Source organism: Marmota flaviventris, chromosome 2, assembly GCF_047511675.1.
Source record: "Marmota flaviventris isolate mMarFla1 chromosome 2, mMarFla1.hap1, whole genome shotgun sequence".
In the NCBI taxonomy this organism is placed as follows: domain Eukaryota; kingdom Metazoa; phylum Chordata; class Mammalia; order Rodentia; family Sciuridae; genus Marmota; species Marmota flaviventris.
Window position 1 is genome coordinate 119,977,076 of NC_092499.1, and position 70,447 is coordinate 120,047,522.

General features: G+C 49.0%; 1 protein-coding gene and 1 long non-coding RNA gene across 5 annotated transcripts in view; one reads left to right on the forward strand and one right to left on the reverse strand.

Moving 5' to 3' along the window:
• Positions 1-1,424: 1,424 nt before the first annotated feature.
• LOC139704734 (uncharacterized) lies at positions 1,425-47,055 on the reverse strand. Of its 2 annotated transcripts, XR_011706702.1 has the most exons (4): positions 46,030-47,055; positions 44,047-44,123; positions 29,262-29,309; positions 22,380-22,799 (listed from the first exon to the last, which is right to left on the reverse strand). It is a non-coding gene; the product is annotated as an uncharacterized lncRNA (long non-coding RNA). The 2 variants fall into 2 exon arrangements; XR_011706703.1 differs by lacking the exons at positions 22,380-22,799; positions 29,262-29,309 and adding an exon at positions 1,425-1,549.
• A 15,317-nt stretch (positions 47,056-62,372) lies between these two features.
• The window catches only part of C2H15orf39 (chromosome 2 C15orf39 homolog), a 9,416-nt gene continuing 1,341 nt past the window's right edge, over positions 62,373-70,447 (forward strand). Inside the window, exons 1-3 of one of the 3 annotated variants that reach the window (XM_027923631.2) lie at positions 62,373-62,525; positions 65,749-68,535; positions 70,425-70,447. The exon at positions 70,425-70,447 is cut by the window's right edge and continues 1,341 nt beyond it. In XM_027923631.2, the coding sequence (XP_027779432.2) occupies positions 65,799-68,535; positions 70,425-70,447 (2,760 nt within the window). In that variant the 5' untranslated portion in view covers positions 62,373-62,525; positions 65,749-65,798. Of the gene's footprint in view, positions 62,526-65,748; positions 68,586-70,424 lie in introns of all 3 variants that reach the window. The other 2 variants (XM_027923633.2, XM_027923636.2) reach the window with 2 other exon arrangements.

Here is a 70,447-nt window from a genome sequence, read left to right on the forward strand (position 1 = left end):
TTTGTCTTTTTGGGTTTTTATTTGTTTGTTTAAAGCCATTTTTCTAAAAACACGTTTTTATTTTAATGTCTACACACACAGCACACACACGTATATATTGTATTTGTCTTTGTGACTGGCTTATTTCACTTAGTAAATGTCCATGTTGTGCCATATGTCCGAATTTCCTTCCTTTCTAAGGCTGAGCAATATTCTATTGTGTGTGTATGTTGCATTTACTTATCCATTTATCCCTTGATGGGCACCTGCATTACTTTCTGGTCTTGGCCATCACAAAGAGTGCTGCTGTGAACATGGTGTGCAAATATCTCTTCAAGTCTTGCTTTCAGTTCTTTTGGATTATGCATCCAGAAGTGGTATTGCTGGATCATATGATTATTCTGTATTTAGTGGTTTTTCTCCCCTCAGCGAAGGAGCTTGATCTTAGGGCCACTATTTTTCTGACCTATATCCTCAGCCATTTTTATTTTTTTATCTTGAGACAGGGTGTCACTAAGTTGCTGAGGCTGGCCTCCAACTTGTGATCCTCCTTCCTCAGCCTCCCAAGTGGCTGGGGTTACAGATGTGCACCATCCAGCCCACCTCTATATTTAATTTTTGGGGAACAGCCACATTGTTTCTTATAGTGGCTGCACCATTTTACATTCTCATCAACAGTGCAGAAACGGTCCAATTTCTCCACTTCCTCACCAACACTTGTTATTTTGATAATAACTTCTTACTGGGAGTCAGTTTTTTTAATTAAGCTTTTTGTGTTGGAATAATTATAGATTCACTTGCAGTTACACAAACTAGAAAAAAAAAGAAAGAAAGTATAAACCTGGAACTTTGGTACACATCCGTACCAAAGTGACTTGGGAGGCTGAGGCAGGAGGATCACAAGTTTGAGGCTAGCCTCAGAAACTTAGCAAGTCCCTGTCTCAAAATAAAATTGAAAAAAGTGAGGGGGTGCTGGGGATGTAGTTTATTGGAAGAGTGCCCCTGGGTTCAATTTCCTGGGTTTAATCAGTAGTACTTCATGAAAGAAAGAGAAAGAGGGAAGGAAGGAGGGAAGGAGGGAAGGAGGGAAGGAGGGAAGGAGGGAAGGAAGGAAGGAAGGAAGGAAGGAAGGAGGGAGGGAAGGAAGGAAGGAAGGAAGGAAGGAAGGAAGGAAGGAGAATATAGAGAGATCCTGTGTACCCTTCACCTGGTTTCCCTCTTGTTTTCTCTAGTGGCAAAATCTTTCAATAGTACAATATCCACAACCAGGAAATTGACATTGATCCAACCCACAGATCTTCTTTGGATTGCAGCAGTTCACATGTTCAGAGAGACCTTTTGAACAAACAGATATGAAGATATCACTTACCTGCTTATAATTTTTCCAAGGATACCCATTGCATCATTGTTTGAATTAGTTAAAAGAAATCAAAAAAGCTGAAATGTTCACCAATAGAGTAATGGTTTAATAGATTACATTATATTTATATAATTGGCACATGTGCATGCTGGGGAGGCTGAGGCAGAAGGATCCCAAGTTCAAGGCCAGCCTGGGCAATGCAGCAAAACCCTGTCTCAAAATAAAACATAAAAAGGGCTGGAGATGGAGCTCAGTGGTCAAGTACCTCTGAGTTCAATCCCCATTACTGCAAAAACTAAACTAAAATTAAAATAAAAGGAAACCAATGACATTTATATTATCTGACAGTAAAACCTATCATCTTGGGGGGCTGGGGTTGTGGCTAAGTGTTAAGTGCTCGCCTAGCAGGTGCAAGGACCTGGGTTCAATCCTCAGCACCACATAAAATAAAATAAAGGTATTGTGTCAACTACAACTAAAAAATACTTAAAAAACAACAACAACAACAACAAAAAAAAAACAACTATCATCTTGGGACTGTAGATGTACTTCAATAGTAGAGAGCTTGCCTAGCATGTTTGAGGCCCTGGGTTTGATCAAACAAAACAACCACAAAACAATTATCTGTCTATACTTTGTATGAATCTTTTATGTGTGCATGATTTTATAACATGATACATTTGTCATTTGGAAAGTTTTGATTGACTAAGTTATGCAAATCTTACAAATTTTGACACATTTCATTATACAATATTGAAAAATCACATGTTAATATCACTACTAATCACAAAGTCTTTTAGTATTGGGAAGCTTGTCAAGTTCACAGTGATGGATACAGTGTTCCAAAGTTTTGACTTTTGCTTGAAAGCTCAGATTTTTGTTATCGGCACCCAGTACTACCTGTTCTTTCACATGGAGTGACAGGCATACTTCATTCATTGTTGAGAAAATATCTGCTAACTATCTGAAAATATATCTGAATTACCATATTTTGTCAGTCTTTCAGATAAAAATGATAATGGTATTCTTTCAAAAAAGCAGCCATAGGGCTGGGGATGTGGCTCAAGTGGTAGCGCGCTGGCCTAGCATGCATAAGGCACTGGGTTCGATTCTCAGCACCACATAAAAATAAAGATATTGTGTCCACCTAAAACTAAAAAATATTTTTTAAAAAAGCAGCCATACACTGGGTGTAGTGGTACATGTCTGTAATCCCAATGGCTCAGGAGACTGATACAAGAGGACTGTGAGTTCAAAGCCAGCCTCAGCAACTTAGCAAGGCCCCATCTGAAAAAAAAAAAATGAAAAGGGCTGGGGACATAGCTCAGTGGTAAAGCACCATATTTGGTACCAAAAGAAAAGAAAAAAGCAGACAGTTCAGGTGACATCTCAGCCAATCACAGAGGCACTTTTCCTGGAGCCCACCATCCTCCTTTGGTAAACAGAAGTGCATACTTCTCCTTTTGTCACTCAAAATATTAAAATAACAAAGGTGTATACATCTTATAGGTTAAGAGTTAATAAAATTGATACTTTTTACTGCTCTGTCAAGGTCATTCATAAACTAAACTTTTCTAAAAATTGCAAACACATGGCAATGAAAAGTACTAGTACTTGGCACAGAGCATGCCTATAATTCCAGCAACTCAGGAGACTGAAGCAGGATGATTGCAAGTTCAAGGCCAGCCTCAGCAACTTAGTGACGCCCTAAGCAACTTAGCAAGACCCTGTCTCAAAATAAAATATAAAAAGGGGCTGGGGGTGGTGGTGTTGGAGTTGTGGCTCAGTGGCAGAGCACTTGCCTAGCATGTGTGAGACCCTGGGTTCGATCCTCAGCACCACATAAAAATAAATAAAATAAAGATATTGTGTCCAACTACAACTAAAAAAATAAATATTAAAAAAAGTCACCTTATTTTTAAAAGGGGGAGGCTGGGGTGTAGCTCAGTAGTTAAGTGCCCCTAGGTTCTCCCACCCCCCCAAAAAAGAAATGAAAAATAGAAAAGTACTAGAGATTACTAGTACAATTTGGTGTCAGGGAGGAAAGACTTTCATTACCCACTTAGGGTCATTAATGAAGACCTGCAAATAAAACTAATAAAAGACAAATTAACAGGGGAACACAGCTTCATTAATATTTATGTGCATGGGCATTCACAGAACAGAACTGAGACTCTATGAAGTGACTGGACTTGGGGACTTATACCACTGAGACAAAGGAAAGAGAGTTTGGGCTACAAGGGTGATAATTTGTGGGAAGTGACCAGGACATCTATGGGGGACCCAATGGAAGATAAGGGCTATTTTACTAAGGACTGTTTATGCAAACTCATCTCACTGCCTGCTCTCCATCCCTGTGGGGAGAAGCTTTTCCCTTTCTGGTACAGGGACAAACATCTTCACAGAGGGAAATTTATGCCTGGTATTTTGACATATAAGAGGGCAGAGAACTCTTCCTGTAGCAGTTGGTTGTTCATTGCCTTCAGCTGGAAATAATCCTCATGCCAATTGGCTTATTTTGACCCCCTTCAGGTGCTACTGTCTTAACTTGTGCTAAAGTGATAACACATTCACTATTACTTTAGAGCCATCAGTCAAGTGAGAAGGGCATATAGGGTCTCAGTATTACTATGAAAACAGTTTTGACATTGCAGATCTCCTCGAAGTATCTTGGGGACTTTCAGGTTCCACTTAGAGAACACTGCCCTCTCTTGATTTACTTGTTTACCCAAACCAACAAATTTACCATTTAAAAGTATCCCCTCAGTCCAGTATGGTGGCACATGACTGTAATCCTGGCAGCTCAGAGGCTGAGGCAGGAGGACTCAAGTTCAAAGCTAGCCTCAGAACTTAGTTAGGCCCTAAAGCAACTCAGCAAGACCCTGTCTCTAAATAAAATATAAAAAAGGCTGGAGATATGGCTCAGTGTTTAAGCACCCCTGGGTTCAATCCCTGGTACCAAGAAAACAAAACAAAACAAAACAAAAAAACCCAAAGCCACCCTCATCAATTTAGCAAGGCCTTAAGCAACTCACTGAGACCCTGTTTCAAAATAAAACATAAAAAAGGCTGGGATGGCTCAGTGGTAAAGCACCCCTAGTTCAACCCCTGGCACTCCCAGAAAAAAGAAAAAAATTCCCTTCTACAATTCCCCACTGCTTAGTGTAAAGTACAAAAAGCACTTTGGCCTAATATCCAAAGCCCTAAGAACCCGGCCTTGGCCTCCCAGCTCCTGTATCACCCTGTATTCAAACACCAGGCCTGCAAGGAAGTTACTTGGGATTCCCAGAATAGAGGGGCATTTTCTCCAAAGAATTCTTTTTTTGCACTACTAAGAATCAAAGCCAGGGCCTTGCACATGCTGGGCAAACACTCTGCCCTGAGCTATACCTGAGCCCCTACCAAGCATTCTTTTTTTAAATTTTTTAGTTGTAGATGGACACAATACCTTATTTATTTTTATGTGGTGCTGAAGATGGAACCCAGTGCCTCACACGTATGAGGCAAGCGCTCTACCACTGAGCCACAACCCCAGCCTCCTCCCAAGCATTCTTTAAGCCCAGCCCCACAAGCCTCTCCCTGACCACCTCCACCTGGATAAGAGTTGTCAGTGGATGGCTGTGTGTGCTAGTGGGGAGGGATACAGAGCAATTGGCCAAGCATCCTGGGCTTAGTTTGCCTTAGGATCCCTGGTGTCAGATCTAGAATTTTGTGCAAGGGGAATGGCAGGGTTAGGGAGACAGACTGTTAGGAAGCAGTTAGATATAAGCAGTGGGTCAGGAGTTTAAGAAAATACTTACCATAGAGCAAATCAGTTCATCAACAATCCTGCCTCAGGGGCACCTCAAGGTCAGACAAGATAGCTGTTTCAGACCCTTGCCTGATCTCAGCCCTACAAACTATTCCTCTTACAACAGGAGGAAGATGGATAAATTCAGGGGGTAAGAAGCAAAGGACGGGATATGTTTGCTCAGAGTGGCATAAACGCTAAAAAACAAGACCCTATGCAAACAACACAGACCAGAATCTCAGACCTAGGAAAGCACAATGATTAAGACTGGAGCCCACTGACCATAAATTCTGAAAAACCAGTTTCAATTAGGACCTGTCAGCCAGGCCAAGATGATCGAGAGTTGCCCTTTGGTTCTTAGCAATGTAGTCTGCCCATCCAGAGCCCAGAGGTGATACTTGAGTGGGACCTTATAACAATTTCCCTCCAACTGCAGTAAAAACTGAGACACAAAGAAGTGAGTTGTCTCTGAGGGGCCTGTTCACTCCTTTGGTGCTCACACCCTCTCTCCCCCTCCCTTTCCATTGCCATCTTCTTTATCACTCTCTCTTTTTTTAATATTTGTTTATATTTTAGTTGCACACAATACCTCTATTTATATGTGGTGCTGAGGATTGAACCCAGGGCCTCGAGCATGCTAGGCAAGTGCTCTACCGCTCAGCCACAACCGCAACCCTCCTTCTTTCTTTTTTAATAAACCTTGCTATACTTTGAAATCTCTTGCTTGAAATCCTCTCCTAGGAAGATTTCAGCAATCTCTGGTAAGATCTAATCTCAAGTATGATCTTATCTCTGTTATCAGGGAGACCTGTCAGGCCTATACTGGCAAATTTAATTAAAAGTCACATATTTTTGTTTGCTAAATCTGGTAACCTTAGACAGGCTCCTTTCTGTTGTCAAGATCCTGGCTCTGTTTCAGGGATGGACTTGAGAATGTCCACTGGAACCACAGTGGGACAAGCCTAGGGATGTCTGATAAAATGTAAAAGCTCAGTTAAAATTGAATTTAAAGATAAACAACAAATAGAAGCTCCAGTTGGGCAAGCAGTTAGCACATGGTTTTTATAAGATGAACAACAATTTTTGAGTATTAACTTGACCCACATATTTCATGGAATGGGACATAGTTATATTTACAAAAAATTCATTGTTTAGCTGAAAGTCAAATTTAATTGAAAGTCCCATATTTTTGTTTGCTAAATCTGGTAACTTTAGACAGGTCATTACTATTCAGCACCGGAAACAAGGTAAGCCCCTTTCCACTCACCTAGCCACCTGCCTGCCTTTCTCAGACAGAGTCCCTACTGCCTGCAAAAAGCTTATACAACTCAGGAAATTTGCCCTTTCAGTCCCAAAGCTGCCAGGGTAGGAGCAGAAGCAATCTGTGGGCTGAGATGGACACACAGGGTGAGACTGCGCCCTTGGATAACTAACTCGTCCCACAGAGGGGACTCTCTCACAGCCTGGACCTTCTCAGGGTGCCTGAGACACCGCCCTCCACCCTTGACCCACATTTTTCCTGCTCCATACCCCCACCCAGTCCTCCCTCTAGCCTTCCTGGGCTGGTACCTCTGCAGCCCCTCCCCTGCAGAAACCGAAACCCAGCTCTAGCCCTGCAGAGGCCCCTGGAGTCCCCTGGGGGTGGGGGGGGGGGTGGGCTCTGGTCTGAGGCTGGGGACAGGATAAGTTCTCCCTCCCAGCCTGTGGCTCACTACCAGCCACAGCTGTCTCAGGTCCTCTCCTTTTAAGGACTGGAGGGCTAACTCTCCTCCCCTCTGGGAAGATTTCCTCCTTCCAAAGGTCCCAGAGTGGGGGTGTCCTCCAGCCTGATTGAGGCCCTCAGTTTCCTCCACTCCCAGAACCTTGACCATTTTCTCTGTGGGGAGAATAGACCCAAAGGCAGGCACCTTCCCCACTTCCTGTAGGACCATCTGGTCTGGCTCAAATCTGACCTTTGTCCACCTTTAGCTTCTTCCCCCAGAAGGGGCCACAGGGAAGAGGTTTAGAAGAGGCGGCCTAGTCCCTTGGAGAGTCTATAGAGACAGGCAGGAGACCCAGGTTAAACTGCCCCCAAACCGTGAAGTCAGGAACCTTAGAAGCCCTCACTGTTTGTCCCAGTGGGACAGAGAACAGGCAGAAGAGGACCAGAATGAGGCCCTCTTACAGCGCAGGGCCACAGTTCAGGGCAGTACTGATTGAGCCCTTTACAGCCATCTTCTCTTGATCCTCACCTAGTCCTGCCCCACTGGGCTCACCATCTTCAAGGCCCAGATGAGAACACTGAGGCTCACAGAAAGTCAGTCGGTTGCTGAGGGCCACGGGCATGCCATCTGAAGCCACGCCCAGGTGCTCCTGTTACTGGCAGCCTAGACCAGGGAACCGCCTGGACCCCAGCTGGCTGGATTCAGCCAGTGCCCACCCCAAAAATATGTGGCGGCGCACACCTGTAATTCCAGCGACTCAGGAGGCTGAAGCAAGAAAATTGCAGGATTGAGGCCAGTTTGAGCTACTCAGTGAGACCCTGTTTCAAATTTTAAAAATAAGTAAAAGGGCTGGGGGTGTAGCTCAGTGGTAGAGTGCCTGGGTTCAGGAAAAAAAGAAATAAAGGAAGGGAGGGAGGGAGAGAAGGGAAAGCAAGGAATGAGAGACAGGTAAATGAGAAATGAAAGACTGAGACCAGGCAGAGATACACCGCAGAGTTTATTTGTCAGAGCTGACAAATAAAGGCCATCTCTCTATAGTGGAGAGAGGCAAAGCAGGCTTGGGTTCTGGGACTTTTATGGAGCCGGCTCAGCAATCAGAGCTGGGCGGGTCCTAATGCAGGCGGTTAGAGGTTGGGTTGGGATGAGGGAGTGGTGAGCCTTTCTCAGAAACGCCCTTGGGGGGGAAAGTGAAACTTTTTCCTTAAAATGGTGGCTGTCCCTTAAGATGGCAGTCCAAATGCTAAGCAAGGACCTTACGGAAAGAAAAGAAGGAAGAAGGAAGGAGAAGGGGAAGGGAAGGGCAGAGAAGGGAAGGGAGGGAGGAAGAGAAAGAGGGAAAGCAAGCAGCCACCTTACCTTTGTTTAAAAACAACACCAAAAGGCCATGCAAGGTGGCGCAGCTGATAGGGAGATCCCTGGCAGGGAGCTGAAAAGATAATGAGCTCCATGAGGACTCAGAAGGGCTCCTGGCTGAAGGTCAAGCCCAGGCCCTCCAGGCTCAGCTTTTTAGGCTAAAGTGGTATGGTTTTGGTGTTTTTGTGGCTCGGGAGGCTGGGCAGAAAGATCACGAGTTCAAAGCCAGCCTCAGCAATTTAGTGAGGCCCCAAGCAACTCAGCAAGACCCTATTTCTAAATAAGACATAAAACAGGGCTGGAAATGTGTCTCGGTGAAGCACCCCTGGGTTCAATCCCTGGTACAAAAAAAACAAGAACACCAAAACGGTAACACTTTACCCTTTCTTAACAGCCTTGATTACTCTGAACTGTGTATCTCAGCCAGCTGTGGTGGTGCACGCCTGTAATTCCAGCAGCTCGGGAAGCTGAAGCAGGAGGATCGTGAGTTGAAAGCCAGCCTCAGCAACTTAGTGACAACCTCGCTCAAAATAAAAAAATAAAAAGGGCTGAAGAGGAACAAAACAAAAGAGTGTACCTTTACTCACTTATCTGTCTCCCACCAGACACTGAGTCCCTTCAGGGCTGGGGCAGAGTCTACTTATGTCCTATACTGTACTTAGCACAAAGCAGGGTCTCAGTTAAATATGTCCTGAAATAAACGATCCAGATGGGGGAAGACCTGGTGCAGTTCCCTTCAGGATTCTGGCCAGACTAGGCTTCAACCCATTTTTCTTGCTTTAGGGCCAAGACAACCCTCCCCATCCCTCTTGCTCTCCTGACTAGTGGCCAAAGGCCAAAACCAACTCAGGCCAAAGACAAATATAAATTTGTTTTTCTGACCTATGACCCAAATTAATATATTTTGTTTTTCTCAAAGGTATACCCCATATTCTAGAAGTTAAAGCTGACTACTTCAGAAGCCCTAACAATCAAAGAGGACTTGGACCCTAGTGGATCACAGGGGGCTCACTCTGGATCCAGAAGTGAGGAGCTGGTGAGCTGTGTTCGGTCCACACCTTTATGTGTGTATTGGAGTGGGGGTGGGTACCCTGAGCCTGGATTCTAGAGGGGTCGGCAAAGGAAGGGTACAGGGCTGGGGTTGTGGCTCAGTGGAAGAGCACTTGCCTAGCATGTGTGAGACACTGGGTTTGATCCTCAGCACCATGTAAATAAATAAAATAAAGGCACTGTGCCCATCTAAAACTATATGTATATGTATGTGTGTGTATATGCCTATGTATATATGAAAGGGTATGGCCTATACCAGTTCTGCCAAGTTCACCATTCAGCCATCATCCACTAGCAATCCACCCATCCATACAGAAGATGGTGAAGACGACAAACAAGTTTCCAGTCTTCATGATGCTCATGTTCCAGTCCTCTTTGGAATAAAGCAAAGCCCATCAATAACACAGGGAGAATAAGTCAAAGATGTCACCTGGCTCTTTGCACTAGAAAGAGACTTCACAGAAGCACCTTCTTTTGCTGTCTTTAATAGCAGCCACCTCCTTGGCTATGGGTCCCCAGCCCAGTCCAGAAGCTTGTTCAGGGCCAGTGATTGATCCAAGTGTGCAACAGGTCCTTCAGGCTGTTCTCTGAATTTCTACCACTGAGTGGCCCAAAGCCTCTCGGTTCTCTCCTCCCTCATCCAGCAGGCTCGGAACCCCATCTGACCAGCTGCTAGGGAAGTCAGACCTACAGCCACCAGGAGATAGAAGTATAATGAGCCATCACCCCCAATAAATACTTCTAGAACACTCTCTGGGTGCCCACCTCTGGGCTCAATTATCCCCTGGAGAAGGGAAGGGCCCTGGTCTGCCTTCTAGAGTGCTGTTCTCAGAAAGAGGTGTTGAAGGAATGAATGGCCAGTCCTGAGCTGATTCTGGAATTTGGGTACAGATGACTAGTGCCTCCCTGGTCCAAGAGGAGAGAAGTCAACTGTGTGTGGGGGAGGAGAAAACAAAATATTTCTATTCTCTAAATTTTAAGAAGAGGGGGAAAGACTGTTTCGAGAACCAGTTCCAAGCCATGAACAAGTCATACAGACCAAATTTAAACCTGGCCCAATCAATCACTGACAACATTACACAAGGGCTTCATTCCAATGACCACGCTTCTGAGAGCCAGCCAATCAGCAATCGTCTTACTCCAGCGATTCCACTTCTGAAAGTCAGCCAATCCCTAAACTCCAAGGCTGAAAGTCAGCCAATCTGCAAACACTCTGCCTTCTGAAACTCGGGCCAATTGCTGAATGTCGTGCTTGCCGTACCCTACAGATCAGCTCTGGGCTTGTTTTCTATGATATTTTTGTTAAGAGAAGTCGGCTTCCCCCACTCCCTCCAAGGAATGACTTCAGCTTAATTCCCGCCCCCCCCCCCCCAACACATCCTGAAGGAAGAGGTCTTGCACTTTGAACATGTCACTGCAGCCCCAGGAGGGGGTCCGTCGTGCTTAACTGGGCAACACCACATACACACCCATATCAAGGCTGGCGCAGGCTCCCTAGACCACCCCCACCCCCACCCGGCCACAGCGGCCCGACTTCTTTTGTTGCTGAAACTCTGTCCTTGTCCCTGATGCCAATGCAATAACAAAGACAAGATTTTGAGAAAAAGGAAAAAAAAAAAAAAAGTTTTACTGCTTTCCTAGCAAAAGAGAAACACAGGGGCCTCCTGTCCCAGAGTCTGTGATTCTTCTCATCAAGGGAGCAGGGGGGTTTTTTGTTTTTGTTTTGTTTTTTTTAAGAGGTGATTCAGAAATCCCATCTCCTGAGATTAGGAAGGAGAGATTGGGAGGAGAAAATCAGGGAGAAGAATGTCAAGGAGGAGAAGGTTGGGAAAATGTCAGTTTTAGAGTAACAAGAGATAGTCAAAGCATAAAGTGAACCACTGTTACACTATCAGGGCCGCCTGGCCTCCTCACTGGAGTCCCCCTTCTTCTGTGGTATTCTGAGAACTCAAAGGGAAGCTGTGGCTGAGGAGACTGGGTGGAAGGTATGAAGGGATTTTTCCACAAGGTATTCTAAGGGATCCCAGGTAAGGCAATGAGAGTCCACTGAGGGACAGATCCATCTCTGAGCCTTAGTCTGGTTGATGGGGACACATTCCATGAGATTACCTCTGATTGGGGTGACAAAGTCTGATGGTGGAGGTAGTGTTGTAGTGACAAAGGAGGCAAGGTACTGAAGATAGCAGGAAACAGTTTTATTTGGCTGCAGCCAGGTTCAGAGGGCACAGCTTTTGCCGTAATCAATTAATCCCCCTGCCAGCTATTACCACAGAGCCCATTTGTAACTTATCTTAAAAATGTAGACATCTCTGTGAAGCCCAGCTCAAGGCCAGAGGCCTTGTTTGCACAGTTCTACAAAGTACTATACTGGATATGTTTGTGAAAAACTAGTGAGGGAGTGTCCAGCATCTGGAGTGCTGGTATCTTCTCTGCCAGTGGCCAAGTAAACAGGGCTACATGAAAATAGGAAGTTTATCTACATTGAACTCTTTCTCAGAGACTCTTTTGCTGACAGTCCTAAAATCAGCATGGTGAAACGGGCTTTTCTGTGGAGAAAGGGGGTGCCACTTCAGTAGGACATCTAAGAGCACCCAGAAAACCCTGGAGATCCTGGGCTCATTCTCCAGGTCCATCTTTCTATGTATTGAGGTGGCTGGGGGCGGGATACAGAGGGACACTTCCTTTAGGAAGAGAGGCTTGAGAGTCAGTGTCTGCCCCATCCTTGCCACATTACTCCCCAGCACCTTGGATCAGAGAGTTGGGCAGGACAACATAGCTCTTCCCTCTCTGTTTTAGCCTAATCCAGTCCCCAATATGGCCCACAGGCCATGACTCTTGATGGAATGAGCCCCAAATGGGACATCCTTTCAGAAGAGAGCGTCTTTCTGCTTCTTAGGTTGGTTTGGAAAGAGGTCAGGATGAACCACTTTGAGTGGCTGGAACAAAAGGCAGAATCAGCCTGCTGCGTGTTCCCACAAAAGGACTTCATGGATCAGCAGAGCCTTTCTTCAGTGGTGGATTCATGCCTCTGATGGACCCACTTTCCTGGTGGAAAATGAGCCACCAACTAAAGGGGGAGTCTGTGCTTATATAGGTTACACTGAGAGGTGATTTGATTAATGAGCATATCAGTTGGGCACTCAGTTTGCGAACTCTTTTTAATAGGCCAGATGGAGGTTCTGGGGTCAGTGGTAAGTATCCACGGGAAAGGGTTTATCTTGGGAAGGATCAATGCTTTGGCCTCCTCCCAGAGACTGTGATTCTAGGCTTGATGGATATCTCCTCCCAGGGCTTGTCTAGTAACTGGGAAAGAGCATATTGGGAAAGGATCAATGTTATCAGTGTGTTGCCCTCTTCCCAGGCCACACTGGTTGGAGGTTTGATGTTTTCCATATCTAATACTATGAGAATTCTGGATCCTCTGCCTGCTTGGCACTGTCCCTTCATTCCTCTTCCTCCCCTCCCCTTGAACACCTGTCTCCACATCTTTCCTTCCCATCAGAGCCGCAAGCTTCTCTTTGTGCAGTGGGTACAGCACCCACCCATGTCCTCTTCCTGAAGTCTAGCTTCAGGTGCTCCATCCATGGCCTCCCCTCCCCACTCCACCCCCAACCGGATGCAAAGCTCAAAGGTTGATTTGCATAGCATTTTGCCTGGTGGCTGCTGGCCTTGTTGGAGCCAGGCAGGAACTCCTGAGTTCTGAGTCTATGGAACTCTATCCCTCCGTGCTAGCCAGAGAACTAGGCTCCTCAGTTCTCCTGAGGTCAGGCTGGGAGGGTCTCTGGTGAGGTAAGCAGGGTGTCTAACTGCCCTGAGGGCAAGTGCGTCCTCTTATTGCCACGCCTGCCCCACCCCCACCCAACACACCCAGCCCTGACACTGCTTGAAGCATTCCAGCCTGGGAGATCTGAATCTCATTGAATATTCCCTGAAATAGAAAGTAGAGGCAGGAGGATTCAAGTATGCAGCCAGCCTGGGCAAATTAGTGAGATCTGAAACAGACTGAATTTGGGCCCCTGCTGTGAATTGGGAACACATTCCTCCTGCTGAGAAAGAAAGCTGAAAGACTGTCCCCTCTCCCTCCAGGCACCAAAGGAGATTGTCCACACACCTGCGTAATGCAGGCTAGATACCTACAGCTACATCTGTACATCTCCTGCTTTTGTCTCTAAATCCTACCTTTTTCTGGGGGCTGGTGGGCAGAAGCAGCTAGATGGCTTCTCCCCAGTTTAATCAAACTGCATTAAGATTGCTATTTATTTTTCCATCTTTTGCCTATTTTGCATGCAGGTCGGTGGCCAAATCCAATCAGCCAGGACCCAGGTAGGGTCCTTGGGTTAGGCTTCTGGTAACAGAATAACGACCATGAAGGGACTATAGTCCCAACAGATGTTTGCCACTTTTTTTTTTTTTTTTTTTTTTTTGTACTAGGAATTGAACTGGGCGCTTAATTACTGAGCCACATCTTCAGCCCCTTTTTAATATTTTATTTAGATACAGGGCCTTATAAAATTGCTAAGGCTGGCTTTGAACTCCTGCCTCAGTCTCCCGAGCTGCTGGGATTACAGGTGTGTGCCACTGTGCCCAGCCATGGCTAAAAAGCCATAGCCAATTTGGAGTCTCCTTGAAATCAGTTTGGAGTTCTTCTTGAACTAGTTGACAGGAAAATTTGGCCTTGTCTTTGGTGTTGTCTGGGGCTAATTTGTTTGGAATAGGTACTAAGAGGAGTAGAGACCTAGAGTATTTGTTTGGGAGACTTTTGTTATGAAAGTGAAAAGTGCTAATTATATTTCAGAGCTCGTGAGAGAAGTTTTGATTACAACATGGCCTATATTTCCAAAAGTAGAAGCTGATTTAGTACAATTATATGTTTGTTAACTTGACAATTGGCTTAACAGGCAAATTCTGATGTCTGTAGGAACAGATTTCAAAAGCATAGTTCTTGCTTCAGTCATCAGATGGGTTTCTATCAAAAGAAATGTACTTCTGGGTATGGTGGTGCAGGCTGTAATCCCAGTGACGCAGGAGGCTGAGGCAGGAGGAATGCAAGCTTGAGGCCAGCTTCAGCAATTTAGTGAGGCCCTAAGCAGTTTAGGGAGACCCTGTCTCAAAAACCAAAAGGGTAGGGATTTAGCTCAGTGGCTAAGCAATCCCCAGTGGCAAAAAAAAAAAAAAAAAAAGGAAGAAAGAGATGAAATTTACCTGCAATTGCTTTATTTTGAGCTCATGAGATTTCTCCTGGTGAATCTGCTTTTTAAAAAAATTCTGCACATTTAAATTATTGTTTGCCGCAGTCTGGCTGGGCACAAATAACCGAGCCGCCACAAAGCCTTGTAGGTTCAAACAGCAACTCTTTATTCCCAAACTCTCACTGGCACTCTACACACACTTCCCGGGGAACACACTGCCTCCACCGGGCTCCATGCGCCAATTCTCTCAGAACCCAGGGAGAACTCAACGGGAACTCCAAAGTAGCAGGCGCCTGAGGCAGCAGGATCCGCCCTAATCCCAGCAGGATCCGTCCTAATCCCGGAGCAGGGTCACCTTTCAACCATTCCCTCTAGCAAAATGCCAGGCCTCATTCTGACTAAACTGTGGCTCTCAACAATTGTTATTTTTGTTTTGGCTAGTGGAGGCTTTTAATTTTCTCTTTCAAAGGCATTTTCTCTCTGTGAAGAGGAAACTTGCTCTTTAAATTTAGCTAACTTTAGTCTTTAAGATGTAAATTCTCTACCTAGACTCAACTTTGGGAATACAAATTTAAGACTTACCAAACTGCTTTCAAATATCCTGTCAATGGCTGGGTGCTGTAGCTCAGTGCGTTCCTAGCACCTGTGAGGCACTGGGTTCAATCCTCAGCACCACATAAAAATAAGCAAATACAATAAAGAAATGCTGTCCATCTACAACTACAAAATTTTTTAAAATCCTGTCAAAAGTCTGACTTTTAAAAATAGCAAATATTAAATCTTCTAAGTTTTTAAATTTTCTTGTATGCTCCTATGTGCTTATGTGCTTAAGTAATTTGTTTGCATGGTATTATATTGACTTGTAGAAAATCAACCCAAATACCTTTTTAAAAAAATATTTATTTTTTAGTTGTACACAATACCTTTATTTTATTTATTTTTATGTGGTGCTGAGGATCGAACCCAGGGCCTTGCATGTGCTAGGCGAGCGCTCTACTGCTGAGCCACAACCCCAGCCCCCCCAAATACCTTTAAAATTTTTTTTTTGTCCCAGAGATTGAACACAGGGGGGCTTAACCACTGAGCCTCATGCCCAGCCCTTTTTATTTTTTATTTTGAGATGGGGTCTTGCTTCATTATTAGAGCCTTGCTGAGTGGCTGACAATGGCTTTGAACTTGAGATCCTTCTGCCTCAGCCTCCTGAACTGCTGATATTACAAGTGGGTGTCACCATGCTCGACTCCCAAATGACTTTTTTTTTTTGTAGTTGTAGATGAAAAGCATGCCTTTATTTTGTTTATTTTTATATTTTATATGGTGCTGACAATCAAACCCAGTGCCTCACACGTGCGAGGCAAGCACTCTGCCACTGAGCTACAGCCCCAGCTACCAAATGATTTTTTAATTCACATGACTTTAGTAAATTTGTAATAAGTAATTTAATTTGTTCATAATAAGAATGCTTCTAATAACTCATCTAATAACTAATAACTCATTTTTCTGGCCTGTTAACCAATTGAGACGTTTGTAGCTATTAGAGACATAGTGTTCGGTGTTTTCAATGTACAGTCTCCTCTTAGTATGATGGAGCAAGACCGACCTGCAGAGCCAAAGCAAGCGTGGAGGTCTGTGACGGGTTCCTTGCAGTCCCCCAGGATGAATTTCAAATAAGTCCACAGAGTAGCAGGCAGGAGTTCATTAAAAGGGAAAGGAAAAGGGGGAAAAGGACTCTCTTAAAGTCCTCTCAGAGAGGAGAGGGATGTTGTGCCTCCTTCTTGTCCTCCAGTTCTACTGAGGGTCCTGGGGAAATTTCCAGAAACTCCAGCCCAGATCTACATCATGACTTTATATATATGTTTTGTCCCGTCCGGCAGGACACATCAACGTGGGCAGCGAACCTAGATGGGCAGGAATGAAGGGACAAGAGACACGAAAGGATGACAGCAAGACAGGAGTTCTGATCAAGCTGCAAACTTTTATTGTTCACACAGGGGTATTTATATGCTGGGGATGGGGAAGCTCTCTAATCAGCAATTGCTGGATGTGGGTGGTAAAACTGCCAGCTGCAAGATGTCTAATGATCCTGATAAAGATGTCTGATGATCCTGATAACTGCAGGATGTTCCAGGGAGATAGGTGGCTGCAGGATGCCTCCCAGGCAGGATGTCTCCCAGAGGGCTGTCAGGCTATTTTTTGAAGGAGAATTTCCTTCTAGTCCCTGACAATGTTTATATATATATCCCCTTATTTTATTTATTTATTTTTATGTGGTGCTGAGGATTAAACCTAGCACATCCTAGGCGAGCGCTCTACCGCTGAGCCCCAGCCCGAGCCCTACATCATGATCTTTGACTGACAGTAGCATTGCATCATACTTTCAAGTCCCCACTGTATATGGTCTTACCCCAAGGAGGGGGATTTTTTTTTTAATTTTATTTTTTAATTGTAGTTGGACACAACACATTTATTTTATTTATTTATTTTTATGTGGTGCTGAGGATCAAACCCAGGGCCTCACATGTACTAGGCGAGTGCTCTACCACTGAGCCACAACCACAGCCCAAAGGATTTTTACTATTGGAATGACATGTTAAAAATTCAAAGCACCGCTAGGAAGCTGTCCTTCTGTTGAATACTGTACCTTCGCTTGCTCTCAATTCGAGTGGACTGTGCTTTAGTGTATTTATAAATGATGGATTCAGTTTCTGAAATTAAACTTTTTATTTGCGATTTTCCAAAAAAAATAAAAAATTTCAAAGCAACTCTGGGTCAGCCCACACTGACTGGTTCTGATTGGAATTTATTCTTACAGATTTTATGGTTGGTGGCTTTTGCTTCTAATAATCCTGTCTTCCTGAGCCCTAAAATCTGGTCTGCATAAAGGTCACAAAAGTCTCCCTTCAGGGTAACTTGTGTTCTTATTGGCAAGGAGGAGTTTTGGGACCTTCATTTTTCCTGCAATAACAGGTGTTTGCTGAGGAATGTAATATATCCTATTGGCCTAAGCCAGGGCAGGGCCAGAGTAGCCTTAAGTAAATTACTTTTTAAAAGATAGTATGGGGGTGCTGGGGTTGTGGCTCAGTACTAGAGCACTCGCCTAGCACACATGAGGCACTGAGTTTGAGCCTCAGCACCACATAAAGATAAAATAAAGGTATTGTGTCTACCTACAACTATATATATATAGGTCAGCACTGTAGGCCCAGTCTATAGAATTATCCCCTTAACCTCATGTTCCCACCACCTAGGTCTATCTGCTTTTATCATTAGGAATTTTTTGGCAAAGAAATAACTTAAAATGTTAACTATGGGGCTGTGGTCGTAAGTCAGTGGTAGAGCGCTTGCCTAGCATGTGTGAAGCACAGGGTTAGATTCTCAGCACCACATACAAATAAATAAAAAGATCCACTGACAACTAAAAAATATTTTTAAATGTTGACTATGTTTGATTTCCATGAATAATCTAAAATATAGCTATAAAATTGAATATATTAAATAAATATGTACGACAGACATTTTGGATTTATAAAAATGTAGCTTTTTAAATTGTTTTGTTTTTAAGAGGAAACCTTAATACAGAGCTAAAAATCTTTGACTTTTTTTTTTTCTTTCTTTCTTTTGTACTGGAGATTGAATTCAGGGGCACTTGACCACTGAGCCTCATCCCCAGCCCTATTTTATATTTTATTAGAGACAGGTCTCACTGAGTTGCTTAGCATCTCACTGTTGCTGAGGCTGGCTTTGAACTCACAGTCCTCCTGTCTCAGCCTCTTGAGCCACTGAGATTACAAGCATGCACCACTGCACCCAGAAAAATCTTTGATTTTTGACACCTCACAAATGTTTTGCTTTCCTTTAATAAGTGTAATGCTTATATCTATATATTGTTTGGTTTTGTTTTATTTTATACCAAGGATTGAACCCAGGGGTACTTAACCATTGAGCCACATTCCCAGTCCTTTTTATATTTTACTTAGAGACAGGATCTCACTGAGTTGTCAGTGCCTCACTAAATTGCTAAGGCTGGCTTTGAACTTGTTATCCTCCTACCTCAGCCTCCCAAGTCGCTAGAATTACTGGCATGCACCACCACACCTGACTTCCCTGTCCTTTTTATGTTTTATTTTGAGACAAGTTGTCTAAGTTGCTTAGGACCTTGCTAAGAGGCTGAGGCTGGCCTTGAACTTTTGATCCTCCTGCCTCAGCCTCTTGTATCACTGGTATTGCAGGTGTGTGTGGCTGGTGACTCATGGATTTTCTTAATGCAATATCTGATGTCTTCTCCTCATTGTCCTCCTGCCCACCTGCTCATGCCTGACTAACCTATTAACATGTATGACATTCATGGTTTGTCTATTTTAATATATTAATTGTTCAATATATTTGGAAATTAACAAGGGAGTCTTGCTTTCTTTGTTCCAGGCCTGAGATAAGCCAAAGGAAATAACAGATGATTTAGAATGCTGGTTACCTAGGTATCGGGAATATAGCTCAAGTGGTAGAGTGCTTTCCTCACATGTACAAGGCTCTGAGTTCAATCCCCAGCACCAGGGGGGGAAAAAAAAAAGAAAGATTTACTAGAATGCTGATTATCTACATATAGCTTCTGTTTTTAATTTCTGAAATGACATCATTTTATAATGACCTAAACCTGTGGAATTTTTGTGGTTGTTATTAATTGATCATAAATCCTAGCAGTGCTTTCAAAAAATAGATCAGTCAATAAGGTGCTTCATGGTCTTCTTAAAATATTAACTGTGCTATCTCTGAGGCAAAGGTAAAGTAACTTTTTTTATGATTTAGAGTTATTTGGGTTTTGCTATTTTTTATTCTTTTTGGAACTAAAATAACCAACCTACACACCCTCCTCTTTCCCTCCCTCCCTCCCTTCTTCCCTTCCTTCCTTCCCTTCCTTCCTTCCTTCTGTACCAGGGATTGAACCTGGAGCCCCTTTACCATTGAGCTACATCCCCAGCTCTTTTTATTTATTTATTTAGAGACAGGGTCTCACTAAGTTTCATAAGTCCTCTATAAGTTGATGAGGCTGGCCTCAACTTTTGATCCACCTGCCTCAGACTCCCAAGTCCCTGGGATTACAGGCATGTACCACCATGACCAACTCTGGCTATTTTTTAAAATAACATTTTTCTCAATTGAACTGTTTATATTGTGTTGTGACTTAGTTTACCAAGTATATTTCAATGTATATGTGTTTTTAATTTTTTAATTGTTGGAATGATATTAATTCTTATAAGCTGTGTTCAGAATTTTTACAGTTCTGTAAAATGTCTAAATTCTAAAGCTTCTTTCTACCCACGTGGTGATTAACTCAATTTACATAAGGGTTCTAGCTCACAGGCACCTCCCAGTGCAGATCTGACAGGATTGCTTTTTACAGTTGTTTTTCATTGGGTAAAAATGATAGAACTAAAGAAATTCTGTTTATTAGCTCAAATTGATTGTACAGCCTGGATAGCTTTGCTCTTAGGAGTTTGCATTTTTCTCGACTAAGAGCTAATCTTTCAAAAAACTTTCTGTTGCTTGGGGCTGGGATTGTAGCTCGGTGGTAGACCACTTGCCTAGCACTCGTGAGGCACTGGGTTTGATCCTCAGCACCATGTTAAAACAAACAAAAGTTTATATATATATATATATTTTTTTTTTTTTTTTAACTTTCCATTCCTTAAGATTGGCTAAAAGGGGTCTTCAGACATTAACTCAGAATGTGTCACATCCCGCCCAAGGTGGGATGTCTCAGATGAAAGAAAGGGACATAAGCTCTTGTAATGTGGAAGCCAGGGTACTTTGTAAATAATCAACAGTCTTCAGAGGAAATCATTTGGAGACAGAGGTGAAAATCTCAGTCACTTGTCAAACCCCATCAAAAAGATTAACAGCCACGAAGTTATGGAAAGAACGTTCTCATGCAAACTAACACCAAAGTCCTTCCCTTAGAGAGATGAGATATTTCAGAATTTCCTCCTTCAGGAATAAGCAGCTGACCTCTTGTGTTCAGATTCTGCACACTGATTCCACAATGGGTGGCCAGCCAGAGGACATGGGAGCCCCCCTTCCCTCAAGATTGATTGAGGAGATGAACTCAGTGGCGTGGGTGTGCGCCCACATGCTGAAACAGACTGAAGATTTCCCCACCTCCCTGCCAATTGGGAACACATTCTTCCTGCTGAGAGGGAAGCTGACAGGCTGCGACCCCTCACTCTGACAGGCACCAAAGAAAGTGGAAGTGGAAGTTGTCCACTCAGGCCTGCCTGGCCCAGGCTGGCTAACTCAATCTACATATTTATGTCATCTGCTTTTGTTAAGTCAGAACTGCTTCTGCAGGGCAGTTGGAGAGAAGCATTCTAGCTGCTTCTCCCCAGTTTGATCAAACTGCACAGAATTCACTGTTCATTTTTCATCTTTCCTCTATTTCTTATGCAGGTGGGCCACCAAATCCAGCCAGCTAGGATCCAGGAAGAATCCATGGGCTAGGCTGCTGACCACAACCCTGTCTCAAAATAAAAATAAAAAGGGGATTGGGGATGTAGGATGTGGCTGAGTGGCAGAGTGCTTGCCTAGCATGTATGAGACCCTGGGTTCAATCCCCCCTCCCAATGCCCTAAAAACTGTCAGGAGTCCTTGGGCCAGCCTGGGCAGCCAGGTCCCTGCTGTCCTCACCTGCCACCCTGGTCCCTGAGCCCTGTTGGAAGGGAAGCTAGGTGAGGTGCTCTGCAGTGGGTGGGACTGTGAGAGTAATATGAGGATCAAAGGGACCACTACCCCTAGGAACTGAAAACCATGTTGAAGGAACTCGGGGCATTCGGTTGGCAAGAGGAACCAAACAGGCCAGCCCAGGCCGTGATTGCGACCAAATGCTGATGTGAAACCCAGAAACCTGAGCTAAATTTAACCCTGCTGCCCTGTAGAGACTGCCTGACTTTTGTTTGTTTTGTTTTTTGTTTTGGCATTGCTAGAGACTGAACCAAGGGGTGCTGGACCACTGAATTACATCCTAAAACTTTTTTTGAGACAGAATCTCGCGAAGTTGCTTAAGGTCTTGCTAAATTGCTGAGGGCTAAGTCACTGAGGCTGATGTTGAACCTCCTGCCTCAGCCTCCCAAGTCACTGGGATTATAGATGTGCGCCACTGAGCCCTATTTTCCTGACCCTTTCAAGAGAGATCTGAACAGCTCTGGGCAATGCCAGGCTGGGAGCCAGGGTCCAAATCCCACCCGTCTGATAGGATTAGCCATTAAAGAGGCCAATGCTTCTTGCTTCGAAGACCTCTTGTGAGCACAGGAGAGAAGATAGGTAAGGATTCTTCCTGTGGTCATCCCAGCCTGTGCCCTGTGTCCTCTCCACCTGCCCTTTCTTGGCTGTGCAGATGGTTTTGTCCTGCCTGGCTCCTCGGGTGTCCTTCCTGCTCTCAAACCCATCCTGAGCCTGAAGCCTCCTTGTTGTGATGTTTTTCTAATTTAGCCTTAGAGTCCCTTGAGAGTGGCTGCCTCGGCCTTTGGCCATTCTCCCGGAGAGCCCAGACCGCAGGAGAGCTGGGTGCAGGGCTGTGGGCCAGGGAGGCGCAGTAGGCAGCACAAGAAAGCATTTTATACTCACAGGTCTGTGAAGTAACAGGGGTGTCCCCAAGGGCGAACAGAGTCCAGAGACCGCATCATGCTTGAGAGCTGCTGGCAGCATGCAAGAGGACATGGGGGCCACAGCCTTTGTTGGGGTCCCGGGCATTACCCAAGCAGGTTTCCAGAGGGAGTGCTAATTAGTGGATTTCCAACAAGCAGCTAGGAGTCATGATGTGATCGGGGTCACCGTGGCCTATCAGTGCAGTCTATGCAGGGTGTGGGGCTGTCCCATAGGGAGGTGGCCACAGAGAAGCAGTTATATAAGGTAGATTGACTGCACCGAGGAACCAACTGGGAAGAGGCAGAGCCCTGGGAACTGTCTTGAAGGTGACTAGGCTTTGTTTTGGTTGAGTTAAGTCCAACTTAGATTCGAAATGAATGTGGAGGCGACAGGGAAGGATAGGGAGCTACCACCCTCCTTCCATGTGGGACTCACTGGGGTCCTCTGCAAAGGTTTTCTTGGGTAGCTGAAGGAGAGTGTGTCCCTGCTCGGGCTACTTCCAGTAGTTGGAGGGGTAGGTTGGGGTGGTCTGTAGGCACGTGTTGGGGACCTGGAGGGTAAACCAAGTGCAGGCAAGTGTCTTCCTATGTTTAGGGAGGTGTCAAGTGGGAGCTAGAAGGTGTGCTTTGGGGGTCCTCCATCATCCCAGGCGGGGCCTGCTGCGTGTGTCTGGAGGCCTGGGCCCACTGGACAGACCCCTCCCTGACAGCTGGTAGGCAGGGCATTGTTTCAGAAAGTCTCTGGAAAAGGAAAAAAACAAAGGCCACATGGCTGGCTGATGGTTCAGAGCCTCACCACCCAGAGTGTGCAGTGATCCCCAACTCCCTGCCTCCTTCATCTCTCCGCCTGCCTCCTGGGGAACCCACTGGAGGATCAGGAAAGACCTAGCCTCCACCCAACACTGAGTTCCTATCGCAGGCCTCTACCCTTGGCTCACATTCCTGCAGTGATGGGGAGCTCACTGCCCGCCAGAGACTATGAAGTGATTAAAATAAATGTAACAGATTTTGGAAACAGCTGAGAGGCAATGGCCAAGGAGGCTGGAGAGACTTGATCATAAGCCAGAACTGGTGAGGCAGACGTCACACCATTAGCCCTGTAGCCTTGACAGTTTCTGGGCCAGCTAATGGGTGTATCCCAGGAAGCTCAGCTCCGGCTCAACAAGAAGGACTTCCTCTCTGAGAGCCAAGGGCCAGTGATCAGGCCTTGGAGGAGCTAATGAGTTCCCTGTCATTAGGGGAGTACAAGTGGAGAGTGGCACACTTCACAGGTGGTGAACTTCTAGAAGGTCTCAGATGAAGAGGGCCAACACTGAGAGCATGGCCAGGAAGGGTGTCTCTTCCCCCCAATCCCAGGTGAGGGCTGGTGGGATGGGGAGTGGGAGCCTGGGCATTCCCCACTCGTCCCACCCTCAGGAGCAGGCCTCTCCTCCAGGCATCCTCTCCAGCTGTTTCTATGCCAATCTGTCACTGACTCGACTTATTTTGCAGGCAGGTGCAGGCAGGACTCAGGTCTACAGTGCCCAGGTAGGGAGCCCCTACCCAGGGGCAGACTGCAGCAGCCCTGAGTCTCCTGAACTGAGGGGTGTCTCTCCTCAGGACCCAGACTTGCTGCTGGGGTAAAGTAATTGGTGTCCAAAACTTAGAGCCTCCCTTCCCCACTGCCCAACCCTGCTTCACAGTCAGGCCCAGGAAGGGCAGGGATGCTAATTCCCAGAGTGCTCCAGTGAATGGGGTTCTGTGCCGCTGAACAAGGTGGGCGTTTGGGGACCATAAGGGGATCTTCCTGAGTGCTGGAATCCTGTAAGTCTCTCTACTCTGGGTGTGAGTGTGAGTGAAGCAGCAGAGGCCTGTTCAAATGAGATGCGGATCACACTTGCAGAGCCCCAGCCAGTTCCTGGGCCCTCTTTCTCCCTCTTCCTCCTGCCCAATGAGCCCAGGGAAGGTGACTGTGAGCAGTCACATGAGAGAGCTCAGCCTATAACAGGGCTTACTTGATGCTTTGACATAACCCTTGTGGCTTTGAAACTTACACGTTTTTTTTTTTCTTTATCCCCAATCTTCTTTTCCCTAAACTTCTCATCCCTCATCTTTTCCTTCATGATCTCTGTTCTTTGTCTGAATCACCTCTAAAAAAGCCCCCTGTTTCGGTGGATGGGCGGAATCACAGCCTTTGGAGCAGAATTCCCTGTTACTCCTTTGCTAGCAAAGCAATAAACCTTCTTTTTCCTTTTTCTCAAGGCCTTGCCTTCATTATTGGATTGGCGTCGAGGATGAGGACCAAGCTTTTGGTTATAAGCCCTCACCCCAGAAGATGTCCCTTCCTTCTCGCAGCCCCAGTTTCCCGCCTTGAATCATTTTTATGAGCGTGTCTCGTGTGAACTGAGATGGAGAAGGCCTGAGAAAGGAGGAAGGGATCTTGACCTCAGGTTTGACATCTCAGCCATGTGGCACTCAGACACTGGCCCAAGGGTGACAAGTTTTATTTATTAATCTGTTTATGTATTTCTCAGTACCAAGGATTGAACCCAGGGGCACTGTATCACTGAACAACCTCAGTCATTTAAAATTTTTACTTTGAGACAACCTTGCTAAATGCCCAAGCAAGCTGGCCTCAAACTTGCGATCCTCCTGTCTCAGCCTTCCAGGTCACTGGGATTACAGGCCTGTACCACCACGCCCATCTAAACAATAGAAATTTATTGCTCACAATTCTGAGGGCTGGAGAGTCAAGATCAAGCCGCCAGGAGATTCCGTGTAAGGTGATGTTTGTTTTCTGCTTCCAAGATAGTGTTCCACCCACACACGGGCTAAAGGGCAAAAGAACAAACTAACTCCTTCAAGCCCTTTTATAAAAGGCACTAATTCTACCATGTGACCTAAGGGCCTCCCAAAGCCCCTCCCCACCTCGCATCACTTGGGGGTTAGTTTTTTTTTATTGTTTGTTTGTTTTTGTTTTTGTTTTTTTATGTTAGAGTCTGTAAACAAGTCAGGATGGCGCCTGGCAAATGTTAGAGTCTGTAAACAAGTCTGGATGGCGCCTGGCATTTTGCCAGAGGAAGTGGTTTGTGAAGTAACGCCAGCGAGCCATTAAGTGTGGTGATTCCTTATTGGTTGACTGCTGTATCTAGTTTATGTTAATTAGATAAGCTGTGTGGAATGTATATATACCGCTCCTGTCCTACAATAAACGGCTCCCTCTCCTGCTGTATCAATGTACACAAGTTGCTTGTCACCCCCCCCACCCCCGCTATTTTGCTGCAGCCGGACTGCGGCAGATGGTGGCCCGTTAAGGGAGCCCCGGGACACTCGGGGGGTAGGTGACGAAAAAAAAAGCTGCCCGTCCATAGATAGGACGGGAGCAAATCTGCTCGTCCCTAGGCAGATAGGGCGAGAGGAAAAATGGCCATTTTGAGAAAATGGAGAAGATTGATACAGTATGTTTGTGTCTTGTTTTGTCTCAGTGTATTGTATTGTCTTGTCTTTGTGATGAGAATATGGAAGGGGTGAGAAGTAAATTACTAAGGGAAGGAGGCACCCCAGTGGAGCCAAGAGCAGTTAGGGCATGTGTTGATGGAAGCCCAGGAACTCTAGTCAGAAAGAAGAAGAAAGTTCAGAAGAAGAAGGATTATCAGGAAAAAAGTTGCAGCAAAAGGCTATTACTGGGGGCTGGGGATGTGGCTCAAGCGGTAGCGCGCTCGCCTGGCATGCGTGCGGCCCGGGTTCGATCCTCAGCACCACATACAAACAAAGATGTTGTGTCCGCCGAGAACTAAAAAAAATAAATAAATATTTAAAAAAAAAAAAAGGCTATTACTGAATACTTTTCATTACCGGAGGGTGCGTGAATCTGTGCAGCGGAGCCGATCATGGTGCAGCAAGGAATTTCCAAGCGGCAGCAGCCGGCTCTTCCCCGCCCCCTGCCTGGGGAGCGGGATGCCACTCTGAGAGCCCAAATCCAGACCTGACCCAGAGGCACAGTCTCGCACACTCTTGCTCCCTTTGCCCAGAAGCAGTTTGAGTCCCGGACTCTCCCCCGGGCTATCTGGGGCTGCCCAGGTCGATACAGCTGGCTCCTGCTGTATCAATGTACTCAAGTTGCTGGTCACCCCCCACACACCCCACCCCCCCACCCCCGCTATTTTGCTGCGGCATTTTAAACCTTTATTTGTTTTTATGGGGTGGGAACCCAGTGAACCCAGTGCCTCCCACATGCTAGGCAAGAGCTCTACCACTGAGCCACAACCCTGGCCCCCTGGGGGTTAGTTTTTAACACATTATTTTGACAGGGTAGCCGTGGTCCACTTTATGCTTTGAAAATAGCCCTTGCTGCTCTGCCACTGCAATTAATTTTTAAAATGGACAGTTTCTTCTCTTCCTTTCTCCCTGCTTCTCCCTAATCTCTCCCCCTCCTTAGTCTCAGGGGAAACAGGGTTACCTTTCTTCCCCATTTTAAGCAGATTTATCTGTCCCTGAGTACACACCCATCATAGGAAGAAAGTAATCCAGACTTTGGGGATGCTACCAGAAGATCTCAGAAATGATTGTCTCCCTAATTAACAAGTGAATCACAACTCCTGCAGAGAACATGGGAATGTAGCCTTTTGAATCACCTCTTTAAAAGAGCCCTGTTTCTGCTTATGGGCAGAATCACAGTCTTTGGGACAGGAGTCCTCTGTGTTTCTCCCTTGCTAGCAAAGCAATAAACCTTTTTCTTTTATCTCAAACTGTCACAGTTGGATTGGCATGGGGATAAGGACTTAGCTTTCAGCAATAGTAGAGGGGACAATTTTTTTTTTTTTTTTGTACTGAGCCACATCCCCAGCTCTCTCTCTCTCTTTTTTTTTTCCTAATGTTTTTATTTTGAGACAGGGTCTTGTTAAGTCTTTATTGAAGGGAAAGCGAGGAAAAAGAGAGGCGAGTGAGAAATGAAAGACAGAAAGCAGGCAGAGATACACACCAGAGTTTATTTGTCAGAACCTCAGAACTGACAAATAAAGGCCATCTCTCTATAGTGGAGAGAGGCAAAACAGGCTTGGGTTCCAGGATTTTAATGGGGCAAGTTCAGGAATCAGAGGTGGACAGGTCCTAATGCAGGTGGTTAGGGGTTGGGTTGGGATGAGGGAGTGGTGAGTTTTCTCAGAAAGGCCCTTGGGCGGGAAAGCAAAACTTTTTCCTTAAAATGATGGCTGTCACATAAGATGGCAGTTCAGATGCTAAGCAAGGACCTTATACTTATGGCCTCACTAATTTGATAAGATTGGTCTTGAACTTGTGATCCTCCTGCCCCAGCCTCCCAAGTCCCTGGGATTAGAGGCCTGCACCACCACACCTGGTGGAGGACACCAACATTTAGATAATGTCAGGTCGATGGCAGTGACTTAGGAGCAAAGCACCAAGCAGTCTGCAAGCACGAAAGACCCACCAATCAGGTGCTGACTGAACCGCCTGTCAATCAGCGGGATCTTGGCCAATCCTGGATCTCAGCCAGCTCCCCCCACCAACTCCAGTGGGCGTTGTGCGTGATGACGCATACCTTTAATCCCAGCTACTTGGAAGGCTGAGGCAGGAGGATAGCAAATTTGAGGCCAGCCTGGACAATTTAGCCAGACCCTGTTTCAAAACTAAATTAAATTAAAGGACTAGTTCCATAGTAGAGCACTTTTCTAGCATGTTATAAAACCTCAATTCAAGTCCCAGGACCACAAATCATCATCATCACCACCACCAACATCATAGTCATCCACTATGAGAGTCTAATAAGCTAGGTCTGACACATGTACAGCTCTGCAGAAAGGGACCCAGCTACTTCTCCACCCTGGGAGACCTTGACCCCAAAGAGGGCTGGAGAGTGGTCAGCCTCCATGGACGGAAGAATGGCCTGGTTGAACCTCCAGTCCTGGCCTGGGCTTCCCAGCTCAGCAGTGGTCCCTCATATCCCAGTTCACATCCTATGGATGAGGTTCTCCACAGTAGCCTGCAGCAAACACAGGGCACCAGGTGGGAGGGCTGAGCATGGGATGGCTCTAGTTTATCCCTGACCAAGTTCTGATAAGAAGCAGAGGCCTGCAGGACAAGGTGGTGCACACCTGCAATCCCAGCAGCTCAGGAGGCTGAGGCAGGGGGATCATAAGTTCAAAGCTGGCCTCAGCAACGGTAAGGCACTAAGCAACTCAGTGAGACCCTGTCTCTAAATAAAATACAAAACGAGGCTAGAGATGTTGCTCAGTGGTCAAATGCCCCTGAGTTCAATTCCCGGTACCAAAAAAAAAAAAAAAAAAAAAAAAAGCAGAGGCCTCTAGTGCCCCAGGGTGGAATGGACAGCGAGTGGCTAGAGGACTCACAGGAGCCCTCCAGCCTGATCTGGGCCTCTTGTCCTACTCAGCCCTCTGCCTGCAATGATAGGGACTATTTTGAGCTGAAGACATTTGAGAATCAATAGATGCAAGAAGAGGAGATGTTCTGAACTCCCCTTATCTGTCTAAAAGCAGAGCCTCCCTAAGGAATTCAGATGTCATAAATCCTCTTCCTAGGACTGGGGAGTTTCCCACCAGGGAAAATGGATCCCTGCCATGAGACCAAAGGAGTAATCTCAACAAGATAAGCAATCACCAAAACAGACATTGTCACAAAACTATCATATCTCCTATCCTCCTGAGGGCCCATTTATCTTTCCTAGAAGTCACTGGTTTTCCTTTAAGTGCTCTTTCTCCTCTCCTTCCCCTGTTGAGATAGTATATAAGCCTCAAATTATAACCACTTCACATCTTCTGTGATCTGCTTTTGCAAATGCAAGAAAGAACTAAGGCAGGTAGAGTTAAGTCGTTTGACCAAGGCATGGAGAATAGGTGACTTGAGTTGGAAGTTGACTGTTTAGCTCATACCCAGAACTTAAGCTATGCATTTGGGATAGTGAACAATGCTGGCACTGCCTCCAGTCACTATGTAACCTTGGCCTCAGTTTCCCTGTCTTCAAAGACAATAGCTCTAACAAGCTTCAATAACAAGATGCTGGGGCTGGCATGGAGGACAACAGATAGAGTGTGATCTGTTTACGTCTACATGGCCAACAGGGAGAATGTCACACTACAAGATGAAGCAATTGCCTGCAGAGGGAGGAGCATCAGACTGCAGGCCTGAAATGGGAATGTTCCACTCAGCTCCACCACTGCTTTGCTGTTGACCTTTAGGTCAGTTGCTTACCCTCTCTGTGTTTCAGTGTCTTTCTTTGTCATCTTCCTGGTCCTTGTTCTAGAGGATAAGAGAAGGTTTTAACTATATAGAACATATGACTGCAGGGGTCTCAAGTCCTGGAGATATGGTGATTGCAGCAGTATATCAGGGTCGGTGTGTAAGGGTATAACCGAAAGCTGGATCCTCATCCCACACGAATCCAATAACAAAGACAAGGCCTTGAGAAAAAGGAAAAAGAAGGTTTATTGCTTTGCTAGCAAAGGAGAAACACAGGGAACGCCTGTCCCAAAGGTTGTGATTCTGCCCATCCACAGAAACAGAGGGCTTTTATAGAGGTGATTCAGAGAAAATGAGATTAGGGAAGAGAGATCAGGAAGGAGATCAGGGATGAGAAGACCAGGAAGATATTTAGGGAAAAGATGGGGGATAAAGAAAAAAACATGTAAGATTCAAAGCCACAAGGGACACAGTCAAAGCATCAAGAGAACCCCTGTTACAAGGGTTGCCTAATTTCAAATTTAGCAAACTTACAACCAGATTTGAGGGGTTGGTAGCCAGTATATGCATTAATCCTATCAAGATCAACGCCTAGCTGGCACGGTGGTGCATGTAATCCCAGCAGCTCAGGAGGCTGAGACAGGAGGATGGTGAGTTCAAAGGCAGCCTCAGCAAGAGTAAGGTGCTAAGCAACTCAGTGAGACCCTGTCTCTAAATAAAATACAAAGCAGGGCTGGGGATGTGGTTGAGTGCCCCCGAATTCAATCCCCCATAACCCCCAACACACACCAAAAAAAAAAAAAAAAATCAACACCTAAAGTTTAGTTCATTTGTATAGTCAACCATAGTGACCTGTAATATAATAAAATACTGTAAACATATAATATTTATATATATATAGTACATTATATATGCCAATTATATATGTAATATCCCTTTTCCTAGGTACAAATTCTTGGAATTTCTTGAGTGATGGGAGTGTCTTTTGTCACTTATAATGAGCCCCTTTCCAACACAACTGAGTTTATGCTAATGAATCATTGAGGGTGTGACTTCTAGATACTTTCAGCACCACCCTGTTCAGCCAAAAAGACCAACTATGTGATTAGAGAGAAGGGGCCTAGAGATTGGGCTATAAACATTCTTAGGCACTGTGGTCCTTATTTGTAGTCCCAGCTACTTGGGAGGCTGGGACAGGAGGATCACTTGAGATCATCTTGCTCAAAACAGCAAGATCCACCTCAATAAAACAAACACACACAAAACTCTCAATGAGATTGGAGGCCTTCCAGGTTAGTGAGCACTTGAGCATCCCTGGGGTAGGCAGAGGTCAAAAGGAATTTCACACCCCTGCCCCCCACACCTTGCCCTATGCATCTCTTCCTTTTGGCTATACATTTATGTATCTTTTGGAGCCACTTAATGCAAGTAGTGTCTTCCTGAATTCTATGAGTTTTTCTAGCAAGTTATAGATTCAGAAGATGGGGTTGTGGAACCTCCAATTTGTAGTCACCTGCAGGTACCCTATTTATAACTGGCATCTAGACGGGGACCATCTTGTCTTGTGGGATCTGATGCTGGTTTCAGGTACACAGGGTCAGAATTGAATCACTGGACTCCTACTTGGTGTGGAAAAATCATTATTAATGAACCAGCTACAGAAAGAGGGGTAGGTCTTACCCTAGTCCATTCTGGTTGCTATAACCCCAAACCTTAGACTGTTGGGGTTTTTTTTTTTGTTGTTGTTGTTTGTTTTCAGTGCTGGGGATGAAACCTGGGACCTTGCACATGTGGGTTTTTTTTTTGTTTTGTTTTGTTTTTTGTTTTAATACTAAAGATTGAAACCAGGACCCCAGGCATGTTGCAAGTGCTCTGCCACTGAGCTCCATTCCCAGCCCTTTTTATTTTATTCTGTTGCCCAGACTGGCCTCAAACTTGGTGATCCTCCTGCCTCAGCCTCCTGAGCAGCTGGGAGTAAGTGATGCACCACTACCTTTGCACTCAACTTCTTTCATAAAGATTTTAATCCTGGGCTGGGGATGCGGCTCAAGTGGTAGCGTACTCGCCTGGCATGCGTGCGGCCCAGCACCACATACAAACAAAGATGTTATGTCAGCCGAAAACTAAAAAAAAAATAAATAAATATTAAAAAATTCTCTCTCTCTTTGAAAAAAAGAAAAGAAAAAGAGAAAGTTCTCTGAGAGCTTGTAAAGGTCAGGTGAACGTCAGAGGAAAAGACCACCAAGAGACTGTCTCATGCAACAGCAAAGGGTTTATTGGGGGTCCAGCATGCTGGGGCTCCAAGCCTACCTCGAAGAGGTAAAGAGCAAAGAGCCCTGAGAACAGCTTGAGCAGAGCTTATATACATTCTTTGAAAAGGGCAGGGACTTCACATACAGCATAACAAATCACCTCATGCCGCGGGAAAATCAAACAACAACTCTAAAACATGATTAGCACATTCACTGGCGGGAACAAGTTAGGTAGGGGTGATTGGTCAGTACAAAAGAGGTATTCATTTGAACTGATTGGTTTAAGCCAAGAGGGGTGTATGTGCTGAACTACATGGTTTCCCAACAGGTTATCAACTACCATAAACTACTGGGAGGGTTATCTGGCATCCCAGGTATTTCCCTGTCTCATGCTGATTGGTGGCTGCTAGGGGGCTGCTATGGATCCCCACCTAGCCTGACTGAGTCAGGGACACCTGGCGCAGCAGATCTCTCCTGTAGATAAACAACTTAGCAGGGTGGGAATGTGCCTAGGAGTGCTCTGTGGGTTTTTTCCAAGGACAAAGGCCCTGTCCCTTCCTTGGACAGCTTTGCTCTGAGACAGAGGCTGGTTTTTCAAGCTAAGACCCATATCCATTAAGCTAAAGTACCTAGCACTTAGTGTAAGGGTCCCGCGAAACGTCGGAGAAAGAGACCACCAAGTGACCACTCATGCAATTGGCAGAAGGGGGATTTATTGAACCAGCATGCTGGGGCTCCGTGCCCACTCAAGAAGGGAAAGCAGCCCAGAGCCCCGAGCAGGGGCTGAGCACTGCTTAAGTACACTTTTGGGGGAGGGCGGAGGGCTTTGTATACATCAGAACAAATCATCATGAGGCGCGGGAAAATTGAACAACAACTCCTAAACATGATTAGTTCATTCATTGGCGGGAACAGGTCAGGCTGGAGTGATAGGTCATTCCTAAGGAGGGGGTTACATTTAAACTGATTGGTCCAGGCCCTGCAATGCCTACGTGCGACCACACAGAGCCCTTATTAAACAACCAAATAGTCAGGGGAAATATTTACTGGGCAGTTCCAAGCATTGTCTTAACAGCTACAGAAATTTCAGGTTTTGCAGGTAGCATAGAAACCTAACAATACCTAATCCTTTACATTTTAACTCAGACCTTGCAGCTTAGAAACTTTACAACACCTGGTCTTTTACCCTTTAACTTCAATTTCTTTTACCCTTACATTAGCATGTACACAGTAAGTGGTTGTAAATAATTGTGAATTGTGGTTTCCTTCAATATTGACATTAAAGCAGTAGATGAAGTTGACATCTATAGTATTATTTAAAAAAAAAAAAGATTTTTATCCTATCCAAGAGAGCTTTACCCTTATGATGAAATCACCTCCTAAAGAACCTGCTTTTTAATTGTAATGCCAGATTCGTGGGACCCCAATAGACCTCCACACATCTAAGGCAGATCAGAACTTGGGACATTTCATCAGTCCAAAGTGAAACAATACCGTCACATTTAACAGAAGCACACAGACAAAAAGACACACAAAGACACAGATTCCTTTTTTCAGATTGTTGACAAAAATGGAAGTAGGGTGCTGGCAACAAGCCAACTACGTACGGCAGGAGCTACCTGCCTTCCCCTCAGATGAACAGATTGGGAGTATCCCCCTCAGATTGGGTCTGTGACCCCAGATTAGAGGAGTATCCCCCTCAGACTGGGGTCTGGAATGTCTCCCAGGAGCCCGGCTGGTGACCCTATGGCAAGGCCAGTTGCCAGCCCAGAATACAGATTCTACGGCCGTAGTCAGAACAAAGCAGACAACAGACACACGAATAAAGGTGTTATGCTCTCCGGTTCGGGGATCCTGGGGTCTGGGGAATCCCGGACGAGCCCCCAAATGTAATGCCAGATTCATGGGACCCCAGTAGACCTCCAGGAGCCGAATCCGATGCAATCACACGAGAGTCTTTGAGTCTTTATTGCAACCGATGCAGCGGTCCCCACCCTTAGTTCAGTGAGGACTTATGGGTTTTTTTTAGATACTCTATGCATCACAACATCACACAACAAATCATTTCACACCACGGAAAAGTCAAACAACAACTCTTAACATTGATTAGTACATTCACTGGTGGGAACAAGTCGGACAGGGGTGATTGGTTAGTACTAGTGGTGGATACATTTGAACTGATTGGTTTAAGCCTTGAGGGGTTACAAAAGAGTGTATATGCTAAACTTGCAGGGTTGCCTAAACATGTTATCAATCATTAAACTACTGGGAGGGCCGTTTGGTATTTCAGATATCTTCCCTGTCTCACTCTGATTGGTTGTTGCTATGGTCCAAATTAGGCCTCAAGCATTCTTTTGGTCTTTTCAGGAACTTGCATTTGCTGAATCAAGGACATCTGGTAGATAAATGACTCAACAGGGTAGCTATGTGCCTAGGAATGGGTTTTCCAAGGACAAGGGTCATCCCCCCCCCTTTGGACAGGCCCTGCTCTGAGGTAGAGGCTGGTTTCTCAAAAATGGAGTCACATTAAGTTTCAATATATGAATTTGAGGAGAACCAAATGTTACCTAAAGCTCTGTCTTTGTCCCCATGCCAATTCAATAATGAGGACACAGTTTTGAGTAAAAAGAAAAAGAAGGTTTACTGCTTTGCTAGCAAAGGAGAAACATAGGGGACTTCTGTCCCAAAGGCTGTGATTCTTCCCCTGTTCTCTGTTGGAGTTGTAATTCACTTGTTAATTTGGGAGAAGGTCATTTCTGAGATCTTCTAGTATATTGAGAGCCACAGTTTAGTCAGAATGAGGCCTGGCATTTTGCTAGAGGGAATGGTTGAAAGGTGACCCTGCTCCGGGATTAGGGCAGCTCCGGGATTAGGGCGGATCCTGCTGCCTCAGGCGCCCACTACTTTGGAGTTCCCGTTGAGTTCTCGCGGGGTTCTGAGTGAATTGGCGCGCGGAGCCCAGTGGAGGGAGTGTGTTCCCAGGAAGTGTGTGTAGAGTGCCCGTGAGAATTCGGGAATAAAGAGTTGCTGTTTGAACCTACAAGGCTTTGTGGCGGCTCAGTTATTTGTACCCAGCCAGACTGTGGCACTAGTACCATCCCCAAAGCCTGGATTACTTCCTTCCTATGGTGGGGGTGTACTCAGGGGTACAAAAATTTGCCTAAAATGGAGAAGAAAGGTAATTCTCTTTCCCCTGAGATTAGGGAAGGGGAGAGATTAGGGAGAGAGAAAGAGAAAGAAACATGTCCATTTTAAATATCAGTTGCAGCGGCAGAGCAGCATAAAGTGGACCACAGTTACACAAACATTCAGACCATAGCAGGTCCCCACGGCAAAGTCTAAGGACTCTGAACTTTCCTACCTCATGGTATTTGCTCCCATATTAGGGTGCAAGCCATTCCTCAGCAACCCCTAAATTTTGTCAGCTCTGTGTGTCATGAAGGGAGTTTCAAACCAGATCTGATGGAGAAGAACATTCTAGGCAGTCTTCACTATGGTTTGAATGTCCGTGAGGAAACCAGGTGAAGAACATGCAAGAACAGTACATGCAAAACATGCCCACTGTTTCCTAACCAGAGAATGTGTGTGTGTGTGTGTGTGTGTGTGTGTGTGTTTTGGTACCAGGAATAGAATCCAGGGGCACTCAATCACTGAGCCACATCCCCTGTCCTTCTTAATATTTTATTTAGAGACAGGATCTCCCTTAGTTGCTTAGGGCCTTGCTAAATTGTTGAGGCTGGCTTTAAACTCACGGATCATCCTGATTCAGCCTCCTGAGCTGCTGGGATTACAGGCGTGTGCCACCACACTGCGATCAGGTAAGATTTATCCATCTACAATAAAGTGATTTGTCACCAGTGCACCAGTGCACACTTCAAGGCAAGGTTCCTGGGCCGCTTCCTGTCTGTGCATGGGGACACTCACCTGGAACTCCCCCTTTGGCAATGGCAGTCCTGCCAGTCGTGGTCTGGGCCTGGTCTCCTAGTAATGAGATTAGTATCTGGACAGACCTCAGGGCCACACAGAGTGGGTGAGACTTGAGTCAACAGGCTGTTAGGTCCTCACGCCCTTTGCCCACAAGTCACCACCAACAGCCAACCCAAAGTATCTGGTCCATCCTAAGAAACTGAACCTCTACCACCCTGGTTGAGGGCCAGCATGGAATGAGAAAAGTTCCTACCAAATTCTTATCAGGAAGTTGATGCCTGGGGCACCATGGTCATTCCCCTCAAGAGAACAAACAACTCTTGATAAGCAAAATGTTTAAGCCAAAAAGCTGCTCCTCTAAGTTTGCTAAAACTGGGTCAATATTTGGCTTCGATTCCCAGGACAAATATCAGCATGGAGAAATCTTAGTGTGGGTGCTCTGTAGACCAATGAATGGGACCAATTATATGATATGTATATGGGCAATGAATTGGGTAATTGAAAAAGCTTTCTTTTTTTTGGCAGTACTGAGGATTGAACCCAGGGGAGGCTCTGCCACTGAGCTACAGTCCTCTTTATTTTAATTTTTTTTTTTTTTTTTTTTTTTTTTGAGACAGGATTTCGCTAAGTTGTCCAGGCTGGCCTTGAACTTGCAACTCTCCTTCCTGCCTTACCTCCCAGGTTGCTAGGATTGCAGGCACATACCACTGCTCCTGGCAAGGTTGTATTGTTTTGTTTGCCAAGTTTTTGCCAAGTTGCAATACCATGCAATTACTTCCTTGTACCATAACACTGCTACCCTTTGCTCTCAAGGTTGAGTGCATGTACCGCACAAAATGTCAGGTTGGAACAGGCAGTGGCTGTCCTGCCCTAGGATGACAACAGTATACAGTGTTCTGTGGAGGGAGTGGGGGAAGGTAAGCCTCTCTCCCGCTCCTCTCAAGGTACCCAGTACATTCTGGCTTGGAGGTTGAGATATAGGCTGGGAATTCAGGCTTATAGGAAGGAAAGATACTTTTTTTTTTTTTTCTCAAAGAGAGAGAGGAGAGAGAGAGAGAGAGAGAGAGAGAGAGAGAGAGAGAGAGAGAGAATGAATTTTAATATTTATTTTTTTAGTTCTCAGCGGATACAACATCTTTGTTTGTATGTGGTGCTGAGGACCGAACCCTGGCCGCACGCATGCCAGGCGAGCGCGCTACCACTTGAGCCACATCCCCAGCCCAGGAAAGATACTTGATCCTGCTTCTTAGACTCTGTTGGGTAGCTGGCAGAGGGGCAATTTGGTAGTCATTGGGCCCCATCCTGTGACATTCCACACTTACCCTATGGATATCCTTGTGTTGGCAGGAATGATATTGGATATATTAAATAGCAAATTTTTAAAAAGAAGGAGCATGTAGTGAGAGAGATCATGAAATACAGCAAAAAAAAATGTATCTTGCTTTTTGAACAAGGAAGTCTACAATTTCATTCTGTACTGGAGTTTACAAATTAGATAGCCAATCCTGCATGCAGTATTATGCTGCAGTTGACCACATTTGTTGGCTCCCAACTGCACATTCAATGATATCATGTTGATTGGCAGCTTGAAATGGGCATGGTGAGAGTACTGACAGCACAGAAATTGGGCAAATGCTACACAACAGAAATCTTTTTTTAGAGTTGATTGTTAAACATTTACCACTCCACCATTGCACAGAGCACTCAATAAATATTGGAGACATCCTTACCCTTGTTTTTATTGGTTAAATTGAACAGGCCCAAACATCTGGGGGTCACTGCACAGCAGTGGAAAGAAGAAGGAGGTACCAGGCACTGATCCCAACCATTCCACCATCTTTTCAGGGGTGAAGAAGCAAGCTTACAGAAGCTGTGGGACTCACTCCCATGGCCTACTCAGCTGACATTTGGACCCAAAGTCCCAGCTCTTCCACCTCAAGAGGGAGAGCTCATTAGAGGCATGTATCCCCTCTTCCTGCATAGATCTAGCACAAGCTTCTGAGCTTCAGGAGTAAATGGGGACAAGAGGATCAGGACAAGTAGACAAGAGAGCTGGAGAGATCCCAGAAGACCTGACCTTGCACATTTGCTTTCTTCCAGAATCTTCACAGCCTAAGGTAGAAGCCTAGCTGAATGAGCCACAGGACAGAACATTTCAGCAGCCCCCAACTAGGGCAGAGACAAATATTTACCAAGCTCAGGGGCCACCCAGACATGCTAGCAGGGTTGAGGGGAGCAAGGGTATGGGGCCTCTCTCTGAGCCAGGGAATACAGGGGAGGGAGAAGTCCCTGGAAGAGGTTTCCCTTGACCCCAACACCAGTATATGAACATGTCATGCACTCAAGTAGGTAAAGGTCATTCACAAAGTACCTTCTAAAAGTCATGGGCAGATCTGGGACCTATCCCCATTTTCCCACAGAGGGAAGATAACATACCCAAAGTCAAAGGGCTGGGAACCAGAAGGCAGGACTGGAAACCCTGCCTCCAACACCAATAGTCTCCAGTGCTTCATCTGCTCTGCAGCAGCCCCCTGCTCAAGAACTTGCCTTGCCCTGGCTGGCCTGGAAGCAATTGCTTCTCCCTAACTGAGGGTTTGGGCCATAGTTGCAGCTGTCACCAGCTCCTTTGGTGACCTGGAACTCCCCTGCTCTAAGCCTCAGCTCCTTCATCTGTCCTCAGCCTGCCTGCCTCCCTCCCCAGGGAATTAAGCCTCTGGATGAGAAAACACTGGCAGTGGGCATGGGTCACAGCTGCTGGGGCCTATGAGCACTGTCCCAAACTTGGGCTCCAACCAGATCCACTGTCATTCAGCCACACACACTGGCTTGTCCTCACTTTTCCCTGGGGGTAAGAGACCTGTCTGTGGCCTTCAGAGCTCAGCTAGGGTGAGCGCTGTGGATGCCAGCAACCTGGCTCTCCCAGGCTGGCCCCAGTGACCCAGTCCCTAGGCAGTCTGTCCTTCATCCTCTGAGGTGATAACTTTCCCCCATCAAGAGCAAATTCTCCATGCCCACAAAACTAGGAAGGGCCCTTGGGAAAGGCTATTCTCCCCTCCCAAGGAAGGCTTATGGGGATTAAAAAAAAAAAAAAAAACAACAACCAGGGTACCAGGATGGCGTGGGGAGGCTGCTCACAATGCCTAGAATTGGAGCCCATCACAGCAGTGCATCACATAGGGACCTCGCTCCCCGTTACACAGACGAGAAAACAGAAAGCAAGGATGGCCACCGCTGCCGCAAAACGCCAGAAGGTTCAAATAGGAGGCCCCTTGTCCTGGAGTGGCGCGAACACCGAAGTTCCACTTGTTTACTGTTTGGATATTCTTTTGAACTGCCCTGGGGCTCTGACAGAGTACGCGGAGGCTCAGGCTCTTCCAGAGAGTCACTCTTGGCATTGCCCAGGCGCCAGGTGTTTGAAGGTCTGAAGCCGAAACAGAACCCAAGAACGCCAGGGCGGAACGACCCTCAGGAGCTCTGCCCCCTGCGGGGATTAAGGGCTCCGCGGCCGAGCCCGAGGTGAGGTGACCGCCTCAGCTACTGCGCTCCCGCCCCCGCCCGGCGCTCGGTAAACAAGCGGCGCGCGGCGCCTGGGGGCTTCTCCTGCAAGCAGCGCGCGGAGTTTCATCACGGCTCCCCCGGGCTTCCGCCCCCGCGGCCCGCCCCGCCCCCGCCGCCCGTGGCCGAAGGGCAGAGAGCTGGCGAGGTGCCAGGGCGGGAAGTCTCACAAGTTTTCTCCGGGGCCCCAGAGATTTTGTTGAAACCAGGTTCGCCCCGAGGGCGGGCGGGGAGTGGCGGGGGTGGGGACGCTCAGTTTCCCCAAGAGTGAAGCGGGGAGGCTGGGTTAAGATCCCGAGCCTCCCAGCTGGGGGCGGAGGGGAGCAGCCGGGGTCCCACTGTGGCCAGATGCGGGCTTTCTGCTCCCGTAGCCAGCCACGTGTCCTAGGACGCGCTCTTCCTCCGAGGCCCCGCAGAGCGCTCGGTCTCCGGCGGCAGAGGACGCACAGCCTGTGTCCTAGCATCCACCCCTCCCGACCTGCTGCGGGACGTGGACCGCTAGGTAAAAAGACGAAAGTTGTTCCCGTGCGCCGCCACCCTCACAGCCGGTTGGTGCCAACGCGTTGGAAAAAGTGTTGGGTTGCACAACCCGCAGGGAGGCTTCAGCTCCACACCAATGGCTTCTCGCGGAGCAGGCTGCTGGCGGAGGCCGTGGGCACCCCGCTCGGCCGCCGAGGGGGGCCGCGACCTGCCGAAGGGATGCTTCCCGGACTCCGCGATTGGAGGGTTCTGCACCTGCGCGGTCCAATAAGGCAGGCTGTAGCCACGTGTGTCAGCTGAGCCCTTGAAAGGTGTTGGGGACCCGGTGCTCTGATCCCCAGAGCTGACACAAAGATTATTTTATGCTGGAGACGTTTGAGATTCAACAGATGCCGATAAAAGCTTCCTGGGAGCTTCCTTTATCGGACTAAAAGCAACTTCTGGGAAATGAGGGTACCATAAATTCCCTCTTGCGAGACGTTTTATGGCTCTGAAGACTCCGAAAAACCGCTCTAACCTACACTGACAAACATTTTCACAAACTTTTTTTTGTTTTCCTTTCCTTTCCTTTTTCTTTTTGCAGTGCTGGGGATCACACCCAGGGCTTTGTGCAAGCTAGGAAAGCTCTTGACCGCTGAGCCACATCTCTGAGCCACATCCCGGAGCTGTGTTTTCACAAGCTTTCTTATCTCCTGCTCTTTCAGACTCATTTGTCTTTCCTCTAGAAAACTATTTATTTTTCCTATTGAAGTCCTTTCTTCCCCCTCCCTTTTACCTACTAAATTAAGTATACGAGTCTGTATAAGCCTTTAACCGTTTAAGGAGCCAGCTATTTCCTTTCTGGCTTCTTTTCTTGTAAATCTGCCTTTGCACGTTGAATTTGCAGGCCCCAGTCGGAGAATGTAAGATGGAGGGAAAAAAATGTTTTCCTTCTGTGCAGTGGCTAGTACGCAGAGATAGGTGCTGTTAGATGTAAAAAAATATAAACGTGCAAATGTTTCAAAGATTTATGAAACTAAAGAAAGTAAGATATCTCATTAATACTTGTGCATACCTATAATCCCAGTTACTCAGAAGGCTGAGGCAGGAAGATCACAAGTTCAACACCAGCCTCAGCAATTTAGTGAGACTCTGCATAACTTAGAATCCTTTAAATCAAATTTTAAAATAAATAAATAAAAATAAAAAGGACTATGGATGTAGCTCAGTGGTAAAGCACTTCTGGGATCAGTCTCAAGTACCACAAAACAAAAAACCAGAAACACAAATTGTATTTTGATTATACATTGAAATGGTCAATTTTGATCAACTGGGTTAAAATAAATATGTTACCATGATTAATTTTACTTAAAAAAAAAAAACTTTCTTAAAATCTATTTGAAAATCTCAAATAAGATGTTAGCTCATGGATGTGTAACCGATGTGATTCTGCAATCTGTATTTGGGGTAAAAATGGGAGTTCATAACCCACTTGAATCTAATGTATGAAATATGATATGTCAAGAGCTTTGTAATGTTTTGAACAACCAATAAAAAAAAAATCCAAGAAAAAAAAAAAAGATGTTAGCTCAGCTGGGCATGGTAGTGCACATCTGTAATCCCAGCTCCTTGGAAGGCTGAGGCAGGAGGATCACAGGTTCAAGGCCAGCCTGGGCAACTTAGTGAGACCCTGTCTCAAAATAAAAAACGCGGGGCTGGGGATGTGGCTCAAGCGGTAGCGCGCTCGTCTGCCATGCGTGCGGCCCAGGTTCGATCCTCAGCACCACATACAAACAAAGATGTTGTGTCCGCCCAAAACTAAAAAATAAATATTAAAAAATAATTCTCTCTCTCGCTCTTTAAAAAACAAACAAACAAACAACAACAACAAAAAAAAACGCACAGGGCTGGAGATGTAGTTTGGTGGTAGGGTGCTCCAGTGTTTCAGTCTCCAGTTCCACAATAAATAAATAAATAAAATTGAAAACATGAGCTCATATTTCTATTGGCTAGAAGTGCTAAATATCAGGTGACCTTGTATCTTTGGGTTTGTTTTTGCCAAGCAACATCAGCATGTCTCTATTAACTGAAATCCTTGTGTCCTGGCCTGAGCAGCTTGGGCAGTACTTGATAGAGGAGGAGGCACAGTGCCAGCCCTCAGGTTGCTGTTAAGCCCCTCTTGGCTTCTAGCTCAGCCTTGCCAGATTGTCCTGCTATCCTTTCTCTGCCTCCCCTCCTCCACAGGACAACAGAAGTGTGGGCAGAGGGTTCTGGGGCCTGCCAGGGCTCTGGGAACTCAAGGATTCTGAAGACAGTGTGGCCAGTAGCCAGAAACCTTGGCTGGTTCTTGAGAGCTGTTCCCATGGCCAGGACCACAGACGAGCCTTTCATCTGCCCAGTCCCAAGCCTCACTGCCCAGTACCTCCCTGCTGGCTCTTAGTGGCAGCAGAGCCCTGGACCAGCCCTGCCAGCACCATCTGGCCGTGGGGGAAACAGGCTCCCCAGCTTTCCCATCCCCTGTGCCACTGCCTATTCCCCAGGTCCTGGTGGACTCAAAGATTTCTGTGATAATTCAGGGATACAGGGAGAGGTATGGGAAAGAAAGCTATCCCAGACTTCAGCAAAACAAACAAAACAACAAACTTCTGTAGCTGTCATTTCTGATGAACAACCCCCACCTGACAGTTTAGCGATGTTCCTGGTTGATATGACCCAGATTAGACCTATGCAGTTGATATGAATGGGACAGCTTTATAGCCCCGTGAAGTTAACCAGACCTATACAGAGTTCAACAGCCTTATCTAACATTCCTTTTTCTTCTCCTATATAAACTTGTTCATCACAGCAGCACACACTCCCAGCATGCTTATTGTGTACCAGGCACTGTGCTAGGAGCTTTTGTATATTAATTCATTTCATTTGGATTTCAGGCACAATAACCTTACGAGATATTATTATATACTGTTTATAGATGAGGAAGTGAGGCACAGAGAAGTCAAGTGATCTTGTTCAAAGTCACACAGCTAGAAAGACAAAGCCAGGGATTGAAATCCAGGTGATCTGGCCTCAGTGCTTGTGCCCTAAATTACTCCATCACATGGCTTCTCTTGGAATGCTGGAGGAATCAACTGTGTGTTTCCCTTAACTGAGTCCCTTGCTAACCAGTTTATGATAAACCTCTGACGAATGTTCTTGATCCAAAAGGTTGGCCTAAACAGATGAAAACTGATGAGGTGGGAAAGTAACAAAACTTGCAGGAAAGAAAAAAAATCCCAGAAGAATAAATCTTTTTTTTTTTTTTTTTTTTTTTTTTGTCTGCTTGTCAATATGAGTGGGAAGGGAGCACATCTAAGAGCAGGCACAGCTTGTTAAAAGATAAACTGTACCACAAGTCCCATTGATAGGTGCCTTTAGTTCATCAGGCTGCCTGAGCAGGCTCTGAAATGCAGATATATCTAACTCATAGAGGGCAAAGGAACAAGTGTACAGGATGGGAGGAGAGAGGTGTCAGGGAGAAAAAACTCAAGAAAGAGGCCGTCAGCAGACAGGATACAGCTGATGGGTCTTTATACAAGTATGGTGCAAAGGTTTGAATATGGTTGTCTGGTTTAAAACTCAGGTTGAAATGCAATCCTCATTATGAGATATTAGCAGGTGGGACCTTTTAGGTGAGTATGAATGTATTCTGCCTCATGAATGCATTTATCCATTTACACGGTGAATAGATTAGTGAGTTGATGGATTATCTCAAGAGTTGGTATGCTATGAAAGCCAGTTTGATCATGCCTGTTATCCCAGCAACCACAGGAGGATTGCAAGTTTGAGGCCAGCCTCAGCATCTTAGTGAGACCCTATCTCAAATATTTTAGTGGGGCTACTCAGGATTGAACCCAGGGGTGCTTAACCACTGAGCCATATCCCCAGACCTTTTTAAACATTTTTTTTTAATATTTTTGAGACAGGGTCTTGCTAAATTGTTTAGGGTCTCACTAAGTTGCTGAGGCTGACTTTGAACTCATGACCCTCCTGCCTCAGCTTCCCAAGCTGCTAAGATTATAGGCATGCACCACTGCGCCTGGCCCAACCTCAAACTTTTAAAAAATTAAAATAAATAAGAAAATAAAGGACCAGGGGAGTAGCTCAGTGGTAGAGTGTCCATGTCAAATTCCCAGTACTCCCCCACACAGACACAAAAAGTCAGCTTGGCTATGTCTTTCACATCTCCCTGTCTCTTGCCATGTGATGCCCTGCATTGCCTCAGGATTTTGTCAACAAGAACGATATCACCAAATACATCCCTTCAACCTTGGACCAGAACAGTGAACCAAAATAAACCTCTTTTCTCTTTGACCTATTGTGTTAGTGTTTCATCAATGTGACAAAATACCTGAGAAAATCAGTTTAAAGGAGAATGATTTATTTTGGCTCATGGTTTCAGTCTGTGGCTCCATTGCTCTGGGCCTGAGGTGAAGCAGAACATCATCTCAGAAGGGTGTGGCAGGGGGAGGCTGCTTAGCTTATGGCAGCCAGGAAACAGAGAGGGAGCAAGCCAGGGGTGGGGGGGGCAAGAACTACCCTTTGAAGCCAGGCATAGTGGCACATACCTGTAATCCCAGTGACTCCGGAGGCCAGGGCAGGAGGATTGCACGTTTAAGATCAGCCTGAACCATAAAGTGAGATTCTGCATCAAATAAAAATTAAAAGGGGCTGGGAAGTGCTGGGGAGTGATCTTGGCTAAATTATATTGCTATATTGTGTATGAATATGTAACAACAAATCCAATCATTATATACAACCCCAATGTACCAATAAAATAATGTGGGGGGAAAAAGGACTAGGAGTGTAACTCAGTGGTAGAGTACCCCTGGGCTCAAAACCTAGAACCCCCCCCCCCCTCAAAAAGTGCAGGTAAGCCGGGCACAGTCATCTGTAATCCCAGCAGCTCGAGGCAGGAGGATCGTGAGTTCAAAGCCAGCCTCAGCAATGGCAAGGTGCTAAGCAACTCAGTGAGACCCTGTCTCTAAATAAAATACAAAATAGGGCTGGGGATGTGGCTCAGTGGTTGAGTGCCCCTGAGTTCAATCCCTGGTAGTTTCCCTCCAAAAAAAGTCATAGGAAAAAGATCAGGAAGGAGGTTAGGGAAAAGGAGATCAGGGAAAAGGAGATCAGGGAGAAGAATTTTGGGAAAAAGAAAAAAAAATGTAAGTTTCAAAGCGACAAGGGATCTAGTCAAAGCACCAAGTGCACCCTGTTACAGAAGGGCTAGGGTGTGGCTCAGTGGCAGAACACCCCGGGGTACACACACAAAGCTCTTAATATTGCTCTGTGCAATTATACCCCAATTACAGCGGAGGCGTGCAGTCTTCGGTGCTATCAAAAGACAATGCACCACATAAAAATAAACAAATAAAATAAAGGTATTGTCCCAATTAGAAAAAAAAAAGGGGGGGAACCCTTCTAGGGCACACCTCTATTGATCCATTCCCTTCAAATAGATGCTGCTTCCTACAGTTTCCTCCATCTCCAGATGATGCCGTCAAGTTATAAATTCGCTAATAGATGGATCCACAGATGAAGTCAGAGCCTTTCTGACCCAGTCACTTCCAAAAGCCCCACTTCTGAACACTGCTGCATTGAGGACCAAGTTTTTAACACATGAGCCTTTGGGAAACATTCCAGAGCCAAACCATAACAACTTAATCAGTCTGTGGTGGTGTTATTAACACATAAAATGGGCCGAGATGAATGGCTACTGGTTCATTTTCTTGTTACTTGTGCTGATCTCCTCCACTCCCTGACCTTTGGTCAAAGTCTAGTCAGCAGTGCTTTGTGTCAGTCAAGGCTGAGGGAATAAGGGCCTGGGGACCACTAGGGTTGGTGAGGAGTGGGCCTGGAGGCTACAAGCACAAGGCAAACCGCTGGGAGGGACATCTGCCTGGAGAAACAAGCCTCTCTGCCGGCCTCAGAGTTACTGGGGACACTGGGTTTCCACCAGGCACAGGTCAGTGTCCAAGCTTGTCCAACCACAGTGGCATCTACTTCCTGAAATCCAGTGCATGTTCTGCTCCCCTATCCGGTGCCCTCCCAGCACAGGGCTCTTTCTTCCAGGAGTGGTGCCTTCTCTCTACCCATGCAGGCTGGCAAGGCCCTGGGTGGAGTCTCTGCTAAAAGCTGAAGACCTGAGGCCCTTCAGGTAGCCACTTGGTTCCCAAGCACTGTGTGGCCCTGGGCTATTGCTCTAGGCCCTCCGGAGACAGAAGAAGCCCCACTGGCCTCTCTAGGCCTTCCTCGGACTCCTGACTTAGTTTCCTGCCTCTTTCTGGGCCACCCTTAGTGACCTCCTCTGGGCAGCCAGCCTGCCTCTGCAAGTGCATTTAGTCCATGGGCTCTCAAAGGCACTTGGGTCTTATCACAGGTTCCCAAGTGGGACACTATTAACAAGCATTTGAGTCTGCCAATCAGGGGCTTACTTTTTTTTTTAAAGAAGTTAGAACAGCCCACAGGTTTAGTTCGTTTATCCATTCATTCCCTCTTGTTAACATTACATACCAGAAACATTAGTTTTCTAATTTAGTCTCACAACATACCTTTCGGTATTTTTATCTTTAAGTTACAGGTGAGGAAACTGAATATAGGGTCCTTGCTTAGCATCTGGATGGCCATCTGTCGCGATGGGCAAAAGGTGCGACGTATGCAGTCGAGGGGGAGAACCAAAGAATGTCCACGCGCTTCTGTCCTAGTAATGCTTTATTCACTTAAATCACTCAATACAACTTCACTCTATAGGTTCTTAATCAAGAAAACGACAATCCTTAAAGCTAGGCACTACAACAGACATAAGCAATTCACAGCAAACAATTCTAGATTAATTCTAAGCACTGCAAACACACGTAATCGTGACAGGCTCATGACAGACATTCCCTCTGCAGAATCAAAAGTCTCAAGCCTTAGGTTTTAAGTCCAGCAGATGCACACTCACTCAGACCACGGTCATCAGATCAGGAACCAAGGCAGGCTTCTCCTGGGGTGGAGCTGACGGCTGGCTGAGGAGAGGGTCATAGGAAGAAGTTGCTCTCACCAGGGTTAAGATGTGGCTGTAGAATTGTCTGGTGAGGAAGATGCAGAGGATCAGCAAATGATGAAAAGTGTTGGGATGTCAGTCCAGGTCCTCACCAGGCTCTCAGTCTGAGGGCATCATTGTTAGCTAAATGTCTGTTCATTTGCTCCATTATTTGTACCAAACTCTGGGGCTTTTGACCCTCCTTTTAATCCTTATCAGCTGCCACTGGGTCTCTCTGTTGCGTCATTTACCCTGGGGTTAAAACATCTTGTCTGGTGGTCCCCACCCTGATCTTTTCGCCTTTCCCTCTTATCAGGCGAGGACAGCCTGCCAGAGGCTTCACTCTAAGTTTATCAGGGTGGGCGGGGAAGTGACTTGTTTGTGCCTGAGGGCCATACTGGAGGGCTCCAGTGCCTGGTGAGACTGCAGGTTTCATACTGGAGTTTTTAAAATGGAGTTGCTTAGGCTCAGCCCAAAGGCCATCCTTACACCATCTTAAGGGACAGCGCCATTTTAAAGAAACAGTTTCACTTTCCTGCCCTAGGGCATTTCTGAGAAAGGCTCACCACTCCCTCATCCCAACCCAACCCTTAACCACCTGCATTAGGACCTGCCTGGCTCTGATCCCTGAACCTTCCCCATAAAAGTCCTGGAACCCAAGCCTGTTTTGCCTCTCTCCACTCTAGAGAGATGGCCTTTATTTGTCAGCTCTGACAAATTCTCATGTGTATCTCTGCCTGGTCTCTGTCTTTCATTTTTCACTTACCCATCTCTCATTCCTTGCTTTCCCTTAACTGAGGAGGAAGGAATGGTTGGGATTCAACCCCTTTCTGGATTGTACTGGTCTTGTGGCTTGGAAGGGTTGGGAAGTAGAAGAGGAAGTCAGGAGAGTGACTGGGCCTGTGGGTCCTAGACCCACAAGTAGCCATACCCAGGCAGGGGAGGGGCTTGTGGAAGAGAAGGCAGGTCTGGTACGGAACCAAGATGGGAAGCTGGATACAGTGGTGCCTGTCTGAAATTCCAGCAGCTTGGGAGGCTGAAGCAGGAGGATCACACCTTCAAGGCTAGTCTCAGCTATTTAGTGAGGCTCTCATTAACAAAGGTTTTGAGACCCTGTCTCAAAATAAAAAATAAAAGGGCTGGGAATGTGGCTCAGTGGTTAAGTTTTCCTGGGTTCAATCCCCAATACTAAAAATAATAATAATAATAAGAAGAAGAAGAACCAGGATGGGAATAGGAAGGGAGGGTACAGGGCACCCTCAGTCCTTGCAGAGGCAGGAGGCTGAGCAGGAGAGGCTGGGTGGAGCTGGAGGGTGGGGTGCACAGCAGGAGAATTCCCAGGCAGAAAGTGAAGGAACTTCCTTGAGAATGGAGGCCCAGCCCATACCTCCTGCTCCTGGGGGCTAAGGCAGAGGGAGGGTGTCCAGCCCAGTGAACAGGTTTCCACCCACCCCTGGGGGTATCCAGGGGAAGGGAGGGAAGACCAGCCCTGTCCCTGGGGGTGGGAGTGGACAAGCAAGTGAACACTATACTAGTGGCTTTTCATTCAAGATTTCCTTCCCTCCCAGTAAGAAAAGCATAAGAGGGGCTGGGGTTGTGGCTCAGCAGTAGAGCGCTTGCCTAGAACATGTGAGGTCCTGGGTTCAATCCTCAGCACCATATGAAAATAAGTAAACAAAATAAATGTATCATTTCCAACTACAACTAAAAAAAAGAAGCCTAAGAGCCACATTTTAGAGGTGAGGAAACTGAACAGCCATGTCCAGTGACTTGTCTGAGGTCACATAGTTAAGCTGGGGTGCAGGTGGCATGCAAACTAGAGGAGCTGGGTATAAATATAAACCCCAGCTGGACGCACCTGTAATCCCAACAGCTTGGGAAATTGAGGCAAGAAGATCCTGAGTTCAAGGTCAGCCTCAGCAATTTAGGGAGGTCCTAAGAAACTCAGTGAGGGCTGGGGATGTGGCTCAAGCAGTAGCGCGCTCGCCTGGTTTGCATGCGGCCCGGGTTCGATCCTCAGCACCACATACAAAGAAAGATGTTGTGCCCGCCGATAACTAAAAAAAAATAAATTAATGTTAAAATTCTCTCTCTACCTCTCTCTCTACCTCTCTCTCTCTCTCTTTGAAAAAAAAAAAAAGAAACTCAGTGAGACCTGTCTCTAAATAAACTATAAAAAAGGGCTGGCAGCTGGGGTTGTGGCTCAGTGGTAGAGCGCTTGCCTCCAACACATGAGGCCCTGGGTTCAATCCTCAGCATCATATAAAAATAAATAAATGAAGATATTCTGTCCATCTACAACTAAAAAAATCATTTTCTTTAAAAGGGGCTGGAGATGTGTCTCAGTGGTTAAGTGCCCCTGGGTTCAATCCCCAATACCAAAATAAATAAACAAATAATAAAACAACCCAAAGCAGTGAGTGCCAGGGACAGGGCTGAGCCGTGACCTCAGTGGGTGAGCAAACCTGGAGGGGGATGGGAAGCAGTGGGTAATTGAACAGCCCCCCCAACACCACCCTCCCAGCACCTGCTTATTCTGGGCAAGAAAGAGAGGCTGGGGCCTTTCTAGGGAACCTCCTGGCCTTGGGCAACTACCCAGTTCTGTGGATACCCACAGAGGTTTCGAGGTTTCGAACACCTGGGCACAGTAGAGCTGGCAGCTGCTCAGAGGTGGGGGAAGGGGAAAAGGAAGAGAAAAGAAAGAAGGATGGGGGAAGGAGAGAGGAGAGAAAAGAAGGGAGGGAGGAGGGAAGGAAAGATGGAAGGGAGAACCTCATTTTTTAATTTTAATTTTTAGTTGTAGATGGACACAGTACCTTTATTTTGTTTATTTATTTTTATGCGGTGCTGAAAATCGAACCCAGTGCCTCACACGTGCTAGGCAAGCGCTCTACCACTAAGCCACAACCCCAGCCCTCATTTGGTTATTTGTGCCTAGCTGGGTCTGTGTCCTTGCACAGGTGTGCTCCTGAGAGTGAGCGTGTGTATGTGCAATGCTATTTTTCTCTATGGTCCTCTAAGTTCCATGAGTCCTGTGAGCCAAGCTGAGAAGGCGCCATTTAGAGGAGCAAGGAGGCCAGGCTTGCTGGATCTGCTACTTCCTGGTTGTGCCATCATGAGCCAGGGTGCTTCCTGAAGTATAAGGCTCTACACTGATAATATCCTCATTTAAAGAAGAGTCAGCTGGGCAAAGTGGCACACCCCTGTAATCCCACCAGCTCTAGAGGCTGAAGTAGGAGGATCACAAGTTTGAGGCCAGCCTCAGCAATTTAGTAAGGACCTAGGCAACTCAGTGAGACCCTGTCTCAAAATAAAAAATAAAAAGGGCAGGGAATGTGGCTCAGTGGTAAAGCACCCCTGGGTTCAATAACCAGTACCAAAAAAGTCAGTAATCCTGAACTGGGCACCTTGACTCATACCTGTAATCCCAGAGACTCAGGAGGCTGAGGCAGGAGGGTCACAAGTTGGAGACTAGCCTTAGCAAATTGGTGAAACCCTGTCTCAAAATGAAACGTAAGAAGAGCTAGAGATATGGCTTGGTAGTAGAATGCTCCTGGGTTCAATCCCCAGTACCACACACACACATATAAAGAAGAGACAGCAGCCCTAGACATGATCCACAGGAACTGGGGGTTACCAAGAAGATTAGAAATGCATGAGGAAGATGAAGGTTTTGGGCCTGGGAGGGCTGGAAGGGACAGTGATTGCCTCAAGAGCCCTATATTGGGTGAGGGACACTCTCTTGGTTGTCCCAGGCCAGCCAGTCCCTGACATGCACATGTATCCCTGACTACCCAGTACAGCTTGGCTCCTTTCTCATGCCTTGGACTTATTTTCTCCCAGAAGCATTGCTGTGTCCTAGCTCTGTCCTGGGCTGGTGTCCCCCTGTCCTCACCCCCTGTGCTGAGAATTGAATCCAGGGTGCTCTATCAGTGAACAACAACCCCAACCCTATCCTAATCTTTATACCTGTGTAAACTGAGCCTCAGAGAGATGAAGTAATTTGCCTAAGGCAGCAGAACTAATAAAGAGCAGAGGCAGATTTGAACCAATGAGGATGGACACCAGTCTTAGCCTCTAGCCCCTCTAGCACAGAGTATAGGGTCCCCTGCCCTGTAGCTGTAGCCACCAGCTCTGGGCCTTTTCGGGAGAGCCCTTCTGTTCTGTTAGGCCTGTCTCCTCTTGTCACAGTGTGGGGAGCCCCATTTTTTGGTGGCAGCATGTCAGGTCAGTGACATTTTGGCTTTTCAAAGAACTGGCTCCTAGCCACAGCTCGGGCGGTGGCTGAGAGTGGTGGCATTCTACCTCCACTGAACTTGGAACACAGGGCCAGCTGTTGGGGAGCCCCTGGAAATCCACTGGGTGCTGGAGGTCCAAGGTCCTGCAGGAACAGAGAAGTGGCTGGGCCCTGGGAGGCCATGGCTGAGAGCTGCTTGCGGAGCAGAGGTCGGGATGGGAATGGGATCAGGCTGGTGATCTCAAGATGGTTTCTGGTGGTCTGGTCAATCTCAGGATCCTCAGGCTGACCTGTTCTTCATCGTCTGATCAATAGATATTGCTGGAAAGTCCCCTAAATTACAGCTTTCTCTAGATAGCCTATCTTTCTCCTCTAAATCTATTTATGGGGGGTGGTATTAATTAACAGTGCACAGATAGATTTAAAGATTTCCTAGGAATTTGGGAGTAACAGGCCTGGAAGAGAGACTAGCTTAGGGAATAACAGGCCTGGAAAAGCACTTGGAATTTCTGAATTAAAATCTTATTTTCTTGTCCTTCCTTTAGGCTCCTTTCTACCTAATTTTCATTTCTCCTATCCCGCCTGAGGCACACTTCTCGAGGGGCCCCCAAAATGTCTTCATAGGCCTTTTACCTCCAAGAGCTTTCTGTTGCCCCTTCTGGGAACAAACAGGAACCACTGTCACAGAGGGGTCAGGCTGACCACAGTCTGACACTTCTGCCCTCCACCTGCCCAAGATTAGCATCTCAGCACCCAGCGCTAGGGCTGAGGGTCACAGGAAGTCCTTGTGACCTTCTGGAGATTTCCCTCAGAAGATAAATTGTGGGCAAGGAGAACCGTGCCCGGGTTCCCATGCCGCAGGTGCCCTGGGATTGCCTGTTGGAGAGAAGGCGCTCAGGGCCTATTGTCCCTGTTGGGACAGTCCTCATATGGCTCCTGTTTGTGGCCTCACAGTTGGGATAGGAGTGGGGATAGAACTAGGACTCGGAGCTGAGCTTCGAATGAGCTGAGGTGGGGTGAGGGTGGCTGGACACAGCTGGGCATGGGGGCCTTGGGAGCAGAAGGCACTGCTAGAGGACATACTACCCCCCGGCCCCAGGATGGAGCTTGTGGAGGAAGGGTGGCGGCTGGGAGGTGCTTTGGGCTTTTGGGCCTTCCCATGGCGACTCAGAACTTCTTTCCAGAGAAGAGAAAGTAAGACTTTGACCTGCACCTTCCTGGAATCCTGTGGCCTCTCAGGAACTGGCCTGAAGAAGGAGGAGGAAGAGTGCTTCACTGAGTGCCACGGGCTGTCCTGCCTGCTCCAGGTGTGTGGGGACATGTAGCACCTGACTCCACCTCAAACCCAGGCAGGGTCCTCATCGCACAGCAGGAGACCCTGGGACTCAGGAAGGCTAAGAGGCCTCCCCCAGGTCCCTCAGCCATGAGTGGCAACTTGGGTTTTTGGGCCTGGGTTTGGCAGCCAGTGCCCCTGTCCCCTACCAGAGCACCCACCAGAGCACCCTAAGAAGGAACTGTCTCCAAGGCAGGAGGCACTGGGGGCACTTCAGCACCAGCCACCAAGGCAGCAGGGGGAATTTTCTGGATGAAGCTAGAGATTCCCTGGAGGTCATGCCCTGCAGATGCTTGCTTGCCTCCTGCTGAGGGGGCTCTAATCTCATGACCCAGGAGCTCAAGGTCAGCCCCAGTTGCCTCTTAGTCTGCGGGCCTTGGCCTGGGGTGAGGTTGACTTCCTGCCGGCTGGGCCCCATGTACCTCTCACCCTCGGGTTTGGGGTTTGCACTGGTCCCACAGGCTTGACTTGCATTTCCTCCCTGGAGCCTGAGCAGTTCCCTGCCCTCCACCCCATGCCCCCCACGACCTGTCTCCCTGGGTGTACGCTGCCCTGTGTCTGGGGAGGTGAATCGGTGCCCTGTGGTGGGAGTGGCTGCTGCCCCTCTCTACGTCACAGTACCATTGCTCACTCACCCCCAGCCTCCAGTCACCCTCTGTGGAACCTGTCACACTCTTGTTCCTGTGTTCAAGAAGGAGGCACAGAGCTCAGTAAGGGGCAATCTGGTCAGCTTAGCCCAGAGCCACCCGCTGCCTTGCCCATGTGTCCCCTGTCAGGGCCTTGGCTCCCCTTTCCTCTCTTCAGGAGGCTTTCTCTGACCCACCAGCCAGAGGCGGTCCCCACCCCCACCCCGTCTCCACTCTGATAGCCATTTCAGCCAGAGCCCATAATCCAGCCACCTTTGGCCAGTGTGGAGGGCACTCAACCCACTTCAAGGGACTGGCGGGGAAGGATTGAGTCCAGTGACTGAGAGGTCTTCAAGGGGTGTGGCTGCAGAGTCTAGGGCAGAAAGGAATGACCCCAAGGCGGGAAGTCTGAGGGTCCTGAAAGGATGAGCTGAGCTCCTTTCAGACCCTGGGCTACACAAAGCCACCTGTAGGGACTTTGAAGAGTAGCCTCCTGCCACATGCTGACTTGACCCCACTTGGGTCTTTCCCATCTCTTTGACACCCCAGCCTCCAGGATCACCAAAGGAGCAGAGATGGCTGAGCAAGGTGTTTGGGTGCTGACTGAGGGTCCCAGAGACCACGGAGTTAAGCCTTGTCCTGGGCCCATCCTCTCCCTGCAGCCCAGTATCCCATGCCCTGAGGGATTCCTTGGCCCCCTATCCTATTCTGGGAGCCACCTGTGGGAGCAGGGAGGCTGACTGGGGCCTGGCCAGCCTGGACTTGCCCCAGCTTTGGGGCCCAAGGTGTGGCGACCTCCTGAAACCCCTACCCAGGGGAACTGTTCACAGGCAGACAGGCCTGATGAGGTGCTAATTACTGAGCTAATTGGAGCCCTAGTGAGTGAGCTGCAGATGGCTGGGCTGTCAGGAGCTGGGGACTGCAGGAGGGGAGGGGGCTCTGGCAGAGGTAAGGAGGGGGATGGAGCCCAGGCTTGGGCCAGAGTGGCTGTGTTTGTCCAGGAATTGTTGACTTATTAGTGATGACCAGCCGCTTAGAAATGCGTTCTTGTTTTCACACCTCTGTTCTGGCCCTGGTTTTCTCTCTGGGAAAATATTTGTGTCCTGAGGCTACTGCTTGTTGGGAAGGGTTCCTGGGACACTGGGGCAGAGTGCTCTGCCCTGGGGGAGTGACCAAGGAAGAGGAGGATGCCAGGCCTGCGGTAGCCTGGTGCTCCCGGGTGGGTGGCAGTCTATTTTCTATTGTTAGAGCAAACTACCTGAGAGGGGGTAGTTTATCAGAAATAGAGTGCTAGTTAACTCAGGGTTCTGGAAGTCCAAGAGCACGGTGCCGGCCTCTGTTGGGCTTCTGGTGGGGAACCTTTGCGCTGCATCAGAACATGGCCGGGGCATCACCAGGTGAAACAGAGTGGGGTGCCAGAGAGTTCACTTTTAAACAAAGTCACTCCCTCCACAACCCATGAATCATTAATCCACAAATGGATCAATCCATTCATGCTGGCAGAGCCTCATGACCCAGTCACCTCCCCGAGGTCCGGCTCCAGATACCTTTCATGTGAGAATTTGAAGGTTGTTTCCAACACATAAAATTCAAGGGGTGCATTAAACCACAGCAGCCCAGGAGACAGCCTGTAACAGAGGGGACATCACCAGGCTGGGCCATTTTGCTGGAGGGTTCTGGGGCTTTCTCCAGGTCAGCATGGCTCTTTCTCATCTTGGCCTAGATCCTGCCTTTCTGAGAATAGCTGCTGTGTGACCTCCTGAAGGGGCCAGAGAGCTGGGGTAGAGGGATGGACTTGTGAACTGTAGAGACCTTAGGAATGGCGGGTGAGGTGGCCTGCTCCCCAGGCAGACCACAAGTCTTTGTGCTGACCTTGCTATGGCCTGAAAAGAAAGGGCTGCTACCCTCTTCCCTCCCCCACCCTTCTAACACAAGCACCCTGGACCTTCGGGAGAATCTGGCTACTTAGGGCCAGACCCCAGCTCTCAGCAGGGCAGTCTGTGGCTGTCTCAATGGCCACAGCCCAACTCCAGTCCTGTCAGCGCCCCATGGCTCCTGACCACACGCTGCACTCCCAGGTCTTCTGGCTCTCTTCTGTCCAGTTAGGTCTACCCTGCAGCTCCAGTTCCATCTGGGTAGGACCCCTCAGTGACTGGGCCCCTGCAGCCCTGCCTGCTGCAGGCCGTTCAGACCCCGCGGGCTCAGGACCTAGGGCTGTCCGAGATCTGGAGAGAAAGCTGGGAGGCCAGACCTCACCCCCACTGAATGCTTGTCCACTCTCCTCTCCCAGGAGTCACTGAAGGCTAAATGACATTATGGATAGTAATAGTGGTTTAATTATTGTGATGATAAGTCCTCCGATTTATTTATTTGTTTATTTGTCTATCTATTTATTTATTTATTTTTGGTATTGGGGATTGAACCCAGGGACGCTTAACCACCAAGCCACATCCCCAGCCTTTTAAAAAATATTTTATTTAGACACAGGGCCTTGTGAAGAAGCTTAGGGCCTCGCTAATTTGCTGAGGCTGGCTTTGAACTAGGACTCCTCCTGCATCAGCCCCCCAAGCCCCTGGGATCATGGGAATGCGCCACCACTCCCAGCTAATTTCTCCAATTTTATGCGCCCCGATTTCTGGGTCAGGCATTGTGCTAGGTACTTTCCATGCTAGTCTTCTCACAGCAACTCTCCAGGAATGGATGTTTTATCATCCCCACTTTTCAGTGAGGAAACAAAAGCTCAGAGAGGCAAGCAGTTCATCCAAAGTTGCACAGCTCCCAAGTGACACTTTAGGGACTCCAAAGTCACTACCTCTTACAATGAGAGGGAGGCTTGTTATTATTTTTTTGCCAACCTGTTTCCTTCCCCCTTTCCCCTCCCTCCCTGCCTGTGATCATATACCGGGTGAGTTTGCATCATTACTAGGGCTCAGGGGTCCAATTAGGAGACTCTCCCAGGGAAGTCGACTGAGGCAATCTCTGCCCCAAGAGGGTCTCCCTGAGCTGAAGTTTTAATTAGCCATCACTGCTCTTCCTGAAACTCTGACCTGCCAGTGGCTATCCCAGCCCAGCTACCTGCAGCAGGAAGCATGTCTGGGTGCAACCCAGGGACCCAGCTCAAGTGCCCCAGCGCGGGAGGGAGATGTGGCAGGGCCTGTGTCCCACAGCGCTCTGCATCCACCTTGGCCTTACCTCACTTAATCCAGTAAATGGATTAATAAAATAAATGGATTAGGTGACTTAATCCATTAAATGGATTAAATAAATCAAATGAGTTAATATTTGAAAAGCATTTAAAATCATGCCAGGTACAAAGGCTATATGTGTGTTTGTTAAATTAAAAAAACAAGTCATGAGGGAGGGGGGAGCAAGGGACAGGGTAGGGGCTCAGGGCTATTCTTGGATATGAAGACAACACATTCCCGGATGACCCAGCTATGGTGGATGACCCAGCTATGGTGGGTGACCCACGTGTGGGCTGTGGCTGTCTAGGATGCACAGTGCTGTCCCCTTGCAATGTGGGGAGCTTGGGACTGAGCGCACAGCCGGCTTGGAAGAAGGGAATACACAGGTATGGAGAGGGCTGGGTGCCAGGCGCCTTCATACCCTGCACACTGCCCTCTAAGACAGGGCTTATCAACTTTCTATCAGTGAAGTAACAGAGGCCGGAGGTCAGGAGAGGCCATCAACAACTCCAAGATCACACAACTGTTAGGCAGAGGATTTAGACTCAAAGCCCAAGCCCTGTATGCTGTGAAATCTGATTCCTTGTGTCCCCCACCTCAGGCCACAGGGTCTGGAAAGCCATAGGGTTATTCCCCCAGATCCAAAAGGGGCAAAAGTGCTCCTCTCACGGGGCATGATGGCACACACCTATAATCCCCATGACTTGGGAGGCTGAAGCACGAGGATTGCAAGCTTGAGACCAGCCTCAGGAACTTAGTGAGGCCCTAAGCAACTTAGGGAGACCCTGTCTCAAAATAGAAAATAAAAGGGGCTGGGGCTGGGGCTCAGTGATTGAGCACCTCTGGGTTCAATATCAGGTACCAAAAAGAAGTGCCCCTCTCTGCTCCTGCTCAGCCTCCCCTCAACCTCCAGGAAACATGAGGGCTTTAAGTGTGGGTGTTGTGTTGAGGGCCCCAGAGACTCCTTTTCTGGGGCAGGGCTGTGAGCCTAAGCTGAGAGGTGACAGGGGGTTTCTGAGGCATCACACTCACTCCTCCCAGGAGCAGGAGGAGAGGTTTCCTGACCATGACCATGACCCTGGCCATTGGACAGCTCACCTCCCTGCTGGGCAGCAGCAGCCGCTGCTGTGTCAGCCAGGAGCCAGAGCTGAGCCCTCCTTGGACATGGTTGCCTGGAAACTAGCCCTAAGTGACGGAAACCCCAGCAGGCCGCTAATGAGGGGGCAGCCAATCACCTAGCCAGACCCTGCCACCCCAGTCAGCATTAGGAATGCTTCAAGGACAGTCTCCCAGGCCTGCCCACGGTAGGAGGGGAGGTGCCCCAGCATAGTAGGAGGGGGCACAGTAGGGTAAGGAGGAGCTGGTTGGCAGCCCCCCAAAACCATTGGACTGGGGAATTGAGGGGGAGGTTATTCCTGCTGGAGGCCAAGGCCTGACCAAAGCAAGGGACAGGCACTGGGCTGGAGTCAGGCTGTGGGTCCAGCTGCCCAAGCCCAAACCACCATCCTGAAAACAGCTGGGACTGCTCTGCCCAGGCACCAAGGCTGGGGGAGGGGATCCCCAGAGAGGCCCTGGCTTGGGGGGGGGAAAGGAGGTGATTAGGGAGGTTGGCAGGAAGCCAGGCCCTGGGTAGAGAGCAGCTCCTGCAACAGGGGGTGGGGGTGAGGGATGGGGGGTGGGGAGTGGGGCGGGGGAGGGCTGCAGGCTCTTCCCTCTCAGGGGGTCCTCCTCTTCTCCTTAGCCTCCACCCCAGGCTGGAGGCCTCCTAGAGGGGACAGCAGACAGAAAGAAGCAGGTGGAGCTGAGCCAGGTGTTTTTCCATTCTAGGTCTGGGGAGAAGATGGGGGGGGTATTGTCAGAACAAGAAGGACACTTGCTCCACAGACTGGGAGGCCCTCAGTAGACCTCAGTTCCAGACGTGCCCAGCTGAGTCCCTGGGCATGTAGCTGCCTTCTGGGCCTCAGTTGCCCCATGTCATGGTACTACAGGCAGGAAGCAGGCTATTGCTGGGCGGAGGTGTGGTCAGGGTCCTAAGGGGACTGCGCTGGGGGCGGGGGTGCCTGGACTTAGGCGAGCTTGGGCAGCAGAGGCTCTCACCTCTGGGCCCAGTTGGGTTTTTCTGTTTTTCTTCTCTTTCAGGTGTGCAGAGCCCTCCTCCATTGCCAAACTAAACTTAGATATAACCTTAGCCCTAGTCAGCCTGTCCCCTGGAGGCAGACCTTGCTCTGGAGGTCCCCCCTGGTAGGGAAGCCAGGTTGGAACTGAGTCGTTTTAGCAAGAGCTGAGGCTAAATGGAAGTGAGCATGGAAGGCTGTGGAGCCTCAGAAGGGACAAGGAAGGCTTCCTGCAGGAGGCCAACAGGAATTAGTAAAGAAAGCTCACCAGTAGCCCTGGCCCCCAGGGGGACAAGGGAGTGTATATAACAAAGGGTGGAAGTGTGACCCACAGGAAAGTTAGGCGGCTCTGGGGGGCTGCTGTGCTAGGCTGGCTGGGCAGGGACAAGCAGAAGACATGCAGAGTCAGAGTGGGAGACACAGGAGACCTAAGCTGGGGGTGATGGGGTCAGACATGGGTACCAGAAAGACCTCTTTGGAAGTAGGGAGGGGTACTGCCCACTGCCTCCAACAGCCAGACAGACCTTCTCATGGCTGGCCTCTGGGATGGACAGAACAGCGAACAGTACCCGCTGCCTCGAGAACAGGAGCGCAGTGGTCTGCTTTAGGTCTGGCTCTCTCTAGCTGAATCGGAAGACAGCTCGTTCACTGTGATACCCCATAAAGCTTGCGGTCCTTAATATTTAGTGGCGGGAAGGATGGGAAGGAGAAAAGGCAGATCAAGCCACCCTGGCTAGGAATTAGAGATGGCTCCCCTCCTCCGCAGAAAGGCCATTGTGTACGGCTTTCCCGAGCCAGTAGGCCACGCAGTCCTCCAGAAGGGCCAGTGAAAACCCTCCCTGCTTTCTGAGCCTTTGAGATTCCCCTTTGAGCCACTGATTTCCTCTGAGTGGGGGTGGGGTTCCTTCAGTGTGTGGGAGGCTCCCTACTCCCTGCTCCCCCAGACAGAGCAGCAGGCTGCTCCCGCCAGCCTCTCTGCACAAGCAAGCTCTGATCTGGAAAGTGGCCCACCTTGGCCCATCTGGTCCCCTCCTTGCACCACCCTAGGTCCTGTGTATCCTAGACTCCTAAGGGGCCTGAGCCCAGGCTGACAGCCATCAGCACTGCCCAGTTGCACTCTCTGCTTGCTTAAGAGGCAGTGGGTTCCTGGCCACCAATGGCACCTGAGCTTTTCCCTTAGAGGGGCTTGGAGTCAAAGTCCTGAGAAAATCCGAGATCTTCCATTTCTGGGCTGTGTGGACCAACAAGTTGACTCCCCTCCTCTACAGCTTGCATTACAAGAAGTGAAAGAATGGGAGCCTGACATGTGGAAACGGTGCCTTCTTGTCTGAAGAGCCAACTGAGGTTAAGAGGCTTGCTGAAGTCACACAGCTCAGAGGCCAAATTCTGCTTGTTTTTACAAACGCCTGCCTCATCTGTTTGTAAGAATCAAATGAGATGATATCTATTAAGAGGCTGACACTGGGCCAAGCTCCACGTAGGAGCTCCTTGCCTCACCATCCTCCAACACTGAGATATACCTCTGTTGGGGGGGCGGCGGGTTCATCAGTAGGAGTGTGGGGGCCTCCCAGAAGGAGGCAATTTCTATAGCTGGGTCTGAAAGGATGGAGGGAAGCACTGCTGTGTGTCTTCAGGCAAAGCACCACACTTCTCTGTTTTTCTGACTCTAAGATGATTACCCCCACCACCTTTCCTCTGGGGTGAGAGAGAGTCCTCTGAGGAAGGGAAAAGATTGGTAAATAGCAGGTGTGACCTCATTAGTGGGAGTGGTATTATTATTAATAACCATAACATAATGAACCAAGGTTCAAAGAGCTGACCCTTTACCTTGTCTTCCCAGGAAGTGAAAAGTAATCTGGGGCAGGTGGAGGAGGGGGAGGGTGTACACCCCCTTGGAAGCATGTGCATAGCTAGGGTGGGGGAGGGTATAATCAGTTTGGGGCTTTTTTATACTACTTGTCTTTGTTAACTCCACCCAGGAAACCCACAGAAGGACAGACTCTTCTGTTCTCTGCTTGATTCGCTGTACCTTCCAGTCAAAACACCACTTCTCTCCAAGACTGTGGTGCTAATGAAAACACGTGGGGCCTCCCAAGGCCGTCACCTTGTGAGAACTGCCTTCATTTACTAGAGACTCTGCACATGGCACATGACCTTCGGGTTAGAGAGGAAAAGGTCAGAATCTTAGGGCTCACAATCTCCAGACACCCCCAAGAGCTTCCCACAGTGATGCTATTTGTCACCACGATCTATAAGGTAGGTTTTCACTGTTCCCATTTTGTGATAAGGAAATCAAGGCTCAGAATATTACAAAGTAGCTCTCAAGTCTCCCATTCTGTGTCCTTTCTTTGGTAGTCCAGGGTGTTTATCTGAGGCTACAAAGGAAGGGACAATGGGACTGCTGTCTTTGGGAGGTGTTCCTGAATTCAGATGAATGACTCAGTGACTCAGTCGGGCTGCAGAACCTTAGCTGGCCCTTGGGGGTCTCTGTTCATCCTGATCTGGTGGGGTCTTACTCAGGCTCAGGGAGACTGGAGAGACCACGAGGCACTCCTGAGTACACAACTTGAATCTCCTAGACCCCAAAGCCAAGGACACTGTCTTCCTCCCTTCCTGCCCCTGCAGAGCAGGATGGGGAGTAGGTGCTGAGCTGGAGGAGGGTGAGGAGAGGGCAGAGCTGGTCAGGAGCAAGAACAGGGAAGAAGAGCTTGTGTGAAAGGGGCTGTCGGGCTTGACTCTGATCTGCAGGAAAGAAGCACTTTCCTGATCCACACCTGTCATCCCAGCCACTTAGGAGGCTGAGGTAGGAGGATTGTGAGTTCAAAGTCAGCCTCAGCAATTTAGCAAGGCCCTAAACAATTTAGTGAAACCTTGTCTCAAAATAAAATATAAAAAGGGCTGGGGATGTGGCTCAGTGGTTAAGTGCCCCATTGCAAAAAAAAAAAAAGGCACTTTCCTGATGCTAAGGTGTGGCTGCAACAAGATCCCCAGGCTGGGAGCCAGGTGATCTGGGTTTTTGTCCTAGCCTGCTCTGTGATTTTGGGAAAGTCCCAACCCTCTCTGGGTCTCTCCTCCCCAGATCTTTCCAGACTCTATTTCTAAGGTCCTTCAAGCTCTAAACTAAATGACACCTTTCCCCTTTCCCCAGATGACCTCACATCCTCTTCCTAATCCTACCTGGAGCACAGTCCCTCCAGCAGCTTCCTGATTCTTGGCACCTGTGGCCTCAGGCCTGCCTCTTCTGTGACTCAAGCCGCCCTGACTTTTGATTTGGAGGAGGAAGCCTAGGTGGTTTTGCCCCTGAACTTGCTCTGCCCTTTGGCATGTCCACCTGTCCTCTTCTCTCACTGCACACATCTGTCCCCAGTCCTTGGGCAGCTCAGGAACTACAAGGACCAGATTCTTCCTAAGAAAGGAGCAGTACAGAAGGAGCCTCAGCTAACAATCAGATGGCCCAGAGCCAGGGCAGAGGAAGCCCTTTCACCCCTCCAGCTCCTCTTCGCAACGCACCATTCCCAGCCCAAGATGCTCCACCTCCATCAGGCCCCCCAGGTTACACATGTTCAGGCCAGCTCTGAGGGACACTTGCCAAAAAGATTCAGAGATATCTACCAGGCCTCTTAGCAATCCCTCAACCTTCCTGGCCCACCCCAGAAGTGGGAGATCACCCTTTCCTCAGACAGCTCCGGTACCATAACAGGGTCAAAATACATGTCTGGAATTTGCTCTGTTGAGGCCTTCTCCTCCTCCCTTTAATATAACTAGTACGTCAAGGGAGTCAAGGCGCCTACTGTGTGCCAGATAGTTTAAAACAGTCTCTTCCAAGCTTGACAACACAACCACTATGAGACCACTAAGAGGCAGACAGAATTCCAGATTTACACATGAGGAAACTGAAGCTCAATGAGGTCAACTGGCAGGCGCAAGGTCACATAGCTAGAAAGTGGCAATGAATGGCCAGGCGCGGTGATGCCTGTCTGTAGGAGGCTGATCAGTCTTGACAACTTTTCGAGACTCTATCTCAAAATTAAAAATAAAAAAGTTGGGGATGTAGAGCTCCCTGGATTCAATCCCCAGTACGAAGGAAGAGCGGAAGGAAAGAAGGGCCAACGAATGAATGATCCAACGGAATGACTTAACCAGCGCAGGTGACCGGCCCGCCAGGCAATGTGGTTCGCGGAGCGCTGCGGGTACAGACAGTGCACAGCGCCCGCGGCGAGTCGCCAGAGAGTTGGCCCCCCGCAAACCCTCTCGTGGGCCCTAGGGAGCTCGAGCTCCCAGAGGCGCGGCCGGGCTCTGCCCCCACCCCGCGGGCCGCCCCGCCCCCGCTCCGCCCCCAGTCCGCCCCGCCCGGGACCGCAGACGGCGCCCGGCGGCGGCGCGAACGGCAGCGCGGAGGGTGGCTCTGGGCTTGGCTCAGTGACTTCCCGCGCAGGGCCGGGCGGGACAAGGACCTGCTGTGTAGGCGGTCCTGGAGGATGCGGCTGCAACCTCAGGTAGCGGCAGCGGGAAGCCTGGCGTCCTGCAGGTAGAGCTCGCCCGCTCGGCGGGCGCCGAAACTTGGGCCGAGTTTGCGGGCGGCGCGTGGAGAGGGGGTGGGTGGCCCTGCCCCAGGGCGCCCCTACCGGTCGGCCCGGGGATGGTGCGCGCGTGGCCGGGGCCAAGGTGCTGCGGCTTCCGGCGGGAGGGCTCTCGGGCTAGGCTTGTGCCACTGCCCCCACTTTCCTCGGACTTCGAGGTTCCCGAGGCCTGGTAGCGCTCTGGGGCTCCGGCGGGACCCCGGCACCGGGCTGGCGAGAGAGAGCTCAGGCCAGCGCTCGGGCCTCCCGGGCCCGGCTCACGTGGATTGCCCGGGCGAGTTTGAGGGGGCGGTGGGGGCGGCTGGGGCCAGGGGACGGAGGACGCCGAGACGCCGCGGGGCCCTGGACGCGCCCTGCTGGGATGGGGCGGCCCTGCGGTTTCCTCGCCACCGCTTGACTCACCATCTGGCCGCAGCCCAGGCTGGCAGGATGGCCCCGAGGCGGTGACTGCCCGGACTGTGCGGCCCGACAGCCCCCTACCCTGGGACCTCCCCAGTCTGTGGCCGTCGGTCCGTGGGGCTCTGTACGCCAGCCTGCCGGCGTGCTCACGTGTGTCCGGTGCCCGAACGAGGGAGAGAGCTTAGTTATAGAGGGGCATGTGTGCAGATGTGGGCCATGCACGTACGTGCAGGCACGGCTTTGCATGCGTGGCGACGGCCAATATGTCATCCTGCTGGGGTGCACGTGTGCCCCAGCGCAGCCGGGAGGGGCTTTTGAAGACCCGGAAGGCCGTGGGGTCGGTTGCCGCAGCAGAGCCCCAAAGCGAAGTCGACTGTGGGCCCCAGGCACCAAGATTATGGGCGGGGCCCGTAGTGGGGGAGGAGAATAGATCCGATTTTGCTTCCCTTCCACCCATGCTGGATACTGTGGGCTGCCCCAGGTTGGGCTGTAGTGTCTGGAGAGCCCAGAGCCACAGGTGAGGTAGGTGGGAGGTGTGAGAGTACATGTGGGGTGGTTCAGCCCTCCCAAGAGTCCAGATGCTGCCTTCAACTGGGCTGGAATCACCTATTTCATCATGAGGCCCTTAGGAGGTGGAAGGGGAATGGGGTCATAGAACTTTAGAGGACTGGGAGTACAGGGGTGGCAGACTCTTCAGGATCCTGCTTGGGGTCCTGGCCGAGGTTGAAGCTCAGCTCGAAGGACCAATAGAACTTCCCTCCCCCACCAAGAGTAATGGGACCCTGTTCCCTGGGGGCCAGCCCTCTCTAAGTGTCTGCTTGTGACCTCATTTTGTATGTCAAGGAAGGAGACATCTACATTTTGTCTGAAAGGGAAGGCCCTTTCTTAGAGGGAGTGTACATTGGGTCCTCCATCTGCTGGTAGAAGATAAGGCCACCTCTATGCCTCTTATTAGAGTTCTCTGCTGGCTCATTGGAGCCTCCTCTCCTCCCACAAGACTCTGAAGGTCCCAGATGGCCTTGTGTCTATTGACTGGGTCCAGAGGGGTCTCAGAAAGTCTCCAGGGCAAAGGGCATGGGTTGGACTGAGCCCAGGAGAAAAAGACCCCAGTGGCTGAGGGTGGATATAGAGCAGGCTCCAAGGAGTATGTGGGGGAGGTGAGACCAGAGCCAGCATCTAATTAATCAGAGTTCCCCAAGGGCAGAGGGGGAGCTCAGCACCCCCAAAACGTACAACCTCTTCTTGCATCATTTCTGTGGAGTTGATGGGGACTTTTCCCCTAGGATACAGGTCCTTGACATAGGATACCATTAGTGGTTCTGTGGCCTGAGTTCTGATATCCTGTTCCAGCTTCTCTAAACTCCCTGGGGGGTTGGATTCTGGCCCAATGAATCAACTCTTTCTGAGAGGCCTGCCTGGCTTCTTTGTTGTAGGAAGCTAGGAGTGGAGTGGGCATTGCCTTGTCTTTTCTTGACCCCTTCCTAGTCTAACACTGAGCTTCTGGCTGGCTGACATTGGACCCCTGCCATAAGAGAAGAGAGGACTGGTCTTTGCTTGCTGGTGACAGAAACCTGGGACACTTAGTTGGTGGTCTAATCATAGCAAGATAGAACTGATTCATCCTTTCTAACCTATTGAGGGTTTCAGGGAATGGGGTGCTTACTGCGGGAGATAGAGGCTGGTCAGGGTGCAGCAGACAGGTCTCAGATGGAGACCTTCATGAGTCATTAAATGCCTGCTGCGCTGAGGATTCTCTACCCTTGACCTCTCAGGGTCTGGGTTCCCATCCTTGCTTGGCCTTGCTTCAGGGCCTCGGTCTTTCTCTAGCACTTATTTTTTCTATCAGTACAGTGGAAGTAGTTGCCAGCTACCACTCTAGGCCCTTGGGACCTCTCTTCCTGGAGAGGGGATGAAAGAGAGAGAGAGAGAGAGACACATACACACACCCACACACCCCACGTGACCCCATATGCCTTGGAGTAGCCACCCACAGCTTGAGGGCTGGGTGGGGACACAGGCCCTTTTCCCCCTCTGCTGGGATCTTCCCGCTGACACCACAGCACCATCTGGTGGACAGCCTTGACTTTCACTGAGGGGGAGTGGCTTGTATAGATGTAGACACCCCAGCCACCTCTTCTGGGGGACTGCCTTCCAGACCCCAAGCCTAGTAACAGCATTGGCTGTGGCCCTAGGGACTTGGGTTTGAGACCTGGATCTGCTGTTTTTGGTAAGGCTGAAAGATCAATGGAGTGTCACAAGAAACAAAATTTGAAAACAATGCCCAGATCCCATGTCTTTCATACAGGGGTGTCTTTTGAGATCACTGTGGCATCTTGGAATAGTGGGAATGACAGGCAGGAGCTTTGCTGCTTGTTCCATCTCCTTCATCAGTGACTTTGGGATGGATGGGTCTCCATCTATTTTGGTGGGTATAAGCCAAGGCAAGTGATCCTCAAAACTGCCCTAAAATCTGGAACCCCAAGGAAGGGGTCTTGGGAGTCACTTGGAAGAAATCTGAACAGAAAGGACTCCTGGATTGGGGCAAGGGTTATGTGCAGGGAGATTGGACAAGAATTTGTTCAACAAAGGATTTTGTAGCTTAAAAAAAAAAAATAGAGATGTCTGCATTCATGATTCATGCATTCAGTCTTAACTGAGTGTCTGTTGAGTGCCAGGCTCTTAGGTGGCAGTGAGCCAGGGAGCATGGCTTCTATACTGCTGACTGGCAACCTGCACTTCTAACTGCCCTGCCTCCTTCCCTCTTTCTCCCAGGTCAGCTGTTCAGTAGCAGCGGCCCCGGAGGGCTTGACACCTTCACAGTGATGGCGGAGAAGCGCCCACTGGGGACTCTGGGGCCTGTGATATATGGCAAACTGCCCCGCCTGGAAGCAGACTCAGGGCCTGGACATAGCCTGTCCCCCTCTGCTGGTAACCAGGACCCCTGCAACTACAAGGGCACTTACTTCTCCTGTCCCATGGGGGGCACTTCCAAGGCAGGATCTGAGCGGTTGGCTTCCTGGACCCCATACTCACCCTTGTACTCCACAAGCGTAGCAGGACCTCCACTTCGGCCAGACAGCCTGTTTACCAACTGCCTGCTGTACCGCCCACCAGCGGAAGGTTCTGAGAAGATGCAGGACTCCAGCCCTGTTGAGCTCCTGCCGTTCAACCCCCAGTCTCACACATACCCAGGCCCACCGCTGGCTGCACCCAAACCCGTCTACCGCAGCCCCCTGTGTTATGGGCTCTCAACTTGCCTGGGGGAGGGGCCAGCTAAGAGGCCACTGGATGTTGACTGGACCCTGGTGACTGGGCCCCTGTTGTCCTCTGCTGACCCACCCTGTTCTCTGGGCCCAGCTCCTGGGAAGGGCCAGGCCCTGGACAGCACCTTTTTACGTGGAGTGCCAGCTGGGGGATCTGGCAAAGACCCCTCAGTTAGTTTCTCCTCATGCCAGGCGTTCCTGGAAAAGTATCGGACCATCCACAGCACAGGCTTTCTGGCCTCTAAGTACACAGGTCCTTACTCTGGGGACTCCAAACAAGCAATGGTAGAGGGGCCTTCAAGTCCTTGGACACAGCTGGCTCAGCCCCTGGGGCCACCGTGCCAGGAGGTATTGCCTACCCACTACCCACTCCCTCCCCCTCCACAGGCCCTGCCTTGCCCCCCAGCTTGTCGTCACCCGGAGAAGCAGGGCAGCTACAGCTCTGTGATCCCACTGCAGCCTCTGGGAGTCCATAAGGGGACTGGATACCAGGTTGGTGGGCTGGGCAGCCCCTACCTGAGGCAGCAGGCAGCCCAGACTCCATACATACCCCCAGTGGGACTGGACACTTATTCCTACCCCTCTGCCCCACTCCCGGCACCCTCACCAGGCCTCAAGCTGGAGCCTCCTCTTGCTCCACGGTGCCCACTGGACTTTGCCCCGCAGTCTCTGGGGTTTCCTTATGCCCGGGATGACCTGTCTCTCTATGGGGCATCCCCTGGGCTTGGAGGGATACCACCTTCCCAGAACAGTGTGCAGTCTGTGCCACAGCCCAGTGCCTTCCAGCGGGCATGCCAGCCTTTGCCAGCCAGTCAGCCATGCTCTGAGCCTACAAGGCCTGCTGAAAAGCCAGCACAGGAAACCGAAGAAAGGACATGGCTGCCCAGCTGCAGGAAAGAGCAGCTCCAGACCCCGCTCAGCGAACACTCTGGAGCTCCCATTGTCATCCGAGATAGTCCAGTGCCCCGCACCTCACCAGCATTGCACCCCTGTGCCCAAGAGCACCAGTCTGTCCCACAGAAGGAGGGTGCTAGACCGCCTGGCTCTCCACCAATGCCTGTCATCGACAATGTCTTCAGCCTGGCCCCCTACCGTGACTATCTTGATGTGCAGACGCCAGAGGCCACAGCTGAGCCAGATTCAGCCCCAGCTACCAGTGAAAGCCAAGACAAAGACTGCAGGGGGACTTTAACTACCCAGGAGGGATCCTCAGAGCCTTGCTGCTCGCTTCGGGAGGAGGTGGCCTTGGACTTGAGTGTGAAGAAGCCCACAGCAGAGGCTGCTCCCATCCAAGTCCCTGGTCCTACAGTGCAAACCAAGCCCACTGCAACCGCAGACACGCCAGACACAGGGAACATAGGTTCAGATCTGTCAGGGCTGAAAAAGATGGTCACAGAAGCACCTGGGTTGCCAGTGGCCACAGAGGCCACACCAAGGACCAACTTTCACAGCTCTGTGGCCTTCATGTTCCGAAAATTCAAGATTCTCCGTCCATCACCGTTACCTGCAGCTTCAGACCCAGCCACACCCACCTCAGCTCCTGCCTCTGTACAGCCTGCACTCACCCCACCATCTGTACCCATGGGACTGCAGATTCTCACTCAGCCCTTGCCAGTGGCATGCTTCAACCTGGCCCTGCCTAGCCCTCCAGCCATAGCTGTGGCGGCCCCAGCCTCGACTCTAGCCCCTGCCCCAGCCCCTGCCCCAGCCCCTGCCCCTGCCCCTGCCCCTGCCCCTGCTCCTGCCCCAGCTCCTGCTCCTGCTCTAGCTCCAGCTCCAGCTCCTACTGTAGCCCCAGAAGACACCCCAGAGCAGCGCTTTACAGGGCTGCATGCATCCCTGTGTGATGCCATCTCAGGCTCTGTGGCCCACTCCCCACCAGAGAAGCTGCGGGAGTGGCTTGAGATGGCCGGACCGTGGGGCCGGGCTGCATGGCAGGACTGCCAGGGAGTGCAGGGACTGCTCAGCAAGCTGCTGTCCCAGCTGCAGAGGTTTGTATGCACGCAACAGTGCCCCTTTCCCCACGTAGTGCGAGCAGGTGCCATCTTCGTGCCCATCCACCTGGTGAAGGAGCGGCTCTTCCCACGGCTGCCCCCTGCCTCTGTGGACCATGTGCTGCAGGAGCACCGTGTGGAGCTGCGGCCCACTACACTGTCAGAGGAGCGTGCGCTGCGGGAGCGTGCCCTGCATGGCTGCACCTCACGCATGCTGAAGTTGCTGGCGCTGCGCCAGCTGCCTGACATCTACCCTGATCTGCTGGGCCTACAGTGGCGAGACTGCGTGCGCCGCCAGCTGGGTGAGCATGGGGCAGCCCCAGTAGCCACCAGAGCTGTGAGCGAGTGACAGGTGTGTGCACTGTGTGAGTGTGGGGGGTCACAGCAGATGGCTGAGTGGTTCCCGGTTCCAGGGTGGGCTCTAGGGACCCCTCTCTTCGCCCTCCAGGTGTCACTGAGTGCTCTTTTCCCTGGAAACTTTGGTCCTCCTTGGTGCTACCTCTTCCTGGAGCCTCCCTCCTCCTGTGCTTATGCCATCTACATCTTTGGTGTAGGCCCCTTTGGTGTCCTGAGGCTCTGGCCAGGCACTGTTTCCTACTTGTGGTCACTTCTCCCCATGTCTCTGTACATCCCAGCCGTCCCTCTTCTGAGTTCTCATCTCAACCCACTGCCTGCTGGAATTGGCAGCTGGGTGTCTCCTGCTCTGAATTCATCCTAACCGTAAACACCCTCCTGAACTGTCCTTTCAGCCTACTTTCCTGTCTTCCTCATCTTGGGGGAGGGGAGGGCACTCTGCTCTCCATGCTCACACTTGATGAGGTCCCACTCAAATGCTCTTGCCTTTGAATGGGTCCATCCTTGGGCCTCTCAGCACTGATGTGCACAGCAGTGTTTCCACAAATCGGCACCTTTTGTGGTTTGCTTCCCCCACTGGGTGAATGAGGCCTTGCGCCCGTTGTTCTGCTTGCATTCCTTATGTCCCAGAGGACCATGTGCTGCTGCAGCATTGTGTGGTGTGTACACTCACGTTTCAGCCAGGATTGAGCAAGAATGTCCTTTCCTCTTCTGTATCAGTGCACCTGACCTCGAGGCCTCCTGCCCACTCAGTGTTTTCTCCCTGCTGACCCCCTGTTCCTGCCCCCAGCCTCTTCTCCAGGCTTCTCTCTGAAGATCCTGTTCCTGGTTTCCTCCCGACCTGGCTGAGTCCCCGTATCTGGGTGGAGGCCTGAGTGCAGAGGTAGAGCTGGGGTTGCGCTGATCAGCATTCCTTGTGCCTAAACACTTAAAAGTGGGGACAGAGGTCTCAGTGGAGTGGAAAGAAATGCAAGTGTGTCTGTCCTGTCTCAGGAAGAGTGGGCTAGAGTGTGGGTAGTGCCAAGAGCTACACAGCCTCTTGGCCTGTCCTCTCCCTCCCCTGGACCTGTCTGGGACCCAGAGAGGGTCAAGTCTCTTCCTGGGCTGACATGGAAATGACTGGGGCCACATTCCCTCCTGCTGTGACTCCAGCCTACAAGAATTGGGCCTGGCAAAGAAGTGACCAGGGCCCAGCTCTTGCCCCTGGCTAGATTGTCCCCACTTGATTGCTGAGCTATGGGTCCTCCACTGTCCTTAGAGGAGTTACCCATTGTGGGTGCCCCTAGAGAATTTTTCCTGTCTTCATTTCTTTTGGGTTCCTGTGCTCCTTCTGGCACCCAATAGGTGTATTCTTGGTTAGGGACCCCTTTTGTCCCCTGCTCAACTCCTCCACCCACCTCCCTTCAGGCATTGCTTTGGGGCAGCCTCTGTGTGGGATCTTGCTCCAAAGCTCTTGTTCTGACTTTGGAGGTGCTATGGCAGAAAGATGATGGCTTCTTACATATGGCACAGTACTCGCTTCCTGTGCCTCACTTTTCCCACATGGCCAGAGTGGTTCCTGACCTGCTGGGCTCCTTTCCTCTCATCCTTGCTCCCAAACAGCCTCTCCTGAGCAGTGCTTTCTCATCAGAGTTCTGGAGTCCCTTGGGGAGGAGTACACCTTTTCAGCTTGGATGGGCCAGCCAGCAGGTACATGCAGGGAAAGATTATGATGGTTGTGGTCCTTTTGGTGCCATCCTGGCTTGGGGAAGAACCACTGTTCTGGATGGCTTTGAAGACCACGAGATGGGACCTGAGGGTGCAGGATCTGTAGCCTGACTATGTGCTCATTTTCCAGGTGACTTTGACACTGAGGCTGGA